We start from the raw sequence: 67343 nt of genomic DNA on the forward strand, positions 1-67343 counted from the left end.
CGGACTTAAATATAACTCGGATGCCATGCCTCTCCAAGCGCCGGCGGAGAAGATGCGCGATACCATCAACAAACGGGATCACTATAGCGGATTTAAATTGCGCAGGCTGTTCGGACGGGGCGCTCTTCTTCTTAGCGACGCGGTTAACGAAGGAGCGCGGGTAACCGTTAGAAATAAGAGCCGAGGTGATGTGTTGCTTCTCTGTAGCTGTGCAATGGGGCTTAGTAACGATGCGTGAAGCTCTGTCGTAAAGACACTTCACTACCCCGCGCTTAACGGACTTCGGGTGATGCGAATCATAAGCAATGTACTGATCGGTGTGTGTGGGCTTCCTGTATACGGTGGTGTACAGTCGGCCGCTGGTGTCACGGTGCACCAAAGTGTCTAGAAAGGCAATGCGCTCGTTGCACTCCATCTCCATGGTAAAACGGATGGAGGGCTGCTGCGAATTCATGTGGCTCAAAAGGTCATCGGCGGCGGATCTATGCGTGATGATAAACGTGTCATCTACGTATCGCTTCCAAACTCTAGGGGCGCAGTCGGGCGGGCAACTACTCAGCGCACGTTCCTCAAAAGCTTCCATGAACAGGTTAGCGATCACCGCGGAAACAGGGCTGCCCATGGCTGCTCCTTCTTGCTGTTCGTAGAAATTGCCGGCAAACATGAAATACGTAGATTGCAAAACAAAACTCAAAAGCTCAGTTACCTGGGCCGGAGATAACTGTGTGCGCTCGGGTAGGCTCTCATCACGTTCGAGCCTGCTAAGTGCGACCTTGCATGCGGCGTCGATGGGTACATTGGTAAACAATGATACCACATCAAATGAAACCATGACCTCATGTTCCTGTATGGTTTCGCTGCGCAGGAAATCAACAAACGACGCGGAGTTATGGACAGCATGCCCATTGGAGCCGACTAAGGGAGCAAGAATATCAGCGAGATACTTAGACGTGTTGTAAGCAAACGAACTCACACATGACACAATCGAACGAAGCGGGATGTCAGCTTTTGTGGATCTTAGGCAGTCCATAGATCCTGGGCGGTTGCTTCTGCGACGGTTTTAGCTTACGGTAGGTAGAATCATCGATGTCACCATTCTTGTGAAAGCCGCGAAGAATAGTGGAAAGCTTGGTAAGTTTTCTTTGGTTGGGCTGGCATACTTCATACATTCAACCTACAAAGTCAAAATAGATATGAACTAACATAACTATAGGCGGGAGAGAAGCACTTATAATCCTCAGAATCACAAGGTACTAAAGCATAATAAAAACTTAATTCTTACAGTTTGATGGATAGCATGGGGTTTATAAGTTAGAAGGGGAATCAGATTTACCATACAAAATTGTAATGATTGGTATCAAACACAAAAAGTTGATTGATTTCCAAGTACCTAGGGTCAGCATATGCTTGGTAAAAATACTAGGTTTTCTGCAGCTGCATCTTTAGTAATTGAGTTACGAGTACGAGATTTGGTTCTTAAAAAGAAGAATCCTGCAAAATGAATTTCCATTGGGCCAGGGTGAATATTCTTCAAGAAAATTGATGTTCTTAAATTGCTTTTGTGATTAGATCAAAATCTTCCACAATCCTATTTCCTTAGGTTTCAAAATCTTTAATAGCAAAGTGTAAAATTATCAAGTGATAAAGCAGGTTTTGGAAGAATATTCACCCCACCACTGACCCTGTTGTTAAGGGGCTTACCATTTCCTTTGCATCAGTGTCTTCCAATAGTGCATCATCTATACCTGCTTCATCTTCTTTTTCATTGCTGGTCTTCTTTGGTTTCCTCATTTTCTTCTCCTGTTACTGTGACACTCTGGAGTTTTTAAGACAAGTTTGGATGAACCCTTCTTCACAATAGAGCACTTCCTGTATTTAGATTTAAAACGAATAAATGTAATTAATTTGTTTAACTACTTTTTTTCCTTTAAAATTACAGATAAAAAACCTCCCTTCCTTTCTTTACAAAAAAGGCATTAATGAATAACATTTACGTTTGGGCTTGTGTGCCTCATATAGTATTCTAATAAATGATTATTTCAAGTTGTTATTTTATCATTATAGTAAGGTAAAAAAGAACAGCATGCCACGTTTGTTTTAATTTAACCAATGTGTCATGCTGCTCCACAACACACACAAATCACTTCATTACACACTAGTCTAGAGACATGTCACTCACAAGTCCCTTAATCACCTCCCAAAATCCACCTAAAAGGCCATATTTTGATTATTCTGGTTTCATAAATGCAAAATAGGCACCATATTTCCAAAGCACGCAAAGGCTTATACTGCTAAGAAACATGGTTACAGAAAATGCGCAAACAATAAAGAAATCTGCAGTTTGTGACAAGATTTTCTTTTATCTTAAGCTCCGAGGGTGATGGTATTGGCGAAAACAAATAAAAACCCCAACCCTCCGTATCTGCCGAAGTCAAATGTAAGTCCCCGCTGGCCTGCATTTGACTGCAAGGGGAGTACTGACAGGCGCCGGAACCTCTGTGATGGACAACCATGTAAATGGTACAGCGCATTTAAATATTGCAGAAAAGCTTACATGTACGCAGTTGAATTTCGGGCAGTTTACTCTACATGTCAGAAATAGATCTAACTTTAAGTAGAATTTACAAAAAATCTCATCAAAATGCGAACAAGAATGATGTGATTTTTACCAGAAAAGGCGAGGATGTAACTTTAACGCTAAAAAAGAGGAAGGTACCCTTGTCTGCCCACTCATTCACTTTACAATTTACATGCAGTTTGGGATTTTTTGCATGAAAGTGGCATTTTCAGGGCATGCGAGTACAAAATAAAATAGTTCTCTTTCGCCTATTTTTTGTAATTTTTTCAGTGATATACATATTGCAAAAAATGATTTAAAGATGGTGTTTGTTGCATCTTTATGTTAGAATCGCGAAGTTACACGTATATGCGCAGACAAGGGGCTTCAGACCATACATGAAGATCTAACGTTAGATCTAGAATCTAGACTAATTAGATCTAGATCAACCATTTCATATAGATCTAGACTAATGCACTGACTGAAGTGACACCAAAACACTGACAAACAAGTGATGTCTGCTGATTTCACTACACTAGTACACACACACAAAAAAAAATCACACCAATTCCAACATATTTGACCAAGTGAGCATAATGAGTGCAATTCCAAGGAGACTGCACGAATACATGCATGTGTAGACCCGGGCCGGCCGGCCGGGACGCTGGCACGAATGCCAGTACAGTAAGCGTTCGGGCTGCCGTAGTACTAGCTCATCATGTAGGAATGGTGGGTGGGTGTTAGGACAGTATAAAATTAAAAATGAAACTGCCTTCTTTGATTAAACAAAAACTATGGTACGGTATGTGCTGTTTTCAATACGGTAACTGTTCTATAAATTTTTCTAACACTTTGTTCTAAAAATTATAGAAGGCATTGCCTGTGAACTATTAAAAATTGACTGCCCAGATACACAGCCCGTCCGGACACACAAATTAATATACGGTATCATGTCTAATCTAGATGTACGGTAGAGTCTAACCCAGGCCAGGGAGCTCCAGCCCGCAAAGCGGGACGGAGCCGCTTCGCGGGCAGGAGCTCCCTGGGTTAGGTACCGTACGGTACCGAGTCTCTAACACTAAGTTTAACATCACGCTGTCATAGGTTACACCAAAATACAGATTCTAATAAGTTCCACGACGAATCACAATAAAATAAATATCAACATATTCATCAACATACAAATATAACTTCGAGCATACCTTTTAATTTTGCAATAATGTCCTCAGAAACGTTTTTGGTCAAATATTCTTCCATCGCAGCCCGGGAACGCAGCCATGAAAGAGAAATTATGGCGGTGACAGTTTTGCTCTGGTCACGTGATTCCAATTCATCGCGATATGATTGGTTAAAGTTTTAAGTCTTTACAAAAGAATTAAAACATCAATTGTTTTCGCGAAACCTCCGAGAAATTTTAAATCAAAGCATCACTAAAATAAGTCTTTACGACTTAAAATAATTACAAGTCTCACTTAAGGCTTAAATTTTAAGTCTCAGGAATTAAGAAAGTATACACTCATACATATTCAAGCTTCATCCCAGTCACCTGTCGGCATATAGGTCTCATTGGTGAATTTTTGGGGTGAAATGCTGATAGACTGAATAGCAACACCAATCCTCATCCAGCTGTTGAACAAGCTTTGATTAAAACCACTGTAGAAGTACAAAGTACAAGGAGTAGAGGACTGCTTTACCTCCAAAACATGACTATTATAACCATGATTTCTACTCTCATATCATTTTCAAAGTACAAGAACCTTTCGTATATATAAGGTCCTATAGGTGAATTCCTGTTGTAAATACCAGAAATTTTTTTAGAAGTTTTACCTCCAAACCATAACAATGACAAAGAATATTGGTACTCTCATACCCATTTTAAGGTTATCAGTTTTTAAACCTACATGTAGTCACTTCGGTTTCACACTATGTTTTAGTGGGCTAGCATAGTTAATAGTACGATACTATCTGGCCCTGCGAGCAAGCAGGTTGAGCCAGCTATGGTGCTCAGAACTGCAGTATGAAACCAAACCGGGCTTAGGAAAAGTGGTAAGTATTGACCAATCACAGACAATGTGGCGGAAAGTGGTGAATATGTTGCATAATAGTTGATGAGAAACCTGTTTCTTCCCGGTCTGCCACATCCAGCTTCAAATATTTTACGAGGCAAAGGTGATTATTAGAAATCAATAACATAAACCAGTGGAGCGCCTCTGGCAGTCTCACCTGCATTACAGGATTTATGATGATGATGATCCACAGTATTTATATTGCGCCATACATCACTTAAACACATTCATAGGCGCAGGCTTATCCAATAAGTTAATCACTACACATCTACTGAAATAAGTGAGCTTTGAGAGACAGTTTAAAAGTTCTATGCTGTCAATTTCACAAAGTGAATAAGGGAGGGAGTTCCAAAGGCATGGAGCAATAGAAGAAAAGACACGAATCCCCTAGGTGTGTGATGGGTACATGAAGAGTGACACCACTTCCAGATGGGCATAAGCCAAGACGTAAACCAGGACATTGTTCTATAAGGGAGGTCACTATCCTGGAGCCTTGAAAGTGAGGAGAATTTTGAACTCTATCATGTACTTAATTGTTAGCCAATGCAACTAATGTGGTCATATTTCTTTGTACCATTTAGCAGTGCTGGCTTAGAAAACTACTACATGTATAAAATAATTATTAAAAAAAAAACACCATTCATATAATGATACAATAGGCTACTACGTTTATTGACCGTAATTACATTTGACCCTGATCATGTGACCTAACACTTGTCAGTGACACTTGACTATCCAATGTCCAAACTTCATATACTATATCCATTAACTTTGAAAGTTATGTGAGCAATTTAATGATTACCTCCAATATGGCCAAAGTTCATTGACCTTAATGACCTATGACCTTAGTCATTGACCTGAAACTCGCACAGGATGATCAGTGTAACTTCATTACTTTTATGTCCAGGTTTTATGAATCAGATCCATAAACTTCAAAAGTTATGATGGCAATTCAACATATACCCCCAACTTGGCCAAAGTCCATTGACCTTTGACATTGGTCATGTGACTTGAAACTCAGGCAGGATGTTCAGTAATATTTGATTAAAGTCATGGCAAAGTTTCATGAACTAGATCCATATACTTCTTAAGTTATGATGATATTTAAAAACTTAACCTTAGGTTAAGATTTCGATATTGACTCCCTCAACACGGTCTTAGTTCATTGACCCTAGATGACCTTTGACCTTGATCATGTGACCTGAAACTCACATAGTATGTTCCATGATACTTTATTACTCTTATACCTTTTTTACACAGGCTAAAATTTCCTTAATCCCCTTCTATAGGTGGGGCTAAATTGCCATTTAGCCCCACCTATAGTACGGGGTTAAGCTTAGCCCACTTTCTTTTTACACAGCATTTTTGCAAAGTGGGCTAACCCCACCTTTAGTACGGGATTATTTGGCCCTGCAAAAAAGCAGGGTTATCCCAGCAATTGCGGTGCTAAGAGCGATAGTACGGGGTTAAGATTGCTAGTGTAAAACGAAAGTGGGCTAAGCTTAACCCCGTAATATAGTTGGGGCTAAATGGCAATTTAGCCCCACCTATAGTACGGGGTTAAGGAGATTTAGCGTGCGTAAAAAGTGTACGAGTGAAGTACTTGTACTACAAATGATCGACAAAAACCACTAGTCCGGGGTTAGCGAGTTTCGTGTGTGAAAAGCAAGCATTCCTTATCCGGGGTTAGCAATAAAAATTTGGCATGTGTGAAAAGGAAATAAAATAGTACTGGGTTAAGGATAGTACGGGGTTAGCGATAGTCCGGGGCTAAGAAACTCCTGTGTAAAAAGGGTATTATATCCAAATTTTATGAATCAGATCCATAAACTTTAAAATTTATGATGGCAATTGGACAAATACCCCCAACTTGGCTAAAGTTCAATGACCTTTAACCTTGGTCATGTGGCCTGAAACTTGGCAGGATGTTCAATTATATTTGATCAACCTTACAATTTCATGAACTAGGTCCATATGCTTTCTAAGGTATGATGTAATTTCAAAAATTTAATCGTCAGTTAAGATTAGATGTTGAAACCGCCGCCGCCGTCAGAAAAGAGGCACCTCTAGTCTGATACTGCACACTTCAACTTTTGGAAGAATACCTGTACAACACTTACCTACTCAATATTGATATCATGGCTAAATGGTCTTGGGTGCCTGCCTTGGAACAATATGGGGTTTACCAACTGGCAAAGAACTCATGCCCTAATGCAAGGTATTTAGTCTACATTGCATTTATGTACAAAACCTTGGAAGTTAGCGGAAATAGGAACAATACTTTTTTCATACATTTATCCATTATATATTGAAAGCAAAATACAATACAATCTTTCTGAGGTTCAACCGTGCATCTCATGTGAAGCAACAATGCGCAATTTGCTGGCAGGCCCTACGTGGATTGCACAAGTTTGCATTAAGTGCAATGAATTGAATCATATTGCGATCATTACAACCATCTAACAATACATTATGGATGGTATGTGCGCAATGGTATGAATGTCATGTTCAGCCCCCCCCCCCCCATTTGCTCAGGTACAACAAGCTTAATACGCATTGTATAATTATAACTATACTTTTGTTCTGTTTATATCAGTGATAGCACCACAAGTGCATCTGACTACCCAATTGATCGCACATATTTGGAAACATTTCATTCTTGAAGGTCAAGTCTACCCCAGAAAAATGTTGATTTGAATAACCAGAGAAAAATCAAACAAGCATAATGCTGAGAATTTCATCAAAATTTGATGTAAAATAAGAAAGTTATGACATTTTAAAGCTTCGCTTATTTTTCATCTATTCTAAAAAAAAATTGTATGCAAATAAGAGAGTCATTGTCTCTCACTATTCTTTTGTTTTTTATTGTTTGAATTCTACAATATTCAAATTTTTACAGATTTGAAAATAATGATCAACTTGACTGAACCACATAATGTTAAAAGAGTGGTAATTCACATGTTCAGGGAGGAAAAAAAACTGAAGTATAGGAGAATGATAAAACAACAGAAAGGAGGAGAGGGGGAAAAACGAGGAAATAGACCAAAAAGGTATAATGTCAACCATAATGTGCGCTCTTGCTATTGCATGAATATTTACTTTGACGAAAGCAAAATCAGTTCAAATGCTAAAAGTATTAATATTCTAAAAGTTTCCTCGACAAAAATGGAGGAAGTAGAATGATAATTTACCTAAAAAAAAACAGCTTTAGGGTTAGGGTCCCTACAAACCCCTCTCAATCTTACACCACCCCCCCCATTTAAAAAAAAAAAAAATTCTACTTTTTCGCCAGTTTCTTTCTTTTTTTTGTCTTTTGTTTTTCTGGCAAATAGCATAGTAGAAAAGGATCCATATGAAGAAAAAAAGGACAGGATTACATTATATTTTTCTTTACGGTAAACATACTTTTGGGGGCTTACCCTGGTGAGCATCAACACCAAAATATTTGAAAAAGATATATAAATAATGGGCTGCTGAGCATTTTCGATAATGGAGGGGTTGAGCTGAATGTCGGAGGGAGTGAACCTGCCCAAAAATAACAAATCTATGGATTTTGCGTTTTTGTATATATGTTTGCTGGATGGAGGAGGGTGGTCTTATGCCTCCTATCGAATCCAACGCCTCTGTACCAATAATTGAATGATTAAGAAGATAGAGACAAAACGGGATATAAATCTTTCATAATTTATTACTTGTTTTCGGTTGTGAAAAAAACGAGAACGGTTAAAAAATGGAAAAAAAAAAAATAAAAAAATAAAACAGTTATAATTTTAAAGATGCTACAATTTCATTAGATAAAAACAATTAACTCTCTCTCATTGTGACGTACCGTAATCAGTAACATGGTTATTTTGGAGGGAAAAGGGAGATAGAAAATAAAAAAACGGGAGATAGAAAATAAAAAAACGAGATGACGAGTGTGTTGGGAGGTATGATTCAGATCCACTATTTGAGTCACATTTACCCCCTTAACTCTTTGGAATTGCAACAGGAAAACTCGAATACTGGTATGCAATCTTCACTAACAACATTATTTTTATTACAAACTATAATTTATAAGATACTAAAGGCAATTTTTAGCGAAACATTGAGGCCACCGTCTTAAAGTTCAGAAGCCAAAAATCACAAAATAGTTTCGGACTTTCGTTGCGCAGTGTTAAATCATTATTGTACTTGCGAGGGAATATATAACCTTTATTATTCATTCTGGAAAACAAAGGTGTTTGGTATGCTGTGATTTCACCCAAAATGGATTATCGTCGTAAAATACACTTTGCAAATGATCTTCATACAAGGAGGTAAAGAGACCATTCATGAGTAGCGTGACAATAGGCAAGGAAAAAAGCACTAGAGCAGACAACAAATCAGTACTGATCGAACCAAACCTGTCCACGTGTGCAGATTGCCCTTATGCATTTTGTACACAGTGCCTTTTGACTTGGGGGAAAAAGCAAAGATTTTACAAAATAACACAACTTTTTCCTCGTAAATTTCTTAACTATTCTGTTGATTTTAGAAGCGAAACCTTTATTTCTAGATAGAAAAATGTCTGATCTTCACATTTACTAAAATTCCTGAAAATACATCAGTTTGGTGCAATTACCAATTGATTCTGAAAACACCATCACGGAACCAAACACCAGCAATGTACCAAAAATGGCTCCACCGCAAGGATAGGTATCCAGATTTGCAGGCCCGCACCCAAAGGGTTAATATACAAGTGAATCAAAATACTTGGGAACTCTTTGGTCAAAGAGTGCTAGTATTACCACCGATTTTATCATACAATATTGAGAACATATTCATAACAACACCCATCCCCAAGTGGTATTATGAGACCAAATCAGTATCATATGAACTCAGTGACATTTTCAAGGCAGACAATCCCTTGCTCCAAAAACAGAGAGGTATATAACTTACTAATCAGAAGTGGCCAAACCACCTCCATATGTTTACTGATGGCTCAAAGTCTCCAGATACGGGCAGGGCAGCTGCTGCATTTTTTATACCACGCTTCAAACACAACAACACATTTTCATACAGAGCAGAATTAGCTGCCATTATTCTATCATTATATTGGTTTTAAAACCAAATACAGGTACCAGGATTACTCACAGGAGCAGTTATATTCTGTGAAGCACTAGAAGCTTTAAAAAACAACAACGAAGAGCAGTTCATTAATGAATTGTTGATGCTTCAGACACAACTTCATCATAAAGGAATACATATTTGTTATGAATGGATACCTGGGCATTGTAACATCACTGGCAATAAAGTGGTACATGTTGTAGATAAGGTCGCCAAAAGTCCCTTAACATCTTACAATCAACATCCATAATAAACTAAATAAAAAAGAGAATCAAATAGTGTGATCAAAGAAAATATTCCAAGAATCAGTGGAATATTTTCCCAAACTCTTAGAATATTTCTGGTATTTTCTCAGCCATCCAATATAATATAAATATTTATGCTGTTTGCCCTGCACCCGATCACATGCGATGTTTTGAAATCGGCCGTGAATAATATGTGTGAGGAATTAGATACTGGCCTAAAATCACCAATTTTTAGGACATCCAGAGATTGGACATGGAGTGAAATACAGGTGAAGAGTAAGAAATTAAGCTATTTTTTTACTCATTATATTTTTTTTCTTTGAGTTTTACAATAAACCCCTTTTTGATCCCACCTTTATCACTCAGAATATCCGATCGAGTTCACCGTCCCGAAGTTTGTGTAGGTGGAGCGTAGTGTAGCGATAGTGAAGTAGAGTGGGGCCTGCATGAACTTCGCCCGAGTTACCCCAAGACCAACGTGTGAGCTAAATATCACTTAAAAACAGATGAAGTGTTCAAATTACAAGATCTTTGCCTGAATTTTTTTTGGACATATAATATGTTGTTACAATGGCAACACGATCTCTAACACTTGGAAAAATATGCCCTGCACATCTCAAGACCAATGTGTGAGTCAAATTTCATAAAAATTGGTTGAAACCTGATAAAGTAGTACAAACCACAAGATTATTACATAATTTGGGCCATATGTTATGTTCTTACCATGGCAACTTGATTTCCGACACTCATAAAATATTTCTTGCACATATTTACCCTATCACCAATATGTGTGCCATGTTTCATGAAAATTGGCTTAAAACTGAGAAGTTTGATGAAAAAGATTTGCAACGGACAGACCGACCAACAAACCGTACACTGATTCCAATAAACCCCCTTCAAACTTTGTTTGGCATGGGTAAAAAAATCATTTAGTCCGGAATTTTATATTTGACAAGTAGGATTTGGTGAAAATATTGATACTATTGATCAATGTATATCAATGTTTATTCAGCAGGTCGCCTGAATAGCAAAGTGACTTTAATCTCAATGGAAATTCTGTTAGTAAGAAAGTTAACTTTTCTTTCCTTTAACATTTTAAATCGCTGTGAAACGCGTTCAATGCAACTTGGTTACTGTTGTTGTTGCATTTGCTGTGATAACAAAGCAGGATACGAGACAGTGAGAAGGGAAAATCAAATAAATTTGAACCATTTTAAAGCACAAATGCTTGGTTTATACTATTAAAGTCAAATTTTGAGGATTTTTTAGTTAATTCGAATTGAATTTTAAATTTCACACAGTTCCTCTTTTGCTATGAGTGATGCAAAATATCAATAAGAGCTTTTGTCAAGGCAGATGGCAGTTTCATTAAGTTGTTTGTAATTTTCTGCTAGGAATTTCCACCAACCTTAAGTTGTTGAATCTTCATGGTAGCATGGTGTTGCTGCTGTTGTGTTGGTGGCGCCTGAGCAACCTGTTGCTCCATAGGACTATTCAAGAGTTGTATATGAGTCGCATTCCATTTACATGTAAATGGCATGCTGGCACTATTGGTAGCTTCATCCAATACACGCTCGCCAATCTTGGGCATGGATCCTTTTGCGGTACTGCAGATAGGAATAAATATGCAATGACATACATGTTAGGTACTGCAAAATCAGAATATCATTAAAAACAGACTTCAGAAGCTTTTCAACATGCATTGATCAGAGTAAAATCACATGAATGAACAGAATGCTAAAACAAAATAAAGGCAGACATTGAATGCTAAGCAACAGATAGGCTATCAAGATAAACAAATGAACCTTAGTAAACAAGCAATAATTGAGAAACTAAAACAACACAAGGAACTCTTCTGATGGCACATAATGGGGTCAGTAAGATGAATAAATGGTGGCTCAAGCAAGCGGGTGAGTGAAACTCTGATTAGCCATTGCTTACCACTTGAACAATATTGTTCATCTAAAGCATATGGCTCTGATTGGAAGCATTATCCATGTTTGCTTGATTCCCAAAACATTTTAAACTGATCATTCAGCTCCAGTATGAAATGTGTTAATTCATCCTATTCCCTGACTCACTTTGTTTGAAAGAAAGCATCTTCATCCATAAAGCCAAATGCATCATGAAGCTTAGTGACTAATCCAGTAAAGACTCTCTGTCCTCCTTGTGTGGCTTTGGTTGTTGGGTAATTAAATGGTAGCTGAGGGGTTATACCTCCCTGACAACCTGCTGCTGCTGCAGCATTCTGGGCAGCTGCTTGTTGCTGAATGAAGAAAAAATAAAGTAATAAATATTTTGAGTTCAACTAAAACTATAAGAGCAAACTAATGAACATTCATGAGTGTGTCAAGTGAGTATGAGAATGCAGGAGTCTGATCTTCAAGATTAGGAACAGACGGACTCAACCAACCGTTCCCCAACCACCAGTATACGCCAATTCCTACATACCACTTGAACACTCTTGATTAGCAGTGGTATAATGCATAATAGAAAATATAATATATAAAATAAGTAACATCAGGGGCGACATAAGATTATATGCTACAACAATGAACAATTTTACTGTGGGTGGTCCACCGGTAAAAGTAAGACCATCTGGTATCAACATCATACTGGTATTCATACTACCACCAAGACTTCATGACAGTCATAAAATGGGTTCAAAAGGTCATACCTATATTTGAACTTTTATTATTATTTATATACTGCGCTTTTCCCAGAATGGCCCAAAGCGCTTACAAGAAGAAAAAGAGATTTTAACTATACAAATTCAACTTTTTTTATCATCTATGTATTTTTATTCTAGCATTAAGGTGATATAACAGGTTGCTTGGGAATCTTAACACATTTAATGAAATCGGATAACTGAAATTATAGCCACACAAGTTTCAAAATCTCTCCTTGACTCTAAGCTTGAGCTTCATCACTATCAGGCCTGCAAGTGAAAACCAATACATAATGGCATTGTATAGATGCTTTCAACCACTCAAAGCTTAGCTCCACTTCAGCTAAGCACTGCCATTTCATGTGGAGTTTTGTCAGTGATTTCCACAACTAATTTACTCTTTATCAATCAGGGTTAGCAGTAGTTTATAAAGTTAATGACTAAACTTTCCTTCTTTTTCTCTTTTGAATATTTTGGTTTATTAAGCATTGTGTCATTATGCAATTGATTATCATATATTCTTGTATGTGTGTTGTAAAATATTCAGCAATTCAGCCTTTGGCTGTGAAGGAATTTTCAATAAACCATTACCATTACCATGAAAAATTCTGAAGACTGCCTGTAAACAATGTGGTATTGTATGAATAAACAAAAGAACATGAATGCCTCACGTACTCATAGCAGCAGGTAGGAGGGCATCAGCCCTCACCAGGATCTAGCTAGGAATTCCAGTGGGTGATGCAAAACTGCTTTTGAAATTATGTACTCGGTTGTAATTGTTAAGATCACGTTTTTATACTTTTATATTTGCTCTTGCTTGTATATCCAAAGGAACTGCTGCTGAGCTAGCACCATGAGCGTTTCTGGACGGTGTGTGCGCTCAATAAGATATCACAATTATCATTATTAGAGGCTATTTACCAACTCAGCGGAGCACACCATTAAAGCCCTATCGCGGTAGGTCGCCGAGCAATCTTGTTAGCTACGCTTGTGAGCATCGTCTTGCTCACTCTCCAAAATGTCTGCAATATTAAAATCCCAAAATCTAATGGAATCATTAAAATCTAGTAAGGCTATGAATGTTTATCATTTACATTGACTATCAGTGTACCAATATTATTTCATATTTGCAAACAAGTGTGGGTGAGATTTCCAATTACCAGTCATTTTGATGGGTAATATAATAAGCCAAACTTTATGCAAATATAGTGTTGATTTTATATAGCATTTCAAAATCCTCAATTTCAATATCTTCCTAATTTTTTGTTTAAAAAACCCATTTTATTACATTTACTATAATTTTCCTGAACTGATAAGGTTGGTAGAGTATTTTTTCTTGTCTTTATAAGGAAATGGCAGGCCTTCAAAATCAGGTTAATTTTTTCACATTTTTATGAAAGAAAATCGATTCGAACTACTATACCACTTACATTAACGAGTGGATACCATGGCTGACCAAAAGAACACATAAAAAGGATGTCTTTTTCAAGATAGGGCATTTAACGTACGTACAGTTGTGTTCAGAGGGATTCATACCCCTTGGAAAATTACATTTTTTTTGCATTGTTAAGAAAAATAAGAGAAGAAATGGACTCAGTTACAAATCAGTCAAATACATTTACGTATCATTTACAAAAGCATGCCATTTTTATTTTTACCTCATTTGCATATCAAAAGAATAGATAACTTTCCTGGATTTTCTGATGTCCAGAAGTATTCATACCCCTGTCATGAACCACGAGTTAATAATTAATTGAATAGCCTTTATCCGCAATGACTGCCTCCAGACGTCTCCTACAATTTTTTTTACTAAGTTCTTGCATGTCTCTACAGGGATTTCGGCCCATTTCTCCTTTGCAATCCTCTCCAAGTCCTTCAGGTTGCTCGGCTTCTTTGCGTTGACCTTCACCTTGAGCTCTTTCCAAAGGTTTTTGATTGGGTTCAAGTCAGGACTTTAACTTGGCCACTCCAGAACGTTGACTGCATGCTCCTGAAACCATGTTTTGACCTATCATTTGTGGAGCGTTGTGGCCCAGTGGATTAGTCTTCGGACTTTGAAACAGAGGGTCGTGGGTTCGAATCCCAGCCATGGCGTAATTTCCTTCAGCAAGAAATTTATTCACACTTTGCTGCACTCAACCCAGGTGAGATGAATAGGTACCCGGTAGGAAGAAATTCCTTGAATGCTTTGAGCGCCTAGGCAGCCTAGCTAAAGCAGGGGTAATAATAATAGCAGGGCCCGCTGGGAGAACAGTTTTCGGAACTGAAGCGGCTTCCCTGGGTAAATATACATATATTATTATTATTATTATCCTTTTACCTTTTTCTTTCTTTCTTTTTTTTGACTGATCGCTTCCTTTCTCTTTCTCTTTCTTCTTTCATTCTTTCCTTTCTTTGTCTCTCGGTCTTTTTTTTTTCTTCCTTTCATGATCTATTATTTTACCTTTTCTTTTTTTATATTGCTAGCTTTCTTGCTTCTTTCCCTCCCTTTATTTATTCATTTCCATCTATCTATCTATCTATCATTTTACCTTTCCTTCATTTCATCCTTAATTCCTTTCTTCCTTCTTTCAATCCTTCCTTCCTCTCTTTCTTTTTTCCTTCTTTCCATCTCTCCTTTTACCCTTTCTTTTTTATTGCTTCAATTCTTTCCTTCATTCCTCTATTATTTCTTTCTTTCTTTCTTATAATTGTTCTTTCTTTATTCCTTCCTTTCCTTGTTTAGTTCTTTCCTTTTTTCCTTCCTACACATCTATCCTTTCGTCACCTTTTTTTTTTTCTTCCTTCCTTCTTTCCTTTTATTCTTTCTTTCTTCATTTCTGTCTTGCTTTCTTTTTGTCCTTCATTCCTTCATTTTAGGGGGGGGGGTAAAAAAAGGATAGAAAAATAAATCCACGACTTATTTTAATGTTTTCTTTATTTTGGGGGACCAGAAGATTTTAGGTTCGGACCAGTAGCAAATTGCAAAACTGGGTATCTCCTGGTCCGACATGAATAGGATGGACCAGTAGAAAAAATGGGTTAGTGTGGAGCCCTGACTAAACCGAATGATGTAGGTAAGGGTAAAACCCGACGACCGACGTCCATGACAATGAAATATCGCTATACTTGTTTAGGGGTTCAATTCAGGGAATACTTGCCAATAGTATCATTTTGTTTCACACACTTAAGGGTAAGGTTTCACACGCCAGTACTTGTTAAGGGTGCACTTTCAGAATATGGAAAACACATGTTTAGGGTGCTTTTTGAGATCTCATGGTCGCATATGGTATCCACTCGTCAATGGAAATGGGCCCCCCCCTGGGCTATAGAGTTATGATGGTAATTCAACAAATACAACCAACATAACCAAAGTCAGTGCAGGTGTTGGACAATAGGAGTTTGAGCACACACTTGCTCTATTATGTTTTTCCCCCTATAAAACTGGGGCAAAGATTAAAACATTTTTGTTATGCAAACTTTATCTTACAAACAATTTATTGCTTTAGCTATTTCCTTTTATATCCTACATAGATTGAATCCTGTAGAGTGATTGGTTCAGATACCATCATGTGACCAAATATATTTCAACCATGATGTTGCGTGACATCAGACCTCGATATATTTTTCGCTATAATAATATTCCGACATCATTTCAGAAAACTGGATATTTGGCTAAACTCTCGGGTGCACCAGCCAGCGAGCTTTCTCTCCTGGGCAAGTCCCATGATGCGTTGGCTCAGGCACTAATCTGCGTTCTGCTGAGCGTGGTGGCTCGGAGAAAAGTAGGTAATTCAACGCATGTAAACGGACTTTGCAAGCTCAGTGCATAGATTTTGGTTATAAATTATCAAAAGTAGGATATAAAAAAAATATATCAGGTGTTACAATACTACGTTCATTGACATCTAACCTTGATCATGTGACCTAAAACTTGTCAACAATACTTGACTTCTCCTAAATCCACATTTTATACAATACATCTATAAACTTTAAAAGGTCATGTGACCTGAAACTCGCACAAGATGTTCAGTGATACTTGGTTACTCTTATGTCAAATTTTCATGAACCAGATCCATAAACTTTCAAAGTTATGATGGTAATTCAACATATAACCCCCAACTTGGCCAAAGTTCATTGACCTTACATGACCTTAGACCTTGATCATGTGACCTGAAACTCTAGCAGGATGTTAAGTAATACTTTTTGACAACCTTATTGCGTTACAGTTGTGCTCAGAAGTATTCATACCCCTAGGAAAATATGTGTTTTTTGCATTTTTCATAAAATGAAAGCTGAACTTGGATAACTTGCTTATAAGTTATGTACTAATAGACATCTACAAAAGCATGCTGATTTTATTTTTATCTCATTTTCATAATAATAGAGATGACTTTTCTGAATTTTCTGATGTTCATAAGTATTCATACCCCTGTCTTTCTCAAGTATAAGACACCATATTTTTCATAGTTCAAATATTTTACTACCCCCAAAGGTTTCAAGCTGGACCCTACAATGCCAGACATGAATACAAAATAATTTAAGCCATGTTGCATGGTATCCAGGAAGAGGAAGTTGCTTAGATCTCAGAAATCTTCCCTTTTCTGAGGTTTGTCCAGATGTTATTTGCCATGTTGATGAAATTGATTAAAAATCAATTCAAGATGGGGGGGGGGGGCGTTTTGCCTTTTTAAATGAAATTTTGTTGAGATAATCAAAGTCTTTAAATTCCAGAAACATTAGTGGTTCTATAAATTGAGAATCAGTGGCAAGATCTTTGTAGAACTTTCATCGGAATCAGCTTAAACTAAATTCAGTTTTGGTAACGATCTCAAACTGACTTTTTACAGAATCTAATAAAATGACCACCCAAGTGTCTGTTTGTATGAATAAAAAATATGTGCCAAAGGATTCTGGAAGAAATTGTGTAATTGCTGAGAAATAAGCAAAAAAGAGCGGATTCGGTCACTTCCGTCGGTCTTTATTCTAGCAATATCAATACACTGTCCCACGTATCTGTGTTGGTGATCTTCATGTGAACATTTTCAGCCTAGATTTCAATTTTCACAAAGTTCAGTTTATGTAACTGTACCAGATCTAGATCCCGATAATATTCTGACAATTAAGCCTGGTTTACAGACTTTCTCATGAAATCAGTGTTACTGCAACTACTGGCATTTCTCTTTAAACTCACTCACTATTTCTCTTGTATTTCATTATGTGAAGTATGAAATATTCTAATTTTCTCCCTGTTGTCGTGTGAAGCAACGATTAATGCTTCCCTGAATATCTGCAATTAGCATTGTTCACTACAATATGGTTCAATCAAGTTGGTCCTTATTGTAAAATCTAAAAAACAGAAATATTGTATAAATTCAAACAATAAAAAACAAAAGAAATAGTGAGTGATGGACATCATCAACTGTCTCATTTGCATGTCACCAAGTTGTGCATATCACTGTTTTGTGTAAAAATGAGCGAAACTTAAAGGAATGGTCCAGGCTGAAAGTATTTAAAGCTTAATAAATAGAGTAGAATTCACTGAGCAAAATGCCGAAAATTTCGTCAAAATCGGACAACAAATAGCAATGTTATTGAATTTTAAAGTTTAGTAATATTTTGTAAAAACAGTCGTCATGAATATTCATTAGGTGGGCTGATGATGTCACGTCTCCACTTTTTCTTTTGTATTTTATTATATGAAATTAGGTTTATTCAATTTTTTTCCTCCAAGAACTGGAAAAATTGGATTGACAACTGATTCAGTCCATTAGATATTTATTGCTGCAACTTATTTCATTATAAGTGAGACATTTTATTCACACAAGTATGAAATAATGAAAAAAATATGATTTTATGTAATAACATAAGAAAACGGAAAGTGGAGATGTGACATCATCAGCTCGCCTAATGAATATTCATGACGACTGTTTTCACAATATATTGCTAAACTTGAAACTTAAATAACTTTATTATCTTATATCCGATTTTGATGAAATTTTCAGCGCTTTGCTCAGTGAGTTCTACTCTGTGTATTAAGCTATAAATATTTTCAGCCTGGACCACCCCTTTAAAAATGTCATAACTTTATTGTTTTATAATTATATCCGATTTTGATGAAATTTTCAGCTTAGTGCTTGTTTGATTTTTCTCTATTTAGTCAAATCAACATTTTTCTGGGGTGGACTTGACCTTCAACAAGTTAAAGGTGCTGCCAGATTTTATGAGAAAAGCTAACAAAAAACAAAGTCCTATTGATATTAGGTAGCAATGACATGGATATCAGCAAAATGTGTGTTTTTGGAATAAGTTACATGTACGTGGATAGAAAGAGGATACTTGAAAGAAAACAATGTTTATGTACTCGTAAAGTTATGGGTGTATTATGTTTAGGTATATCATGCATGTGTGTGTATATTTATGCATCAATATGTATCTCGCATCTAACACTTTATTCAAGATTAGTATTTTTTGTTTAAATCCCTTGCTGTAACTATGTTATGCGTACGTTATATTCATTTTTTCATCTTATTCTTAGTTTTGATGATAATCCTTTACTGTCAGTATTTTATAGCAATAAACTTTTGAATTTGAATGTGGAAGGTTGAAAGTCAGGGATGAGTGGTTGGTAGGGTTAGGTGACAGGAGAATGGAAGGTTGAGAATCAGGGATGGGGTAGGGTTAGGAGACAGGAGAATGGAAGGTTGAAAATCAGGGATGGGGGTAAACAGCTGGCAGCCGTCTGTTTCAAGGAGTTTTTTAACATATTTTTTTAAATTTCTGCTCGTACACAGACGGATCGCTATCGTGCAGCCACCATTAGGGGACTTGCAATGCAAAATCCCCCTGTTGGGGCTCTTCAATTTTTGTCTTTAATGAATAAAAATTTTGAAAATTAACGCGACCAAAATGCAAATTTATATTCCCTCTTGGCATTAATTGCCAAAAAACAGAGAAAAATGAAGCTGAAAGGAACAAAAACAGTGAATTACCTCGGCAGTCGCACAAATTCACTTCCCCGTTTGATCCGATCTTAAGTACATAAACATATGGCCATTGAGTCCCCTGTACAGATCGCGCTAGATTTGGTGAGTGAAGCCAACGAAGTTCAGCTGAACAACCAACAAAACAGAGACCGAAGCTTTAGGTCAAGGATGCGGGTAGGGATAGGAGACAGGAGAATAGAAGGTTGAGAATCAGGGAGGGAGTAGGGTTAGGAGACAGGAGAATGGAAGATTGAGAATCAGGGGTGGGGGTAGGGTTAGGAGACAGGAGAATGGAAGGTTGAGAATCAGGGAGGGAGTAGGGTTAGGAGACAGGAGAATGGAAGGTTGAGAATCAGGGAGGGAGTAGGGTTAGGAGACAGGAGAATGGAAGGTTGAGAATCAGAGATGGGGGTAGGGTTAGGAGACAGGAGAATGGAAGGTTGAGAATCAGGGGTGGGGTAGGGTTAGGAGACAGGAGAATGGAAGGTTGAGAATCAGGGGTGGGGGTAGGGTAAGGAGACAGGAGAAAGGAAGGTTTAGAATCAGGGGTGGGGATAGGGCTAGGACAGGAGAATGGAAGGTTGAGAATCAGGGAGGGGGGGAGGGTAAGAAAGCAAAGCAGAGCAATTAACTCCGCAATAACATCCAAAATGTTTTACATATCTAACCAACATCTACGAGCGTACAGAAACAGAGTTCATTTTCTTCATGTGAAATTCATTGCCTCATATTTTCACCACTTAAATTTTCAGGGCTTGCTTAGAATATCACTTCATCCTGAAAAACTTACTGGTTATGTTCCTTCGGATTGTTAAAAAAACTACAAAAAACTTCTGTTAGGAATGATATATAATTTTTACCAAAAATTAGCCTTCTCAGAACTTCATTTAGTGAATTAGAGCAAAAAGTAGAAATTATGTGTAAATAAGCATTCTCCATATCATATTCAATGTAGTGCAACTTATTATGTCATCTAATTTTGAGCAAATTTCTGTCACGATCCATGGCCGAGACCTCAGAGGGCAAAAAGCACCCCCTTACCCCACCCAGAAATTTAAGCTCACAAAAAATAGCTCGTAAGTAAGGGTTATACCTAACAAACATTCTCATGAATCCAATGTAAACAAAAAAGCTACCAATACTGTATCTTTGTCACGCTAGATGTACAGTGCATACAGGAATTATTTGTACACTATATATTAACAACGCTGTACACAAGGATGGCACGAACATTAATTGCAACCCTGTAAAAAGTCAATAAACCAACACCAGTCAGACATTTATTCATTTACATGTGGAATTGTTTGCAAAATGATAACAACATTATCATGTAAAAGGGAAATGAAACCTTTGGAACAAATTAGCTTGCGTCAAAACAGAAAAATCAAAGAATAATTAACAACAAAGAAAGTTTGAGAAAAATCAGACAAATGATGAGAAAATAATGTGCATTTGAATAGTGCAATCACTAATGTCATGGAGATCCTCCTATTGGCAATGCGACAAGAATGTGTGATGTCACATGTGAACAACTTTCCCTTTGATGAACTATAAAATACCCCCAAACTGTCTCTTTTTTTGCTTTTCCTTATCCTTCGGAGAGGACCTTAAGCCATCGTTCCTCTGGTTGCTTGCTTACAAGCATTCATGCTTTCTTAGCAATCAGGTAAAAAAAAAAAATCCCCAACAATGATACAAACTCTTCATCCATGATGTGGGCTTGTCGTGGTCTAGTGGTTCTGACTCTCACCTTTCAAACAGAGGGTCGTGGGTTCGAATCAAAGCCATGGCGTGTTTTCAGCAAGAAATTTATCCACACTGTGCTGCACTCTACCCAGGAGAGATAAATGGGTACCGGCAGGAAGCAATTCCTCAAAAAAGCTGTGCGCACCAGAATCGGTAGACTAGCTTAGTCGGGGTAATATAGGAACGCCTTGAGCATCTAGCAAGGTGGATACGTGCGCTACACAAACCCTATATCATTATTTATTATGTATTCCTTTAAAATCTGTATTACATGCCCTCCCAGAGAAAGTACACATGATCTAGATAATACACATGATAAAGAGGAAGTTTAATTGAAATATATACTAAAGTAATGGGGAGAGTTGTTCACAATCTTTGTCGCATTGCCAATGGGGGGGGGGGATCTCCATAGCAATAGTGATCACAATATTCAAATGCTCATAACATTCTCATTATTTGTCTGCTTTTCTGCAAATTTTCGTTTATCCATTTCTTTAATTTTTCTGTTTCATACAATCTATCTCGTTCCATAGGTTTCATTCTCCTTTAAGCAGGGCCCGCTGGGAGAACAGTTTTTAGAAATGAAGTTGCTACACTGGGTAACATATGATATTATCATCATTATTATCATTCTGAGTAATACCGATTGGAATACTAAGATACTTTTCTTTATCATTTTTTTTACACTCGATGATTGCCAGATACTTTTTGATATCCAGCATAGTTCATCTTCAACATTAAAATGTTGTTAATGTTGAGTGTTCACTTAATTCCTTGGGACCTTGTATGTCTGAACAATTAAATGACTTACCTGTTGTATGGCAATGTTTTGTCTTTGTTGCATGGTTTGCTGTGGAGTAGAGTATAATGTTGTAGCTCCTGCTAACCCATGACTGCTCACCATAGATTGACCATAGACAGTGGTAGGGGTACCTACTACTCGAGGCTGGGCACCTAATGATGACTGGTTCTGCTGTATCTGATCTGATATCAACAAAATAAAAATAACCGCCATTTGCAAGGGTATCCTCACTGTCAAGACTATGCCTTGGTACATGCACATCAATTCCAAAGAAGATGCTGATAATATTAAAATTAACTCTGAAAAACATTGTAAGATCATAAAGAAATTGAAGCTAGACAATAACAATATCCATACAGAAATGAGAATGTTACCAGCAATATTGGAAATTTCTTTAACACATCAAATACATAACATATATTTTGGATTCCTATGTAAAGATAAGGTGGCCAAGTATTAGAAGTCTTAAAAAGAACTTACTTAGCCCAGCACTTGCAGCACCACCATGACTCCAGGGAGGGTCTTTCCGGGTGTACTAAGACATCTTACCCTCTGATTCTTAACAAGTTTCCTAAGAATTAAACAGGGAGAAAAAAAAGCCATGAAATTTTCATTATTGTACTGTCATCTTTTTTCGAGGGGGGGCTGTTGGTTGATGCCATGACAAAGTCTGATAATTTGCAGCAATATTAAATCATTTTATACCAATGGATAATCCAATAAGTTATTAAATCTTTCATAACAAACTTATTTATGACTGGGGGGGGGGGGGGTCCCTTTCATGATATGAAAGAATTTTTTTTTATCAGCCTCAATCAAGACTGAAGTTGCCAGCTAGGTCTAAGAGCTATGGCTTTAGGGAATCCGTCCAAATTATCATCAGTGGCGCAGGATCCTACGGGAAGATGATTTTATCTTCTCAGATGCGCTTCAGCGTTGTGCCATGGAAAAACGCTAGCAGGTTCCAGCAGGATCCTGACTCTGCATTGCACATGTGTGCGCACTGAAGTTGCATGGTGCTGTTTTGGTAGTAGTCAAGCTCCTATTCTAAGCCTACTAATACTAGTATTTGAAATACTAGTATGTGTCATTTTCAAAATGTGATTAACTTGTCTCTTTCAATTTCTTTTTCCATGATTAGAAACACAATTTCTACCTTTCGTGGATTGTCTTTACAATATATTACTGTAAAAGTGGAAATTTTCACAGATTTCGCAGCAAGATAGGCGAGCGAGACTTTAAAAACACACAAATTCATGAGCACCTATTTTGATGCAAGTTTTAAACTGCGGTTCAACTGCATATATCGTTTTGGCAAAGAGACTGCATAATTTGACCTACAGAGGGTTAACATTTCAGCAAACAAGTTTAAGCTCCAAAATTTTCATTTTTTGTTTTAGAGATAATCATACACACAATGAAAAGTGTGTAAAGTTGTGTCGTGTAATGTCAGTTACTGTGAAAATGCACATCATGAGAATTTGTTCCACAGAGGTCATTTTTGTAAACATTTGCAGATCGGTACAACGGTGCATCGAAAAAAATTTTCACTATTGAAATGGCTGCCAAATAAAAAAAAATATGTCACTTTGGGTGAAAAGATATGTCAGTTTTAGAGAGCCAAATTCTTTGGAACATGCAAAGTTAAGGGCATTGTGATAAATTAATGACCAAACGTGACCAGATTTGGTTGTTGAAGCAAATTTCATAATAAGTAAATTGGACTTTAATGCATGAGTGAACACAAATTTCACTCTTTTAGCAGCATTTGAATTTTATCATGTGTATCTCAGCAATGTGTTCAGGGGAGTCAGGAAAATAGGGGGTGAGAAAGGACTCAAGTGGGAGAAAAAGGTTGATGGAATAAGGGTCAACAGAACATTTAGCCCCCTCTCTCCCGTCCTGTTGAGAGACTGATTGCTATTGTCATGTACACATGCAGTCAAGAGTAGAAGATTGATTTAATGATAAATTCTTAATTGGGGCATCAACTTTTTCCTATCAATCATTTAATCAACAATTTATCAATAAATCAACTCATTCAATGTGTAATGTGATCAATCAAACATTCATGTTCGTTTTAATAAATTATTTCATAATCATCATTTTGTCAATTTCTTGGTAATCATTCAATAAAAAAAAATGACCATCAGTCCCTATGCTAATGAGCAAAAAGGCCAGATTCATCCAAATCATCTCGTGGCTGAATCTTCCTCCTTGCAAAATCTTGTGATTCATGAGATTTTCTTTCTCTAAGAATTTACCTGTTTTAACCTTAAGTTAAATGAAATATTATTGCACCATCAGATAGAGTAAAAGTTACTCTTTCATATACATGTATACAATATTTTGTTAAGCAAATTTCTGGCCTGAAAATGTGCCTCAAAACTGAATTTTCTTCTTTTTTCTTTTGCGAATTGTGCAAAACTTTTTATTTTGAGCCTCAATGATATCTATATCACCAGAAAGCTGAACTTCTGTACTTTCTCACAATGCCACTCTTGATATGCGGCACCTTTTAATCGGGTCAAGATCACACTATTCCCACCAAGGTACAAGACAAGATTTCTGAAATTTTGTACTTGCATGAAATCCAGAGTTCTGATTGGCTGGATAAGGTTCACAGAACAGGCATGGGGTATTTGAGGAGATTACCACTGTGAACTGTGACCTTCCCACGAACCCAGGCACTGGGACCGTTGGAATTTGCCATTGTGTGGTCTCTTTGACCAATCAGAGTGCAGTATTCTTGTTTTTAAACTGCTTTATGTACTTTGCAAATGAAAAGTGTGAACTTGACCCGATTAAACCAATTCTTATTTTGAAACCTATATCATTTCAAAGCATACATATTCAGCTTTATCATGATATAAAAATCATTAGGGCTCAAACAAAGATAAAGTGTGAAAATAGCAGCTTTTGTCAGGTGAAAAAAATTATTTTGTACCATATTTTAGATCAAAATTTTCACCTAAATTACAAAATCTTTGAATAAATCCAAACACATGACCTGAAAGAATGATTCTTCTTCTTTAAAATTGTACCTGATTCATGATATTCGATGCACAATTACAGCAGCAATGATCGAATGAAAAGAGGTGTTTTGGTCCGCATCAAGCTCATTAAATATGCAAAACATCTCAAGTCATGAATATCACTTGGATGAAAGAAGCCACTTTCTTGGAACCTGCAGTCTGACTGCACTGGTCACTTGGCAGTTAAGTTCTGAATAGGCTACAATCCAGGAAGTGAGTGAGAGAGTGAGCCTGGGAAATAGAGGTGGAGGGGGTACATATTTGACACAAGAAGAGGACTGCCCTTTCAACCAAGTCTTACATATCTCACCCTTTTGCTTGTAATGAGTACCATAACATTACTCCTGACTCACAAACACACTTCTGAGGTCCACAAGTTTAATGTGCTACACTAAAATTACAATTCCTTTTAATTCATACAATGAATTTCAATTTAGTAATTCATGAAATTTGTCTTAGAAACCAAAACTTATCTCATACATTAATTCAGCATTTTAACATTACAAGTTGCAAAAGGACTGACCCAATAAAAAACTGTACTAAGGTTAATTCCTTGCCCAGCCTGGCTGAGCTTAGTCTCTCAGGAGGAAGGAAGGGTTGCAAAATGTTCTGTTGACCTTTATTCCATCAATGTACTTCACCTTCTTAAGTCTTACTTTACCCCTAATCTCCTGACTCTCACATAGCTGAGATCCACATGATAAAGTCAAAATGCTGCACAAAATTGCAATTTATAACACCCTTGCATTTAATTATGCATTAAATCTTCTCAAACAATAAACTGATCACAATCATTAATTCATCACAAAACCCTCAACCTTGCAAGTTCCCCCCCCAAAAAAAAAAAAACCTGAAAGAAATTGGAAGGCTAATTCCGGCCCTTACCCTTTGTTTCAGTGGGCAGTGCTTGCTCAAGCATGAATAGTTTTCCAACTTTTGGGTGTCATTTGAAGGTTAACTTTATTGGCTTTCCATAAGTCTTTCTCCCCAAAGTAATATATTTTTTATTTGGCAGCCATTTCAAAAGTGTATAGTTTTTTATGCATTGTATATGGAAAGCCAAAAACCCCATACACACCACTAAACTATCCACATACATATATTGGAATGGCTGAGGATTTAAAAGACATGTGAATATATATATATATATATATATATATGCAGTGGGTTTGTCTGGCTTTGAACCCTTCCAAAACAAACTATGTTTATCTATAATCTATATAAATTTGACTTCAGACTATATTTGACAACATGCATAATTAGCAAAATAAAAACAGGGATCAAAAAGAAGGGGGGGGGGGAATAAACCATGGACAGAGGTCTAATAATTTTATCTTTAAATTCACACTATTTATTTTAATGCAAGACAAACTTCATCCATGGCATTTTTATAATGAATAACAGCAGGTATGCTCATGTGTGTACAATTGTATAGATTTCCATTATTCATTATGGTGTACATATTCTATGATATTCCATTAAAGTATCACAATTCTATTTCAATGTCACATCTATTGAATAAATATGCATCTTAAAATATCAAATCAATAATCATAAATTTCAGGTATGATCAATTCATTCATCATTTGTGCAGATATTTCATGTTTTTTGCCAGCTATCCTGATGCTTGTTACTGAGCCCATCTCATTTTCTTTGGCAAAATGGCACAGGTTTTATATTTTCTCTGATGGACGTCCATTTTAGATATAGAATTTGAAGTGTATGCACATGCACCACCACTGATATCTTGTTGAATCTACGTTTAAAGGAGAAATATATTGATTATGAATGTGGTCTTATTATATATCAATGGAAAGGTAATGATGTGGGGATCATCAGTGGGTCATTCAAAAATACCGAAAATAATACAAAAAGGTGAAAATCGCCGATTAAAAAACGCTAAAATGCCCCTCCGAAATATGCCTCGCATCGGTCTCTGAATTGACTGGAATTTGATGACGTCACTGTCTGTACGAGAGGCGTGATGGCTCTCCCACGTGAAGCTCCACTTGCATGCAAAACCTGTTGCGTGGGTACGTTTTCTCCACACTGTCACTGAATACTTCTATCACGAAATGAAAGAAAATCCAGAATTTTATCTAGATTTGGATTTTCAAATTGTTGATTTTAAAGATGAAGAGAATGATGATGAAGTGAACAACACAGTGACGTAGTTGGAGGTAAATAATGGGGGAACAATGCCGATTATTATGATGAAAATTCAACTTGCCTGACGATCACAAGTAAAGTCATGTACATGCCGATTCGCTACCAACTCATGCAGCTGCTGCTACAAGTGGTAGCTACACCGCGCGGGCCAAATTAAATCCATGAAAATGAATAACCACATCCAGAGAGAGTCTATCATAAGAAGAAAATAATGATATAACTGTACTTACAAACAAGTGAATAATCCGAATTAACCTGAAAGCAAATCAACTCAACGAATAGCAGCAGACGATATGCACCGACGATAAACTTCATGTGGCTGGGATAGATTGTCACTCGTTCTGTTAGATGTAATTTGTAACTCATTAATTTGACAAAATTACGAAACTCGGGGAATTATTTATATATATAAAAATATATTAACATCTCTTATTATTTTTTGTATTACGATAAAACCTCTTTTGAAGGAAAACGTTGAGATAAACTAAAATTACTTTTAAATCCCAACCCCCCAACATGCGTAGCTTGTATGTCATTGCAAACAAACCATCGCAAACATGCACGTATTCCTTCCTTGCTGATTGAGAGCTGTGCAAAACGTGCATAGATCTATTCTCTCAGTCTCAGCCAAGGCGAGCAAACAATACGGCATGTGTTGTTGTGATGGTTTGTTTACGATCACATAATGCTACGCATGATGGGATGATCTTTTACATCTAATTTTAATTTACCTCAACGTTTTCCTTCAAAACAGGTTTTATCGTAATTCAAAAAATGATAAGAGATGTTACTATTTTTTTATATAAATAATAATTCCCCGAGTTTCGTAATTTTGTCAAATTAATGAGATAAAAGTTACATCTAACAGAACGAGTGACAATCTATCCAGCCTAGCCGATGAAGTTTATCGGCAGTGCATATGCCATATCGTCTGGTACTATTCGTTGAGTTGATTTGCCTTCAGGTTCGGATTATTCACTTGTTTGTAAGTACAGTTATATAATTTTCCTTCTTATGATAGACTGGATGTGGTTATTCATGTTCAGCATGAATTCAATTTGGCCCGCGCGGTGTAGCTAGCACTTCCAGCAGCATGAATTGGTAGCGAATAGGTATGTACATGACTTTACTTGTGATTGTGTTGCAAGTTGAATTTTCATCATCATCATCGGCGTAATTCCCCCAATTTACCTCCAACTACGTCACTGTGTTGTTTCACTTCATCATCATTCTCTTCATCTCAAAATCATCAATTTGAAAATCCAAATCTAGATAAAATTCTGGGTTTTCTTTCGATCATTTCGGGATTGAAGTATTCAGTGACAATGTGGAGAAAATGTACCCTTGCAACAGGTTTTGCATGCAAGTGGAGCTTCACGTGGGAGAGCCAATCACGCCTCTCGTACAGACAGTGACGTCATAAAAAATCCCCAATTTCGCGGACGTAATTCTGCGTGTTTGAAGCATTCAGAGAGAGAACTTTAAACTATCAATTAACTGAGTTTCATCCGTCTCCATGATAAATGATGTACACCATCGTGTTCTCCTTATTTTCTCCTTTATTGTGATATATGATTCTCCAGTTTTACGATTTTCAATATATTTCTACTTTAACTCTAAGCTCTATATCTATAGCCTTTACTTTAATGGCTCAGCCTACCTACTGAAGCATATGCAGAAAGATGAGGTGTGGACATTACAAGCAGCTTTGATTATGTTGACTCAAATGAGTTTTATTGCCCAGCCACCATTACCAAGTTTAATAAGTTAGATCTATAATCTAGATCTACTTTACGCGAGAGTCTAGACTCTTAGGCCCGAATTTACAAAGGTGGTTTTGTTTGAAACCATGGTTTTTCAAAAATGATGGTTTCTAAAACTTGTGATTCACAAACGATGGTTTCTAAAACCCACGGTTTCAACAGTGGTCTCAAACGAAACCATGGTTTCAACAGTGGACTCATATGAAACCATGGTTTAAACCGTGGGTTTTACCTCAAACCCAGGAATTTCCCCTTTTTAGCGTGTACTGAGCATGCTCAGTTTCATTGAAAACTTACATTCTACAGCTAGCACTGGCATAAGTGGCCATACGGTCTGATTGTTCAATTACTACGACTTTTTTTCGTTGAAATATAAAAAATTGAAAAAAAAAATGTGATTTTATGCGCTTCTAGTATCTTGCGATTCCCAGGTACAGCTAGTGCGTACGATGTATTAGCTGCTGTACTGTAGTGTATTGTTGATTGACTCGGCCCCGGGACCCCGCTCAACAACTGACTTAATTTTGTGATCATAATTTATTTTCTTCACTTTTGTAGCAGAAGATAGACTCTCTTGTATTCCCATAACTCAATTTCTTCATAGAAAGAGTAAAACTCAGTGTAGATGCCCAATTTGTTGAGGTTTGTCACCTTTCTCTCTGATCATGAGTAGCGAAACGGTTTAAAGATTTGGTGCTTTTCATCACAATATTAGTAGCCCCCCGTAGCTGCCCGGGCGCTTCAGACCTGAAGATATCCCCAATGGAAGTGTGCATGTATAGTCAAAGAGCCGAGCTTGGCTGAGTTTAGTTTACTCCAACGATGTTGTAGGACTAAGCCTGTTCATCGATCAAAGAAGAATGTCTATTGCTGCTCTCCTTCAAACAAAATTAGATGAAGCTTTACATCAATTCAATTCAATTCAATTCAAATTTATTTTCATTCTTCAAAATGATACAAATAAGTACAAGATAGATTGATTCAATTTAAATAAACAATAGCATGAACAAAATTCAATATTGGAAGAAAAAAAATACATATTTGAAAGTAATCTAAATATAAATTAACATACATGTCAAATTAAATCAATATAATCAATATCATTAGATATAATTGAATCAATGCAATTATATATCATAAGAAGAATAGAGGATCTTGAAGAATGGAGATAACATCGTAGGATCTGCCCTTCTACTTTTTTAAATAAATATTTTGTAATGGTATAGTTATTTCCCATGGTGTGTAGCTTGGTTTTAAGTGGTAATAGGCTTCAATTTCTTGACTTGTAGATGTTTGATTCATCATTCAGGCTAAAATTGCATGTGTAGTACACATGCACAGGCGCTGCAGGGGGGGGGGGGGGGTTGGGCGTTTTTTGCCCCGGCCCCAAAAATGTATTAAGGGAAAATATACATGGGGGCCATCTTGGGATGATAAAATCCCAGCCCCCAAAATGTTCAAAAGCATGGCTCTACGCAGCAGTTGCCCCCCCTGGAATTTTTGAAAATTTAGTTTTACTAAAAACTTTTATATCCACTGAAAATGTGCATGAAACTTTCAGTTTCACTTTTAGGAATGCAAATTTGGTTAAGTATACAGTGTTTACTATGTACAGTAATTATTCAACTTCATATGGCAAATAATAAAACCTACTTCACAGAGGGATATCATATTTCAAAACCAGTATTTTGACTGTTGAATTCTATCTTGTGTATATGCATTTTCCTGAGATGGAGATATGAGAAAAATGGAGATGTTGAGAGGGATGGAAATGAGAGGAATAGAGTCGATAAGGGTGATGGAGATAATGGGAGGAATGGAGGTGATGAGGGTGATTTAGACGAGGGATGGAGGGGAACTGAGGATGGAGATGATTAGAGAGATACATATAGATAAGAGTGGAGATGAAAGGGGCATGATCATTACTATCATTACTCATCAACATTACCATCAACACTAACATCACCATTGCTATCATCTTTTTTGTCATCATCAACCTCATTATCATCACCATTACATGTATGACCACCACCACACTTGTCACCATCAGCAGCACCATCATCATCATCATCATCACCACCAAAGTCATCTTGATCACCGTCATGATTATTTCGTCTAAATCAGAAAAAAGGGAAAAGACTACTCTTCTTTTATCTTTTCTGTATATCTTTAATTTGCATGAAACCATCTTGCACCTTGGAAAATCACACGAGGAAATTACATAAAAATATAACACACTGAAAACCTAATACTCAATTGTCATTTTAAAAACATATTGCAAAATTACAAACACTTGTGAAATAAATACTTCGTCTAAGTTTTGATGTATTGCCACATCATTCTTGTATAATACAATAATGGCCCAAATGAATAATAATTATTGTTAATTATTAGCTGGTATTTTTCTGGTTGCCTGAGTCGAGCTCTACTTGTTAGGCTACCTGGTTTCCCCAAATAGGCCATCAGGTTATCCTTTGGGGTCAATTGAAATTATATTTTTTCCAAGAAAATGCATTAATTGCCCTTTTAATTTGTTTCATTCACGCTCCCTAAATGTGCATGTGCCAGGCCAAGCTAGTGTTTTCCTGTTTGCCAGAGTTGAGCTCTACTCATAAGGCTACCTGGTTGCCCCAGCTTGGCTGTTGCCCTGGGGACACTTGAAAAGAATACATTTCAACAAACAAGTGGAATGCCTCTGGTTGTCTCACCTGCATCACGCAGTTCAACATAGCAGCAGTGCTGACTTTGAAAACTCTAACTTGCACAAGATGTTCAGTGATACATGGTTACTCTTATGTCCATGTTTTATGAACTAGACCAATAAACTTAGAGATAGGATGGTTATTCAACAAAAAAAACCCAACATGGCCAAAGTTCATTGACCTTACATGACCTTTGACCTTGATCATGTGACCTGAAACTCGCACAGGATGTTCAGTGATACTTGATTACTCTTATGTCCAAGTTTCATGAATCAGATCCATAAACTTTCAAAGTTATGATGGTAATTCAACAGATACACCCAATTCGGCCAACGTTCATTGACCTTTGACCTTGGTCATGTGACCTGAAATGCGCACAGGATGTCCAGTGATACTTGATTACTCTAATGTCCAAGTTTAACAAACTAGACCAATAAACTTTCAAAGTTATGATGGTAATTCAACAAATACCCCCAATTCAGCAAAAGTTCATCGACCCTAAATGACCTTTGACCTTAGTCATGTGACATAAAACTCATGCAGGATGTTTAATGATACTTGATTAACCTTATGTCCAAGTTTCATGAACTAGGTTCATATATTTTCTAAGTTATGATGACATTTCAAAAACTTAACCTCAGGTTAAGATTTCGATGTTGATTCCTCCAACATGGTCTAAGTTCATTGACCCTAAATGACCTTTGACCTTGGTCATGTGACATGAAACTCTAATAGGATGTTCAGTAATACTTCATTAACCTTATGGCCAAGTTTTATTAACTAGGTCCATATACTTTCTAAGTTATGACGTCATTTCAAAAACTTAACCTCAGGTTAAGATTTGATGTTGACGCCGCCGCCGCCGTCGGAAAAGCGGCGCCTATAGTCTCACTTTGCTTCGCAGGTGAGACAAAAAGCATAAACCTATTACATTATTAAACACCGATTATAAGATTCTCACTAAAGTTCTTGCTGAAAGAATTAAAGAGGTTCTCCCCAAAATTATACAGGTTGACCAGGTTTATGGATACATTACTAATCAAAATATAGGCAAAACAGTTTGTCTTATTGATATTTTGTTTCAGGCTTTGAATAAAAGGCTATTTATCAGCGGTGGATTTTGAAAAAGCATTTGACTCTGTATCGCATAAGTTTATACAAAAGGTATTAGAAATGTTTGGATTTGGTGTATCTTTTAGACAACTAGTGCATGGATCAAAACTTATAGTGGAGCTAGTTGTGTTAAGAATGGTGGCTTCACAACTGGTTATTTTGATATATAGAGGGGAGTAAGACAGGGAGATCCCCTCTTGCCTTACATTTTTATATTATCTATTGAATTACTTGCAAATGTTATAAGAAATGGTACAGGGGTTAGGGGTATTTTATTAGCTCAGAATAAGGCTAAATAAGTGCTGTATGCTGATGATGTATCGATTTTTGTGCGAGATGAACGGTCCTTAGAACGACTTGAATTACTTTCTGATGTTTATGATTTAAGTGGTCTCATATTAAACAAGGATAATAGAAATTGAATGAGATTAGGAACCAGTGAAAACCAGGACTCTGTCCCAAAAGGATGGAATATGGTTAAAGAAGTGAAGATATGGGGGATATATTTTACCATGGATATGAAGGTCAAAGAAGAAATGAACTACAAAAAAATATTTAGCAAAATAAAAAAGTTAATGAGTTTGTGGAAGCAAAGAGATTTGACCATATTATGCAAAATTCATCTTCTAAAAACTTATGCACTTTCAAAACTGATTTATGTCTCATCTTTGATTGTGGTCCCGAAATGGGTTTATGTGGAAATAGAAAGAATCATATTCGAATTCATTTGGAATGGACAAGTTAAAACAAAAAGAAACGCAATGTTTCAAAACTATGAAAATGGAGGTTTAAGAGTAACAAATTTTGAAGTTTATATTAAAGTACATTTTCATGGGGTGACTTGACCTTTAAACAGCTGCACGGGGTTATTTACACAAATGATAAACTTCATAAATAGGTTATGTTATCGGGCGCCTCGTGGTCTAGTGGTTCTGACTCTCACCTTTCAAACAGAGGGTCGTGGGTTCGAATCCTAACCATGGCGTGTTTTCCTTCAGCAAGAAATTTATCCGCAATGTGCTGCACTCGACCCAGGTGAGGTGAATGGGTACCCGGCAGGATTAATTCCTTACATGCACTGAGCGCTGGTGATGGCAGCTCGAGCTAAAGCCAAGGTAATACTAGCAGCGCTTTGTATCCTCAGGCAAAAGGCGCTGTATAAATACCACTTATTATTATTATATTTCATCTAACAAATGTTCGTTTTGTTACCAAGAAATTGAAACTCTTGATCACTTAATTAAAAGTTGCCCGAATTTTCAAGCACTTTGGAAAAATATTGGACATAAATTAAGGTTAAAAGAATGGGAGAATCTCTCCATGGAAGACACTTTGTTAGGGATTGATGGAAGTTCAAATAGGATAAAATGTTTAAATACAGTTATTTTAATAGTTAAAAAAGATATTTATTCTGCAAGGCATGCAGGAAGCTGTTTGTCACCTGTTTGGAATCATAATAAAACATTGTAGGAAATATAGGGAAGAGGAATATAAGATTGCACAAGAGAGGAATACCTTGGCAATACATATCCAGAAATGGGAATAGGTTGATTTATAGTAACAAATGGATGCGTATACATTTCATTTTTATTCAATTCAATTCAATTCATTTGGCAAATTAAAACAATCAAGAAGTTACAAAATAAACAAATAAATAAGAATGAGCCAGGACCTCTGTAAAAGCATCCTGTGCTTATATTTGAGGCCCAAAATGACAAATAAGAAATACAATAAAATACAAGAAATAACATCAAATTAACTTTTTTTAAAAACGTATGTATTAGCTAAAGGCCTGCACACCATAAATTATCATTAGGGAGCCCATCCATATTGCATTGGCAGCGTGCACCCCGCGAGCGTACGCTTGCACACTCTAAGACGGGATAATAGCGTCGGCCAGCGGCAGCTAGCTGCGATAATTAAAACACAATAGAACTCACATCCGCTCTCGCAGCTCCCCCTGTGCCTGCTGCCGCTCGCTGCCATACTTTATGATACATTTGATTATAGATTTAATCCTCAGCTCGCTGCATCTAGCGGCAGCTAGCTGCCGCTAGCTGCGCTGTAGAAATCTCAAGCGCTGTCGCTGCCCCCCATTTCTATCAAAATTCGCAAAGGCAATCTCACCCCGCGCCGGCCACGGCTAGCCTTCAATTCCGCGACTCGCTCTGGAATGAAGACCCGGAATGAAGAGTAAACATGTACGTCGTGGTGCCTGTACTAGTTCCACTTGTCGTGTTACTCGACTTCAAATTATTATATTTAAAAGCATGATAATGAAAGGCGTTCCTCTTTTATGTCCGTATCGAAGCATTTCATGCAAGCACGTTCTATTGGAAATGATTACAGCTAGCTAGCGATAGAATATGCTCGGCTGCATCGTGTCGCATGCATGGCGACCGAGTACTACAGATCAACACGTGCGCATAATTATAAATATGACAAAAATTCTCGATCTAGCTCGATAAGTCGATGGTTCTCAATAGTTTCCGTTGTCAACGAACTGAACTGAAAATTAACGCCATCAATAGAAATACTGCCGATTTCGAAAATGTTGCAGCTTTCGAGTTGAGATTGACACGGAAGATTCACACATGAAAAATAAGTTGAATTAATGACCTTTTTTAACGTATGATTTTGGGACCGGATACAGATGGATTACACGCCTATTTTATCCCGTTTTATCCGAACGTCAACGTTGCTTCTTGGCACTGACAAAAATATTAATTCCCGAGCATGAAAATCAAGAAGCGCAAGACAAACCGTTCGTTTAAAAAGAATATTAATGATCGAGCAGTTGCACGAATGGTACCCATGCATAGTTTTTTTTACCTCTATTAAGGCCATAGTTTGAGACATCTTGGTATGAATAGGCCTATATCATCCAACTCGCCGGATAATGTCCGCCAAGAGTGTATAACTAGAGGGGTAGGCCTATTCATCTTTGCCACGGGAAGATTAATATTCTTAGAACATTTATTTTTTCTGACAGAGGCCAGATAAAATGACACAATATGAATATGATGCCCGAATTTTACTAAATTAGTGCGAACATGATATCAACGGCAAACTAAATTTTGGAGAATGATAATGACGCCATATCATTAAACACGCTAAATCGCAAATCAACAAAATGTCTACTTCTTTTTCTTTTGTTAGACATACTGCCTTACTTTTTATGTTGGTTTGAAATACTTCCTTTTATGATATTTTTGTTTTGATTTTTTGACATTTCGATTTTTGTTTCTGACATCGTATAAATTGTTTGGGTATATTTATGTTGGGTTTTTTGTTTAACTTATGCCGAATTTTTGATATTGTAGGCACTCTTGATTCTAGAAAATTATTGGAAACGCAATCTGCTTCTTTTGGACTTTTTTGGAAAAATACGCGAATTGTATTTCTTCCATGAGAATAAAAGTTTACATTGGAAGGTTTTAATTGATTTCATGATATATAATTTCCACTTCAAAACAATTTCAAAAATACGTCTCGAACGATCGTGCATTAATCTAAGACTAAGATGTTGAGTACTTTTATTCCAACGTATTTCCCTTTTATTGGAAAGATAACCGAATAATATTTATTTCAGGAAAAAGAGCTTATGGTATCTGAAATAAATTCTATATAATTTCCACCTCAAAACAATTTTGAAATACGTTCCGATCGATCATGAGCTGTGATCTGAGAGTTGAGACCATTTATCTAATGTATTTAGGACTTATATTTCTGACTTAATTGAAAAGATACGTGAATTGTACTTCTTTTTAGGAGAGTGTTTATTCTCAAAGGAAATTAAATTATTTCAATATGATTTCCAAATCAAAACAATTTTTAAAATAATTTCTGTCTCGAACGATTTTCAATTAATCTGAGACGTTTAAAATTTTTATTCCAACCCTTTACCTCTTACCGGACCTAATAAACCGGCCAAAGTCAACGATCAGCACCATTAGCGTACCTAATAAGGGGGGGCAGACTGCCCCCCCCCCCTGACGAGTCACAACACATGCAAGTGACGTATCCCTGCCCCCCCCCCTGACGAGTCCAAAGTGATCCCTGACGAGCCATAAGTGACCCCTCTCCTATGTGAAGACTTTTTTTTGCTTGTCAATTTTTTTTACCATTTGTACCTCGGTCACCTCGGTCACATTTGCTCTATGGCGGCTGTACGGCGAGTCGGAAACAGCCGTTTTAACATTTTTGAACCAGCTGCATATAGGTGGTTTGTATATAAAACAAACGAATAAACGGCTGTTTTAATTCGCCTTACGGCTGCCGTACATCAAATGTGACCGAGGTTTAAGTCTCGGTATAAAAATCAGTGCTTTTTAGTATCAATAATCTTCAATACTGTCTTTCTAGGCACGGGATTAAATCCGATCAGCCTTTCATCCACCGGTTTTCTATAGTGCGTTAACAATTCCCTAGTGACGCTAAAGACCACACGCAGAGGGGGAAGGGGGATTGCGGGGGCGTTAAGGGTCGAATGCAAATTACAAACGCCGTCTTTTGATCGCTCTATATCATTTCGAGCAGGAACAATAATAAAAAAAACCCGGATGTGCGGTTTAGTAGTCCATAGTTTTTTTTCTTATTAAAAAAAACATTGAATGAAGAAAAAGAAAACGCTTGGGATCCAGATGACATCCCCATACAAAACATCAAAGTTTTGAAAAAAAAAGTGAAACTGTATGATACTCATTGTAATTTCCATACTGCAGTATTTGATAAATCCAATCATTTGAGGCCTATTTTTTAGTTTAGCAACATTTTGTGAATAAATAGGCTAGGGCCATTACACACATAATGGGAACTGATACATGTGACAATCCTTTTTTTAGTGCCGCATGTGTTTATTCAAATGAGGAAACTCTTCACCCTCTATATTTTATTATGAACATGATGAATGGGTGCTACTGCGTATATTTCGCGAACCGATTCCATTGTTGGATGCATGGAATATCTCTGTCGTTCTTTGATTTTCGCCATCATTTCCGATTGATCATGTGTTGATGTAAGAGCGATTGTTTTGAGGTGCAAACAATTTAAGATAAATTTCATATATCTTCAGGACTGAATTCATGTTCTCTGAGAACGTAAATGACACTTTCCCGGCAATATCGGAAAGGCAAATGAAATAGAGTTACAAACATCTCAAATTAATGCAGGATCGATCACGCATGATTTTAAATTTAATGCGAGTGTAAACGATTTAAATAACTGATATTCCCGTATATGGACGAACCCATGTTCTGTCAGAAAAAAATTGTTGAAGATATGCCTTATAGAAAATTCAAGCGCGCTTCGTGTCGTGTCGTGTTTTCGTGCTTGCACCATTTACATAGGCCAAATGAAATCTGATCTAGTTATATAGCAATATAATGAGGCATATCTTTTAAAGTAGCTGATAGGGCAGCTAGGCATTGTGGCCCCGGGTAAATCTATGAGTGCCCTCACTAGTATGGACTTGGTTGTATACCCCCCCCCCCGATTTTTAAGTTTATCTTTCTTTTAATTATGTTAACAATTTGCAAAGATTTTGTATCCCCACGCCGATACAAAAGGTAAGTTATAATCAAAGTTCTAATAATCCCGCCTTCTAACAAGGTATTCTTTTTAGATGCCTATTGACATTACCGCCCTAAAAATATATATGTACATAATTATACCAAAGGGCTATACATACTTTGTTGGTTTCAACGTGCCCAGGATTTTATAGGTCTAATAATTTTCGACCCCCCCCCCCCCCCCCCCGTTTACATGAAATCGCCGAACAATTTTTCAAAAGATTCTAGTGTTGGATGACTTTTAAAAGCATTAAAATATTATAAGAGGGCAAAAAAGTAGACTCCACAGGATGTTCTTTCTTATCCTCTTTTAAGATTAACTGATTAAATACCTAACAATTGTGCTGTTTAAGTCATTAAAGATCAAAGCGGCCATTTGCTTTCACAATATAATGCGCGGCAAGTTCTTTTCAAAGAAAGTATCCGACGTAGATTATATTGATTAATTATCATTGAAGGGTCATGGGCGTAGCGGACATAACTATTCTGCGAAAGATCCTGCTCTTTTCATTGCGCTTGAGCGTTTTTTCAGACTACTCGTTACAATGGGCTTCTAAATTGATTAATTGTGTATACATTGCACGAGTATGGAAACATAATGAATTGCGAAGAAGCACCATTACACTCACCTGCTGCGACAAAATAATCCAATGATTATATAAAATGAAATGAAATTACTTGAATACTTTTGCATCAAATATTATGGCATAAAATCACAAATTTTGTAATTTGAACCATCAAATTAATGGCAAGGTGAATTGTATCATTCTAAAACAGGAACAAGCGATTGTCGTGCATTGGTGGAAGAAATAGTTCATTTTTAAGCAGGGTTAATTAGATATATATGAATTCTTCCACCTTGAAACGTACTAGAAGTATTTATAAAATCATTTATTAGACAGTTTTTGGCTCAATATTTCGTACATTTATGCCTTTATTTCGTGTCGGAGCAGAAATAAACACAAGCGATAATCGTACATTGTTTGAAAATACCGTAGATTATTGCGAAAGGCAGTCAGATGCTTTCCGCCTCATAACTATTTAGAAATCTACGGCCTATTTTATCTATTGACATGCCAAATATTTTGCGTCATTTCATGTCGGGTCGGATTCAAGAACAAGCTATCATCGTACATTGTTCGAAGAAAAGAAAGGTTATTTTATTTCCGCCTTAAAACTATTTTCGAATAATCTAGGACACATTTTATCTGTCAATGTTCCATATATTTTGTTTTCTGGTCGAATTCAAGAACAAGCGATTATCGTACATTGTTCAAAGAAATACGTAATTATTTCGCAAGTTTTATTATATGAACACGAATCTTTCCACCTAGAAACGTACCAGAAATATTTTCAAAACCATTTAAGACACTTTTTAGCCCAATATGTCATTTTTTATACCTTCATTTCTCGGTTCATTTCGTGCCAGAGCGGAAACAAACACGCAAGCGATAATCGTACATTGTTGGAAAATATCGTAGATTATTACTAAAGGTAATTAGATTCCTTCCGCCTTAAAACCATTTTAAAAGTATATTTCGAATAATCTAGGATCCGTGTAATCTATTAATATTCCATACATTTTGTTTTATTACATATCTGTTCGAATTGCGACGATTATCGTACATTGTTCAAAGAAATACATGATTATTTCGTAAAGTTAGATACATGAATACAAATCTTTCCACATTGAAACGTACCAGAAATATTTTTAAAACCTCTTAAGACACTTTTTAGCTCAATATTTCATTCTTTTATACTTTCATTTCGTGCCGGAACGGACCTAAAACTATTTAAAAGTAGGCCTATATTTTGAATAATCTACGACCCATTTATATTCCATATATTTTGTTTTATTAAATGTCTGGTCGAATTCAAGAACAAGCGATCATCGGACATTGTTCAAAGAAATGCATAATTATTTCGCAAGTTTGATTATATGAATAAGAATCTTTCCACCTTAAACGTACCAGAAATATCTTTATAACCATTAAAAACACTTTTTAGCTCAATATTTCCTTAGTTTCCCCCGTTCATTTCGTGCCGGAGCGGAAACAAACAGGCAAGCGATAATCATACATTTGGGAAAATACCGTAGATTACTATACGAAGGGTAATTAGATTCATTCCGGCTTCAAACTATTTAAAAGTATTTACGACCAATTTATCTATTAATATTCCATATCTTGTATTATTGATTGTCTGGTCGAATTCAAAAACAAGCGATTATCGTACATTGTTCTAAGAAATACATAATTATTTCTTAAAGTTTAGTTACATGAATACAAATCTTTCCACATTGAAACGTACCAGAAATATTTTTAAAACCTCTTAAGACATTTTTAGCTCAATATTTCATTATTTTATACTTTCATTTCGTGCCGGAACGGACCTAAACAAACACGCAAGCGATGATCTTACATTGCTAGAAGTTACTATGTCATATTTTATGTCGGGGTCGGATTAAGAATAAGTGATGATCGTACTTTGTTGGAAGAAATAGATCATTATTACGCAACGGAAATAATATAAAACTAATATCAATATGAATCTTTCCACCTCGAAATGTATAAGAATTATTTTGCTAAAAATCTAAGACACTTTTTAGCTCAATATTTCATACTTTAATACCTTCATTTCGTGTCGGGCAGACAAGAAAATCGCCTCATCGGTCGCGCACATTTCACCAACGGATTTAGAAAGCACATCATTTTGAGTACGAGTATTCGCCTGCAAGTTGGCCGCGTGCAAGCTGCGAGAAGCGGCGAGAAGCTGCAATGATAAAATCTAGGATTAATGGGGCTGTTAATCTGCTTTAATCTGAGCAGCGCGCCGCCGCTAGCTGCGTCTAGCGGGGAGATACATCCTGCTCACTAATTACCGCAGCGGGGGTGTGCTCGCGGGGTGCACGCTGCCAATACAATATGGATGCGGTCCCTTACTTTTTTTCTTTTCCAAGTATGTACACGTATTAAACGATGTTTTGTAACATTAGTCTTTTGTTATTTTGTAATTTTCAGTAAGTGTGATCAAATGTTACTTTTGTTTATTATTTTCAATATTTATTTCGTCTTGTAATGTTTTGTGATGTATGCAAGGCTCCACATTAACTTTTTTTGGTGGTGGCCCATTCGGGCCACCAAAACCTTCAAATAATTTTTTTGGTGGCCCATTAGTAAAGTTTGGTGGCCCGAAAAAATATAAAGAAAAACATTAATTAAAAATGAATAAAACAAACTGAAATATTCTGCAGTCACTACCACGTACCACTATTCTTTGTACATCTTGTATGTAAATCATACTTGCTGTTATTTTACTTTGCTTATTTTGTGGTAATATATAATAGTTCTATCATTGTGAATATGAAATGATTGAAAGAGAATAAAAGAATTGTATTCCCAGGTTGTGTGGACTTTTAATCTCCGTATAGACACACACTCATAATGGTAAAGTAAATAAATAGTGCATATAGCAAACTCAGATTGATTTACAAAACAGTGATTTTTCCTTCCTTTTTGATCGTAAAACCTAGATTATGCAGGCCCCAAATCCAGTTTATTTTCTCTTTTCCAGCATATTATAGCAGGAGAAGATCACAGAAAATATGGTGCAGAATTAGAACAAAGTATAAAAGGGGGTAATAAACAAAAATAATTTTTGGAATAGTATATTGAAAAAAACCCCAAAAATTGTAAAAATGAATAAGTGAAATAAGACAAATAAAAAAATAAGAAAAAACAAAGAACAGGAAAAAAATTTGAGAAAAAAAAACAAAAGAAAATGTAAGAAAAATGAATAAGACAAATTATCAGAAAAAATGGGGAAAATTATCATTATCATTCAGTAGAAACATGTTCTTTAATCAGGCATATTCAATGGGATTGGGTATAAGTGTTTTAATCACTGTAAAAAAAATGACAAAAAAATAAGAAAACGGCAAGTTATCTGGAAAAAACAGTGAGAAAATTCCTTCCCTATATTTGACAAAATGATGGAAAAAATTCACATTTCATATCAATAAAATGCCTTCCCAAAGTATTTACTTCCTTAAGAGTGGTTTAAGAAGTCATTTATAAACAAGAAAGAAAGAAGCTGCCTATTCGAGACAGCTTCGAAAATAAACCAAATATCAACATACATACAAATGCACATGTGGGACTGTGATGTACTCACCTATGTGTATTAATGCATTTGGAAATCGGTCTTTTTGAGTCAAAAGAGAGGTCATAATTCCTCCTTTTAATGCTTGCAAATTATCAGGTTTCAGTAATATGGACTGTAGAAGGGCATTTCATTGGTGTAAAATGTGACTTTGACGTAGATTTTCAAAGTTCTGGGGAAGATTTCTTAGCAGTAACATTTCGCATCGCAGCTCCCTGAGTCTGAATAGTCTGCCAGCGCAAAGCGCACAGCCAGCTGCATTGGTTTCATGCATGCAAAGCTCAGCCAGACAGCCGGCTGAATAGGCCTACATACTGTCATGACTATGCAATCTTTGTGTGTGTGTATTTGTGTGTAGATTAACAAAAAAGGCGCATGACGAATTGACTTGCAATTTGAACTGTAGAAAGTTGATAAATGCATGCAAAATCGGGAGAAAAATTGCGCTACTTTGAAAATTATTGGTTGCCTGATTCGGGCCACCAAAACTTAACATTTTTTCAATAATGGTTGCCCGAGATGAATTTTTGGTGGCCCCGGGCCACCGCTAATGTCGAGCCTTGATGTATGTATCATATGTTTGATTATGAATATATTGAAATTAATAAAAAAGTTTCAATACAAAAAACCATGCAGGTTCAACACGAATGTTTGCCTTGATCATTTGCCTTTGCCGTATTGCTGGTAATTTGCCCTCTCACTAAACAGTAAAAAAATAGCATGTTGTTTAAGCCTGTCACTCTAACAACAGGTTGTTTAAACATTCTGTGATTGTTTAAACTTTTTAAACAACTTGTTTAAAAAGTTTAAACAGTTGTTTAAAAAGTCTAAACATTTGTTAAAAAGTTTAAACGGTAGATGTTAGAGTGGCAGGCTTAAACAACGTGCTTACAATTTTTAAACAGCCTTTTTACAGTGTATCATGGAAGAAGAGGATGACATTCCGTCACCGTTGTTGGTCACCGTCGTCGTAGTATCATCGTAGCCATGTAGTAGTTAATAGAGTTATATATTCATTATTGTTATCGTTATCATTATCACTATTATTATTATCATCATTAGTATTATATTTTTATCATGATTAGTAGTAGTAGTATACTTTATTATCATTAGCATCATTTTGAAACTATAAGATCGTTAATTATAAATTACATTACTATTATTATCACTATTACTACTATTATTATCAGTATTATTATTGTTAACAGCATTGTAATGAACAGTATTAGCAGTAGTAGTAGTAGTAGTAGTAGTAGTAGTAGTAGTAGTAGTAGTAGCAGTAGTAGTAGTAGTAGTAGCAGTAGCAGTAGTAGTAGCTAGTAGCAGTAGTATTATCGGTGGTAGTAGGAGTCGGGGTAGGAGTATAGTAGCAAGAACTAGTAGTATATTTTCCTTCATCGTTTAGAATCATTTTGAAACTATCATAAGTGGAAACAACTGAACTTCTACATAGTTTTTCCCACTTGTTCACTGCAACCATCCTGCCTGTGGGGAATCTACAGGTAGGACTATGGTATGCCAATGCTGTACAAAGCACACACATTGAAAAATCATTAAAATGTCACTTTTGTGACCAAAATTAATAATTTCCATACAGTTGCCCTCTATTGGTGGAAAGTAAAATGGCAAGAAAATTTTCATTTTTCAATCTCTATTTTCAATTAAGAAAAAAATAATTCAAAGAATTTAATTTACATAAGTGCCAAGTTATTTTGATGAATAGCTGTAATGAAAACTGACAGTATAAGAAAATCAAGTATTTGTCCCAAATAAAAAGAGAAATTAAGCCAAACATAGCCACCATTATTTTGCAACACAAGGGGATGTAACTGAGAACAAAACCTTGTTCATTGAATGAGTGGATTTTCCTTCGTTTTGTACTCTTGTCTTATCAATATTACCGCTAAATTAATTTTGGCTATTGCCGGAATTCTAGGTTTTTCACCTCCTTGTGTATACAAACGCCACTGCAAAACATGTTTGGATTTAATGAAAAATAGCAATGCCACATGATTTTTTTATTTTCAGAAAAATTATATCTTGTGACCATTCATTTTGAACCTTATGAGTTGCTCTACAAGTTAAGAGTACGGTTTTTTTGACGTTAATCTTGCATATGCAAATTAATGCATATTAAATTAGCCGAAATTTGCATATTTTCCACCGAAAATTATGAACATTTTCACAAAAGTCATTACAGTGAGATAATGATAAAATGTTTAGCTCATGACCATTCATTTTGAAGCTTATAAGATGCTCTTCGTTTTAAAAGTACGTTTTTTTAATATTGACTTGAAATATGCAAATTAATGCATATCTAATTAGGTGTAATTTGCATATTTTCCACTGAAAACTTTGAAGACTTTCACAAAAGTGATTACATTGAGATAATGATCAATATGTATCTCATGACCACTCATGTAGATCAGCTTATGAAATGCTCTTCGTTTTAATAGAACATTTATCAACATTGACTTTAAATATGCAAATTAATGCATATTTAATTAGGTGTAATTTGCATAATTTTTCATTAAACTTTATGAAGATTGTCTCAATGACACAAATTGGACTTGGTTTTTCACACACAAAAAGTATACACTCTATTTTATGATAACTTCATCATTAATAAATAATAATTTGAATATGTTCTAGAAACTCTAAAACACATATTTCTATGTTTATGCAAACCATATGCATAAATTAGTGTGTGCCTTTAATGTCACAAAAATATGAAGTGCCAAATTATATGTTGATGTGTCACACTTATTACATTTAGACGTGAATGTCGTTAATATGTAAAAAAATATTCAATGTTGTGTTCAGGCAAATACATTGGATTTATATTTGTTTGCCTCAGTTACCTTTAAACTGCAGCAGATCCTGAACTAGTTTCTTCCAAGGGATAGGGATGACTTGTTACACTCGGATGCTTGCTGGAGCCAAACTTTTGTTGAGAAAAAGAGAAATACCAAAGTCAATTCTCAATTAAAGGATTATTCTTTATGCCCATCATAAATCTTAGAGTATGTAATTCATTGTACTGCAAAATTTCCAGATTCATTTCCAAAACATTCTGATTAATTGTCAACAAAAATAATGTATGATGAGTAAAGACATTAACCCTAGATGATAAAATGCAAAAGACCTACTATAACAAGTAATACTTTGGTTTGCTTCAGTTACCTTTAAACTGCAGCAGATCCTGAACAGGTTTTTTCCAAGGGATAGGGTAAGAAGGAGATGACTTGAAACACTCGGATGCTTGCTGGAGCCAAACTCTAAACTGCACCAGATACTGGATTGGCTTTTCTCCAAGACACAGGGTACGAAGGAGATGACTTGTAACACACGGATGCTTGTTGTAGCCCAACTCTAAACTGCACCAGCACTGAATGGCTTTTCTCCAAGACACAGGGTACGAAGGAGATGACTTGTAACACACGGATGCTTGTTGTAGCCCAACTCTAAACTGCACCAGATACTGGAATGGCTTTTCTCCAAGACACAGAGTACAAAGGAGATGACTTGTAATACTCGGATGCTTGCTGGAGCCCAGCTCTAAACTGCACCAGAAACTGGATTGGCTTTTCTCCAAGACACAGGGTACGAAGGAGATGACTTGTAACACACAGATGCTTGTTGTAGCCCAACTCTAAACTGCACCAGATACTGGAATGGCTTTTCTCCAAGACACAAAGTACGAAGGAGATGACTTGTAACACTCCGATGCTTGCTGGAGCCCAGCTCTAAACTGCACCAGAAACTGGATTGGCTTTTCTCCAAGACACAGGGTACGAAGGAGATGACTTGTAACACTCACATGCTTGCTGGAGTCAAACTTTTGTTGAGAAAAAAAGAGATATACCAACATCAGCTTCTGAGTTAGCAATGAACTGTGTTCACATCTATCTACATCAATTTTTTTTCATAAAATAGATCTGAAACTCCAATCATGCAATAACTTATACTTACTGCAAAAAAAATCAGATTCAGTCTAGAGGACAGGGACAAGGGGAAAACAAGGCCAATGTGACTGTAGCATCCAACTCCAACTGATGAACGAATGAACAAACTTGAAAAGGAGAATCTGTGAAATGTGAAATGAAAAGTTGTGTTAGTGTTAAGTGCAGTATTTACAAATAAAATCATTGTCCTTTTGAAAATATGAAACATAATCATTATTAAAAAAGTAAACATTCATTTTCTCAAAAAATGATAACATTTATGTTTTCTTCAATAGGCAATTTTATTTATTTAACAATGCAGGCTTGCATTTACCTAACAAACAATTTTCAAGTCACCCTGCTTGTAGTCATCTAGGAGCCGGTAGGTGTAAATGGCATCATCCTCGTTGTATTTGATGTTGAACCACGCTGGGTAACCAGGTACTAATCCAAGGACTTTCCCAACATATTCTTCGTTATCAAAACGATGTTGAACCTGTTTGGATAAGATCAATAGTATCATGTTATTTTTGTCCTTTTCATTCAATTAAAATCATATTGAATATCATGCATCATACAGTTTTCCACAAGGCAACAGAAAAGAAATCATACTTTGCAAATCATAATCAACACTCAAATTAATTCACAAAACATAAATGATAATTTGCAATCATCAGCCCTCCAAAAAATATTATGCTTCAAATCATCTGCACACAAGCAATGGAAATCATAATCATAAATCATAATCTGCACACATTAATATAATTACTAGTAATGCATACATTCAAATGATATTAAAGTGAGAAAGAATATGAAATAATATATTTGTGCAATATTTTCCACATAATGCATTACCAAAATTAAATCATGAAATAAACCTGAGTACTGGAATCCTTCCTTCCAGGCGAATGGAAAACGAAGTAAAGGCCTTGATGAAGAAAACTAGACACATGAAGACAACACACTTCAAAAATTTAATTTTCAAACAAGCTTTATTTCCTGCAATGGCATATATTCATTTACATCACAATACAAAGTGCATCATATTGCATAAAATATTATATGTTGAATCAATTTTAGCATAGTATACACATATTTAGAGTCATATACACTGCAATGTTTCCTTTTTGAACATCATTAATTAAAATAATTGTTAAATTCTTTCATAAGATTTCTTTCATTTTAAGAATTTTATTTTTATGTATTAATTTCATCATTTCCCTCATTTTTTTTTAAAACAGTTTATGCTTGGGCCTTCTTACCCTCTTGCCAACCAGCAATGGCAGTCCACCCTCAGGGGCACTTGCTGAAGGCAGGGTGAAGGCTTGGTGGACCAAGGTCTTTACATTTGTTGAAAGAACATCCCATGAATGAGCAACACCCTTACTGCTGAACAAGAAGACCTCTGGTCTTGGAGGAATTTGACGCAGGACGTGCTGCCTAAAGCGTAGCTGGGCCTTTAGAGCATCCATCTTCTGCTTCGGAGTGGATAGGGTGTTCAACATTTCATCGACCTCTCGCTCTGATTGCCACAACCCATAGTAGTTTATTTCCTGGGTGAAGTGCTCAAGATCAAGCCTCCTTTTCTCCTCTTTTCTCTCTCTTTCACGCTCCCTCTCCTCAAGGGCTTTCATCTTTTCCTGCTTGATGGCCTCGGAGCGCTCCTTGAATAGACTACGAAGTGTCCTTGCCCTCTTCCTTGCCGAACAGATGATGTCGTCAGCCTCTTGGGGTGATAATGCCTTCAGCCAGTCACCTGTCTTGTTCAGGCTAAACATGATCGTTGCTTCATGCACAAGGAGACTTGTATTCGGCCTTGTCCTCATTTGCTGGTCTAGATAGGCAAATACTCGTTCAGGGAACTTGTTGTGTTTCGCTACACTTTTCGAAGACTCCCTCTCATCTTCCCCCACTTCAGCAACATGAGCACTGTGGGCAGCCATTACCTTACAGAGTGCAGGCAGTATATTTTCAAGCACTGTGGCAGTGAGGCCATCATTCTCACATGGCAGTATCAGGGCCTTGAAAATTGCATCATCTTCCACATCTTGAAGAGGTTGAGTCAGTCCTTCCATGAATTCCTGAGGATGTTCAGCGCCTCTCTTAAGGGCATCTTCTATCTTCCGGTAGACTTGTGGCAGATCCAAGATATGGATTTCTTTATCCTCTAAGCACCTCCAGAGTGGAGCAGTGATGATCTTGCTCACCAGGCCAAGTGCCCTACAGCCTGCCATATACAATGGCTCTGCCAGGTCAGCTTGAACGCACTTGAGAAGCTTATTTGTTGCCCCAAATCCATTGATGAATCTTGTCATTTCTCCTCCAAGAAAGTACACAAATCCGGCATTGAAGAAGAGAATATTAAAGCGGTTGCCTTTAAAGGGCACCAGAGGAAGGGTGCGCAATCCATAGCTCTTAAGGAAATCTTGAACAAACAACTTGAAATGGCCATGGACACCTGCCTTCTCGCTTCCTCCTCTTGAAAAGGCCTTACTGCATCCTTTGATCAACCGGATCACGCCGCAACCCTCCGATTCAAAGGCCAACCCCTTCACTTTTGCGCCTCCACCTTTCCCTTCAACTCCTTTTCCACACTATCCAGTGCCTTCTCGCAGGTTTCCGCATATTGCACAAGGCTGTGAAGTCCACAGAAGAAAGAAGTGATGTTACTTAGTGGCTCCCTTTCCACATCGCTCATTGCCTCCCAGTTCTCTGTTATCGTCGGCAGGACATCAACCCTATACTTGCGGAGTAGCTCGTGCCACTTGAGCTCAGTCGCTGCACGATCAGACATGGTGTTTCTTATGTTGAGTAATATTTTCTTCTTCCTCCAGAACTTGCCTTATTGCATGCCTCATCAACATCTTGGAGGAGTTCCTTGAAGGTCTTGAGAGTATCCGCGGCAGACTTCGTCGCAATATCTCGGAGACCGAGGACAAAGTACCGGTTATCTGATGTTGAGGCATGAAACCCCATTACCTTTTCTCCAAATTTTGATGTTTCGTCAGAGTAGAGTGTTGTGTGCTGTTCACTTGAAAGTTCTGCTGCAAGTTGGTCTTGAGCCACACACAGCCTCTGTACGCTCATATTCTCGACTGTCGTCTTTGAAGGAAGTCTTGAGCACTTTTTTCCGGTTAGGTGGGTTGTGACTGACTCTATGACTGCCGATACCTTGGCCACACCAACGTGATTATCCAGGAGGTCATAGACACAGTTGGTCAACGCAGTGTTGAATCTCCGATTGGTTTTGTCATAAGTCTCGATGACATCTTCTTCTTTTGCCTCAAGTTGCATTTGGAGATCTTTGTTGCTCTCTTTCAACTGTGATATTTCTGCTTTGAGAGACTTAACTGTTTCTTCTAGTTGACAGATCTCATCCCCACACTGGTCATGATTTATTTGTTCTTCAAGCTTCTTGTTCTTTTTTTTGTGGTAATCTTCTCTGTCTCTTGTTCTTTTCACAGCTCTTCTAAGCGTCTGATTGCTCGCAACCTGCTTCTCCAGGGCAGCTTCCTTCGAAGCGAGGGCGGCATCCTTCAACTCTAATTCCTCTGAATTCTCAGCACTTTCTCTAGTAGCCTTTTTCGCCTCTAATTCAAAGGAACAGGTAGAGTGCGCTGCACATATTCCTGAAGACTTTGGCTTCTGTAAGGCTGGATTACACTTGGGAGGAGAAAATAAGCTTGCCAGGAACCTCTGTAATCTTTCTTTGGCAAAACCCCTTGTGGAATCTTTGAGTATTACTTTCCTTTCAGCTTTAATTCGGCTAATTGACTTTTCATAGCTACTTAGTGAAGCATTATTCTCAGGGAACAGATTCTTGATGTGCCTTGCTGCTTGAGCTTGGTTCTTGTTTCGAAGCAGCTCTAAAACCTGATCATTTGTCAGCAATGTAGAACCTGGCTCTTTTATATTGAAAAGATAAAAATATGAACAACAAAGACAACCTTTTTTACTTAATGAATAATGCACATTGTCATGAATTTGTTTTATATAGGGGAATATTTTAGCTATCAAATCTATTTACTATTGTTAATTCATCAGGATTAAATTAAACCTGTTATATGTCATCTGGTAAAAAAATGAATTGTTGGTTAATACTATTATAGGGGGGATATAATTAATCAATTTGTAATTATATTTTACAAACTAGGTATTGGAATTTCCTTAAGAGAATTCTTTGAATAAATTGAAATAAGAAAATAAAAAGCCATGTAGAAATGATCATCAAATTATTGTTAATGAAAATAATGATAGTTAAAATAATGATAATCAATGGTAACTTGCATGGTAATCTAGAATTTTAAAAGAAAAGTAAATAAGGGTTACAATTCAAAGATTATATACATTTTAAATCAAGTGAATGTTTATTCTCAACATACTTTTTAACAATCATATTCTTGATAAAATATTAATTTTGCTTTTTATCTGCTTAAACCTTATCTTCTTTTTGACATTTTGTCTTTATTAACTCAATTATTTTACCCTGAATTGGCTAAACAATAGTGGTTCATAAAATATAACAATGCTTCGAGCAGTGGGAATAATAGTGCCAATAATTAAAAATCATAAATTGTCAGATAACCAGTAAGAAATTAAGAAACCAGTAAAATCAATGATTTTGTTAACATAACATGTCATAATATTTATGATTAAATTAAATAAAACTGGTACACTCATAATTCCCTTTCACTGAAAGCAAATTAGCAAAAGACAGTCACATCCAAACAAAACTTTCTAAAATTAATCCTTTTTTTAACTTCAACCCTCCTTTACCTACGAAAGCATGCAGGCCCCTGCAGTTGTGATTAAGCCAGAATATACTGCCCAAAATTTTTAATTGAATTCTTAGTCCTTGGATTATTAATTTAAATATTAATGAGGGAGGGCCTCATTAATTAATTAATTCATCCCCCCCCCCACCCCGGGATAGGGTACTCATATTTGGTTTGGATGGGGCTGTCCAAGTGAAAGGCTCAAAACCCATGCCCATTTTAAGGGCCATTTTTACAAAAAAGTACCCCATCGAGTTAGGAAAATTTGACAAGAAAAAAAATGGACCCAGGCATGGGGCGTGTTTAGGAATTTTCCAGCATGAATCCATACACTATGTTTAGGAATTTCTTAATTAACAGTTTGGTCCAGATACCTATTTTACTTCCCAAATATGTCAAATAATCCCTTGCATGGGGAAATCAAATAAAAGGGGGCCATAAAATTCGACCCCCCTCCTTAACCAGCTTATTCGTTAAAATTCTAAATTTTCTCTCACTCCTTCTCTGACTCGCTGAGTCTCACAATCCATTCCTCATTCATTGCTTACATCATCAAACTCATGTGTAACATTTAAAATCTTATATTATTACAATAAAATTATTTTTAAAGCAAAGAGAGTTGTCAAAATGTTAAATATTATCTTTCAAACTGATACATTAAGGCGAAATACCCTGGAAACCCCGTAAATTACTATTTGTGGGACTAAGTGCATTTCAGCTTTCCGCCAGAGAGGGCGCTTTTTCACCTTGAAACGATCCGAACTTGAACTCGAAAAATATGACAGGACTTCGATATTGTCTTTCGCGCTTCTTATCGCCGGTCTTATTGGCCGCAAATTTGGTAGCACTCGACAGAGAACAAGTCAAGCTTCTCAAAAATATGGTTCTTAATATGTTCTGAGGGGTCAGTTTCGAGCTGTAAGCCTTCAAACATACTTCAAATTTAGCCTAAAATTACTCATGTTTTCACCGCAATATTTAAAACAAAATCAAACGGAATAAAATATAATTTTTTAAGGAAAAAAGAAGTTCATAATCTTATCTTCGTTCGAGTCCATCTTGCAGCCTGGATCACAGTCTATATCCCTTGCAATGCATGATGGTAGGTGACCCTTGCCAACCCGAAGTTAATTCTTGTTTTCATTTTACCGTAAACACGCTCTGCAGCTGGACGATCAGCTCAATGTACGTCATGAGAAACCTGTTTATTTTCAGTGAAATTGACCCTGGTTCGGCGATTTAACTTTGAAGTGACAAAAATTGTAAGTTGTTTAGATTAATCATTCATGGCGGTTTAGCCCTAAACTGAAGGAAAATAGTGAGCCCTTCATTGGAGATTTTCGTGTTGTCGGGAGCGAGAGTCAAGCGTCCGCGCGGCCAGTGTGGCATCGCTACCATGATGACTGCTCTCTGTACATGAAGGGTCGTGTAACCACTGAACAAACAATGGCTGTAAGATTGTATGCGGATGCGGTGGTGCGGGGAGACTCGCCAGTGTCATATCTAACCAACGACATGTGTAGACTCTTCACTAGTTGCTTTGTAGCTATTTTTGCGGAGATTGCCTTCGCCAGGTTGTAAAACAGAAACGCGCCCCCTGGGGCAACAGCCGCAATAATAATAAATTAAACGTCACTCACACCAAAAACAGTACATGGGACTAGTAAATCTCTATCTAGGGACTAGGACATAACGTCGAATCTTTAGACATGTTATTGCGACCTCATCATACAACAACAACGACTATAAAACTACCTTCGAAGAGAACTGTACTCAGAAGTATAAATTAAAAAAGAATCCATGAACTGCATACTTACCACAACAGCAGAAAGTTTTCGTACGACGCAGTCGCTGAGATCGTGCGTGCATGCAATTAAGGCATTACCAACGAACGTAGAGGGCAACACCCCTGCCCCTGGTATTATTCTGAAAGACGTGAAGATGTAATCAAAGTTGCCTTCATTTTGAAGTGGAACCCCCCCCCCTTTTGCTTTTCGAACTTCTCAGGACCAATGTTAACTCAATTTTGTAGTGAAAACCTTTTTTTTTTGCTTTTCAAATTTACATCAACACCCCAGTCAAACAAAATCATCCCAGGGCAGTGGAGATGCTAATGATTTCTGCTGGAAATTGAGATTGAAAGAATATAACAAAAGAATAATGATTAGGGTATCATTATAGGAAAAAGCAATATTCATTCAGAACGAACAGAAACAAATCTCGAGAGAAATATATATTTTCCGAAAACATTACCTTGCATTTATTGTAATAACCATGCACGGATCCAGAGTTGAAATTCTAGGGGGTGCTACAGGATCCATAATCTTTAAAAAGGGGTATAAAAGCTAGGTTGTCACCTAAATTTTAAGTCTGCAAAATAAAAAATCACAAGCCAACCGCCCCTATATTCAAGGTCAATTCGTCTGTCTTTTTTTTTACTTAAAAAAAATTCCTACAGGGGGCTAGCGCCCTCTTATAGCCCCCCTGGATCCGCGCCTGACAACTATCAACGCTAAATAACATGTCTACACACTAATCTGATGCCATCCAATCGAATTATTAGGCGATGATTTCATTATCAAACAAAATTGTGATAAGAAAACACAATATTTCTCAATTCTAAAACCTATAGGTTACCAAGTAAGTACCAAAAGAGCAACAGGACCATACAAGTGCAACTCCTGTTTTATATTCCATGGTGATGGGAGGGCTTGAGTTCATTACAGTGGTTATCTAATCAGAACACACTTGAAGGAGTGGTAAATTGTTACTTAAGTGGGGGGGGGGGGGGTAGAAAACGATATGCTTTCATTACATTATGAAAAAGGAGTACCTAAAGAACTGAAAAAACATGACACATTTAATATCTACAATGTGAATGTTCTTAAGGCGGTACAGATTTTTTTGTCACATTGTCTCTTGTGCACAATTAAAATGGCAATAGTTTTGGTATGTTTTTAATAGCTTATTAATTGAGCAAGCGTGAGAGTTGTTTTTGTTGTTGTTGTTGAATATGATGGCGTTCTTCAATCTCTCCGGATTATACGCGCCAGTCGCTTTCGAAAGTTGGACGTCGACGGCAAAGGAAAACGATCCATACTACGTCAAACATTGGTGACGATTATATGACAGATTTAAGTAGATTAGTAACCCATCCACCTATTATATTAGTAGGTCCTACAAAATTAAACATCTTCGTGGAATAACAGTTTAATACAAATAGAGAAATTAAATATCGCGCATGCTAAATGATTGTTCGTGGAAAAGGGCACACCAGCTACAAACGGCTACCAGTTATTGCACAATAGAATTTACAAAAATCTTCGTCAAATAACGATTCAAATGTGAAATCACATACATATTTTTCGTCCTTCTTATTCTTTTGTTACGTCTTTTCTTAGTTTCTTATTAATAAGAATTATTAACCCATCTTTCAAGTCTTGTGTTTGAAAAAACAAAAACACACCCTAACTGTCAAAACAGTTCGTGGCATATATAGTAGTTCCCGTGTATAATCAGGATTAATTAACAATAGTTTAAGAATCTCTCCTTTACATATTTTGAATAAAATCAAACGTAATGTTCAATAGTCTCAAATACTTTGCACACCTCACAAAGGCCTGAAGAGTGCTGTTTAATTTGAAACATATAATAGATTAATTTGCATTTACCTACTGCAATTTGACGAATGAGGCATTCGCCTTTCCGAGAAAACCTTTTCTATATGCCTGCTTAAAATATTATCATGGATAGCATATAAAAATCTACCATTTCTAGACGCATACCAATCTGCTTGCCAGATACGTTTATAAAATATCATGCGTGAGCATGTAAGTTCATTTATAGAGTTTGGTTGAAAAAAATGTCTTCAAAAGAGGATCTAAATAAAGGTTGCTGAATCGTAGGTGGCGGGCTTTCACTTTCACGTTCAGCCACGGGACCATAATTTAAATTGGTATTGCCTGACAAAGCACTGTGCGTCATTTGAAACCGGGTGGGCAGAACTCTCTCTCTTTTAATGGCTCTGCTCACCCCAGCTCGAAGTAGGAACATCTTCTTTCAGATTTAAGTTCTTATTTAGTGAAATAGCCGTACATGTATTGTTTATTGCAATTTAGTAGATTATAGTTACAATAATAGGGTATATGTGTAGTAATAACTTAGTTTACTATTCGTAACAAGAAACACATTTTAAGGCAATAAAAGTAAAAAGAATGTATGGAGTATACACACTACCATTATGCGTTACATACGTAGAGCTTGAATGCCTAACGTATCGTTAGATATCCATGTTTTACGGTAGAGTGCATTGGTTCTTTTGTCGTGTACTTAGCCGGTCGAGAATGGCTCTGTCAGCTCAGTCATTGTCAATTATTGATTGCGTAATACACCTTTCAATTAAGCATGATCTGAATGAGGGTGTGAACAAAGATTATTATTGTGAGTTGAAAGAAATGAGAGTCTAAGTGTAAAATAGGAAAACCAAAGGGAAGAGAGAAAGGGACCGAATGGAGAAGTGTGTGCCCACACTGTATAAACTGTGGTGTTAAAACCGACACCAGTGGGTGTTAATAGAGGACCACACCCTGAGGTTTTGAAACCACACACTAGAGATTGAACATAACACCAAAAAGTGTAAATGTAACAACCGAAAGTGTTGTAATAACACCTATAGGTGTTAATTTAACACCGGTGTAAAATAACTGGTGTGGTCCTCTATGTACACCGGTTAACACCACAGTTTTTGCTTTGCACAGCGTTTTTGCAAATGAAAGGAGATTGAGCTTTATCAAATTACTATTGAACTCGATTGGAAAGGAAAATTTAAAGATAAGGCATAATTGTCGAAACAATTTTCAGGATGTCGATTCAATCTGCTCAGTCCGCGTCTGCTAATCATGACAACTCTACCGATCCCCACATGAAAAAAGACCCCCCTTTTCAATATGGTTCAATCGTAAATCGGGCAATAATTTTCTCAGAAGGAAAATTTGCCGCACTACACGTAAGGACAGGAAATAAGGAGAAACCACCATGCCCCCATTACATGAAATCACCGTTAATGAGTGGGCTATACACGCTATGGAATTCAGAAAGAACGTTATGTAATTTCATACAAAGCAATATACGATGCTTAACAGAAGAAAAAAAAGAAGCAATAATGAAATGTTGGATGTTGTTTAATTCGTGAAGTGCATAGCTGAAAAGTTTTGTCTTGTTTTGATTTTATTGAAATTGCACTCATAGATTTAAAAATATTGTTGTATCGGCTTATCATAAAGGGCAAGTGAGAGATAGAGGAGAGGTAGAAGGGGTGAAAATTGGAGGGGATGGAATATTGGAAGGGGGAGAGGATCGAGAAAGAGAGAGAAGGTAAGGACAGTGAAGAAAGAAGAGGCAGAAGGCTGGGGAATGACAAAGACGGAGAAGATAGAGACATTGGATAAAAAAATAGAAAGAAAGAATGGAAGAAAGAAAGAAAGACAAAAGAGCGGTATACCGGGAAATTGAGCAAGAAACAGGTGTCTCCTTGAAAAAAAGCACGTTAGGAGAATTTGCACGACAAATTACTGCAGAGTAAAGCGTGTATACCCAGACACCCCCCCCGTCCCTCGTTAGACAGCTAATTTTTTCTTATCTTATTATTATAATTTTTTTTTTGGGGGGACACATGCAGGATCTGGGATGACTCCCTGCTCCGAGCGCTCCCAGAATCTTTGGTGACTGAATTACTTACTTTTCTGTTTGCATTTTCACGTTCATAGCGGCACCCGCGATAACCTGAATTGCAGAGCGTCGTGTAATTATTGTCATTTTACAGGGTTTTGAAGTTTTGTTACAGGTCTCATTGATTTAATGTTATGTGATCACAGATTCCCACGAATATTTGTAGGTCTACTTGTAGGTACTTTGAGATCTTGTAGTGCAATGCACGTTAAAGTCCCTTTTACACCTTCACAGATGCAACACGGATCATCCCGCATTGTCAATCCGGGATCATCCGTGTACTGTCAATGATTAGCGTGTACACACCGGCTACTCATCCCGCGCCATCCATGATGTAGGCCCTGCCGGCATATCCGAGAGGAATATTGAACATGATCATTTTTCATCCCGGAGTATACATGTATCCACGTTTATTAGCCACCTTATACATCCGTGTAGCTACCGAATGCATCCGGGAGGCTCCTTGTAAAGAACCAGGAGGTCCTAAGTTTTCATACCGGCTACATCCTGGGTCGAAAATTTTCCATTGTTTGCGTACATGAACAATATTATAGTCCGTGCTCATGGCCATGTATGTGTACGCTTCAGACGTTGCCAAAATGTAAGAAATTTCACACTTGGCCAATTTTAATTCAATTCAACATTTATTTGCAAAGATAAAGTAATAATACATTTAACAATACACCGGAGGTAGCAACTCTGTAAGCAGTGCTTGTGATGAGTGCACCGTGACATATAGACGATAAAGACATAATACATTAACAAAAATTATCAATACATTACAAAACAAGGGGAAACGAATCAGGACAACTTTATATACATTATAACAAATTAAACATTAAATAAATTGTCAAACCAATCAACCCACAAGTGAAACTAGGCAAATTTCTCAATGTTCTTTACAGATATCCCAGCAGAGACCGAAGAGGACCGTGTACGAACCTAGTTACATATGCGTATTCCGTGTTGGCTTACGGTAGCTTATCAAGCAGATATAGTGCTACTTTGTATATCCATGTAGAAACCGCACTTTTCTGTACATTGCCGCGTAAATACCCAGTTAAATCTGTATTCACTCCGGCAACGGGTACGAAAATACCAATTCGGCACCCCGCATCATCAAAGACGAACTTAAGATCCGGTGATGATCCGTGTTGCGTCCTTAAAGTGTAAAAGGGGCTTTACGTTAGACCCGCGGTCCGCTAATGCGACGAAATGGAGGCTCTCACGTCAATCATATTTAAATCATTATTTTCGTTTTCTATGTTTTGTCAAGGCCACATACCGACTGTGGTGTTGTCGCTGGTTGCTTGGGATCATATTTCAACAAAATATAATGATACAAACTGGAAATGGGCCTACTTTGTTCTCACACATTTAATGTCTCACTCATTCTTTCATTCATTCAGTGCGCAATACAAATAACCTATATTATTATTAACCTATATTTGTTCATTCATTCAGTCATTTATTCATTCAACCATCAAAAGGATAAACGAAACAACATGAAAGAGTGAAAAGTAACAAAAGCAAAACTTACATAAATGACTCGAAGACATCAGAGAAGCGATGCTTTTATATAAAAAGTTCATCACAATACATAAATACATTACAAGCGACAATTTCAAACAAAATAGAAATACCGTTGCTTCGAAATCGAATCATGTCATAATGACATTAAACAAAATGGAATGAAATGTAATATCAAATTGCCAGGAAATCAATAAACATGAAAATATCAATCAAACGACATTGATGAATGAAAATCAGATAGTTATGAGACACTATTACTTCTCCATTTGATACATGTATATATAGCCTTACCCTAAAGTGATTTAATGAAACAAAAATAGGCATCTGTGGATTCATCTAAACATTCATAACTCCTACCATGGAGGTGATCCATAAATTTACAAAGTATTGTACAATTCGACATTATTGATATCAATCTTGGCATTCAAGGACTATCATTAAACAAAACACTCTATATTAAACAATAAATAATAGCAGAAAAAACAAATCATAGAATTCAAATGTCCACAAAATTAATGCAATGAGAAAGTAAACAATAAAGCAATAACAAATGAAACAATACGCAGTGGAAGTACCGTGGTGTAGCGGTTCTGACTCTCGCCTTGTAATCAGAGGGTCGTGTGTTCGAATCCCACCATGGCCTAGCGTCCTTTGGCAAGGCGTCAATCCACTCTCAACACATGTGTTAAATAGTATCCGGCATGATGCGAAAGCATTTCTAGCAATTGAGTCTTGGAACTCTTGTTGGAATGCTCCACAGGGAGTGGAGAAGGTGCATACATTGTATGCGGGCGTGCAAGGATCCGATGACCGGGGTAATTATATATCTGTAAAGCGCTTAGAGACGTCGTTCCGATGTGTTAAGCGCTATATGAATGCGGATTATTATTCTTAATATCAATATTGATGCAAAGTTATACTCACGCAATATACCACAACATATTCTACATTTAGTACTACAACAAGTCTTAATAAAAAAGGGACCCTGGTCACGTAACATTCATGGATATGAAGCCTTACATGTGATAACATACAAAGGATTATAACATTGTAAGGAAAATCATATCATCGATATTAGATATGAATAAAATCAATTTTATGATCGCTTTTAAAACCGATTATAAAATTTGGAGAGGCGGGCAGGCAAGGCTGGCAAGCAAGGCAGGCAGGGGGCAAGCAGGCGGGGGAGGTATTCATGCAGGCAGGCTGGCGGCTGACGGACTGTTAGGCTGGAGGGCAGGCATGCGGGGGAAAGGCAAATATGTATAGGGATGGGTGGAATGCAAGTAGCATGTAAAGTAGGGAGGTTTGTGTGAAAGAAGGGGAGGTAGGGAACAAAGGGACAGTGGGCAGAAACATATAGCACCGCTCCGAAAGAGGATGAACCGTAGGATAGGGGTGCAACATGACACGGTTGGCAAGTTGCGGGTCGCGTGAGGCAAAGAGAGAATGAGAACTGATCAGGGGCTCGTAGCACAAATCTTAGCATTGGTTTTAGAACATTTTCTATGACTGATTGCTATGTCTACCGCATACAATCAATCCAGAAACCAAGCCTATGATTACTCGCTGATCTTTTTGTTACAGGGCCCATATTATGGCACTTGATCAGCTCATAGAGGATCTTGAAGATGAGGATCCGAGTCATTCTAGGGGGAAAACAAATTGCATATGAGAGAGACGCAAATCTCGCCCTGATGTTCGATCTTGCGAAATATGCCGATTTCGTTCAGGAAATAGACACTCGAGTGAAAGGCTCGCAGGTTGGAGCCAATGTTAGTACGCTTGGAGTATGCTAGGTTTCCTATTGATAAGGAATGAACTAAAGCACTGTATAAACTGATAGGTATCCCTGTCATCAAATAATGTAGAAGACGTCTTAATAGAATGGTTACGGAAAGAATATATTACTATTGAAAATACCGGATCAGAGGGAGGAAGGTCCGGAGGAAAGAATAAACGGAAGCGGGGGAACCGTTTCGTGAGCGGAGGAGCCAGAACTTAATGTTGGGAACTTTTACTCATACGATTCATGATAGCAGGCTGATTAGATGGTACATGATCAGCTAAAAAAATGATCCTGAAAGAGAGTAACTAAGGCAGTCTGGTGGACCTAAGATACGTTATGAGAGAGACGCAAATCTCACCCTGATTTAATCAAACATGCGGATTTCGTTCAAGAAATGAATACTAGGGTGAAAGGCTCGCAGGTAGGAGCCAACTTGCGTGGGGTTTGCTAGGTACCCGATAGTGACCAGAAATTAACGATATCATTGTACGATCTGACGAGTACCTATGTGATCAAATAATGCAGCCGATGTCCCATTAGAACGGTTGTGACAAGCAGAATCCATGTGGAACCTCTGGATCAGAGGGAGGAAGGTCCAGAGAAAAGATGGAACGAACGTGAGGGAACCGATACGAAAGCAGTTAACCTCGTTTGATAGGATATGATAGAGGTGGTACCTCGCATGGCCCGCCACCCGCAGGCCACGTGAGGTAATAAAGAATGAGAACTGGTCAGAAGGCACACGATCAGTTCGAACAGGATTCTAAGGGGCACGAACCGAGTCAGTCTACGGACCATAGCTGTATTATGAGAGAGACGCAAATTTCACCCTGATGTTCGATCTTGCGAAATATGCGGATTTTGTTCAGGAAATTAATACTCGGGCGAAAGGCTCGCAGGTTGGGGCCAATCCTGGTATGTTAGGTGTCCTATTAATGAGGGATTAACAATAACACTGTATAAACTGAAAGGTATCCCTGTGATAAGAAAACCTAGCCGATGTATTCAGAGAATGATTACGAAAAGCATAGCACTATTAAAACACTGGATCAGAGGGAGGAAGGTCCAGAAGAAACCTAGGGATTGAACTTAATGCGGCTGGCGAGCTGCAAGAAGTGGTCAGACGGCACATGACCAGCAAGCTCATCAAATGGCACATGATCAGCTCGGAAAGGTTCCTGAAGGAAAGGAACTAAGTCAGTCTGTGGGACCACAGATGCATTATGAGAGAGACGCAAATTCACTCTGCGTGATCTTGCGAAATATGCGGATTTCGTACAGGAAATGAATATTCGGGTGAAAGGCGCTCGCGCAGGTATGAGCCAATTTGCTTGGGGTTTGCTAGTTACCCTATTGTGATGAGGATTAACGATATCATTGAATGATCTTCATTATAAAAAGCATGGCACTATTGAAAATATCGGATCAGAGGGAGGAAGGTTCGGAGGAAAGAATAAAGGGAAATGGGGGAACAGTTTCGAGAGCGGACGAGCCACAATCTTGGGTTAGAAACTTTCAGTTATACGATTCATGACTTAGTCGGTCTAACGGTTTATTTATGAAGACAGGAAAGTAGGCAAGACCAGGATAGGCAAATAAAGGCTAATGGTCAATTTGTAAAGCAAAAAATAACTTTTACAAAAATGTCTATGAACAGAAATGAATATGACTTGATTCCTTAAATGCACCAAGCGCCTTAAGCAGCTGAAGCTACAGCCCTTGAACGGTAAACTAGATAAATCGGCGCATCATAAATGCTATATATTATCATTACCAGTAAGGGTTCCCCTGGGCGGTTCAGTCGGAATTCTACATGTGTAGGGAAGGTTGGCAGGTGAAACTGTCGACCTAGTCACCCGGGATGATAGAGATGAAGGGATTGAGACGGACCGCTAGGCTGGCATGTAGCCCGATAGCCTGCCGGGGCAGACGGGCGAATGTGGGGGGTAGGGTATGCAGGGTAGCAGGCAGTCATTAGGGAAAATATGGTAAGGGATGCAGGTAGCAAAGAAGGCATGCATTTAGCCTGCCAGTCAGTCAGCCGGGAGGTTAATGAAGATAAATGCAGGAAACAAGCCAGTCAGCCTCGCAAGCCAACAAGCCAACTTGCCAGTCATTCACCACCAAACCAGTGTGGAAGGTTTCACTGGGAAAGCCAAAACAGAAAGGGAAGCGGGGACAAATGATTGAAGGAAGGAGGGTGGGAGAGGCACTAGAATTTCATAGGATGGAATTGAATTAACGGAATGTAAAGCAGTTAATAAGGAATGGAATAGGAGAGGGAGGGGATCAGGGGCAAGATTAGGGCAATGCAAAGGGGGCAACACAGAGGGAGGGGGCAGGTAGGCAAACTTGATATTCGACAGCATGGCTGTAGTCGAGACCTCTACTTTCGAGTCATGAGGCCGGTAGAGAAAATCTCACGTAGCCATTGCACAAGTGACTCGTTCAGAGGCCAAGGTCAAGGGTGGCAGAATGTGACCTTATTTCCCACCTCGACAACTTCCCTGTAAAGAATATCAGTTGATAAGGAATGGAATAGGAGATCGAGGGAGGGGAGGGGCAAGATAAGGGCAATGCAAATGGGGCAACACAGAGGGAGGGGGTAGGCAGGCAAACTTGATATTCGACAGAATGGTTCTAGTCGAGACCTCTACTTTCGAGTCATGAGGCCGGTAGAGAAAATCTCACGTAGCCATTGCACAAGTGACTCGTTCAGAGGCCAAGGTCAAGGGTGGCAGAATGTGACCTTATTTCCCACCTCGACAACTTCCCTGTAAAGAATATCAGTTGATAAGGAATGGAATAGGAGATCGAGGGAGGGGAGGGGCAAGATAAGGTCAATGCAAATGGGGCAACACAGAGGGAGGGGGTAGGCAGGCAAACTTGATATTCGACAGAATGGATGTAGTCGAGACCTCTACTTTCGAGTCATGAGGCCGGTAGAGAAAATCTCACGTAGCCATTGCACAAGTGACTCGTTCAGAGGCCAAGGTCAAGAGTGGCAGAATGTGACCTTATTTCCCACCTCGACAACTTCCCTGTCAGGAATAGAAGTCGATACGGAATGGAATAGGAGGGGGTGGCAAGAAAAGGGCGTCATAGGCAGGGGTTAGAGGGGTTGAAAATCCTGACTAGAGGATGGACGTCGCGAGGTCGGTGTGCTGCATTGGATCCTGTGTGTGATGATCTGAATCAGTCTGGGGGACCATATCTACATTATGAGAGATAAGAAAATCTCCCTCTTGTATTCGATCTTGCGCAAAACATGCAGATTTCATTGATGAATGCTTGGGAAACGGCTTGTTGGTCAAAGTCATTTTTTTTCCTTGGAGTGATAGTTGCGGAGATCAGGTACCCTAATGATGAAATTATGATTGCATTAACTGAAGGGCTACTTGAAATGATGCGGTTAAAAGAATAAATGGAGCGGGAGGTTGGCATGGAATTGATATGAATGGGGGCAAAAACACAGCCAGGTAGACGAGGAGGTAGACAGTGGAGACAAATGCATAGAAGAAGGGGGGGGGCAGTGGAAGAATACATGGCACCATCTTTTCAGCAAAGAATAAAAATAAAAAGAAATAGTGGAAAATCATGACGACATGGAAAAAACTATTAGCATTATCATCATTTTCATTTATTAATACATTGTTATATACATCCTCATATAAATATTGGCCAACAGCTCAACCTGTAGGGGTCAATATACACATTTTAAAATTAAAATACATTTACATGTACAGAGGAAATGTTAAAAAGGATACAAACCGTTAATATTTGAATGTTTGAAACTGTGAAATGATGGAAGACAATGGCGCATGGAATGAGGACATTAAAAGACGTATACAGAAAGAGAAAAGTAAAGGGAGGATTGATGGAAAGGAAAGTGAAATGAACAATTTAACCGAGAACAAAATATAAGTAATCATGATCAAAATTACATAGGCACATGAATATCCCATATATAAGTCACACAATGTCATAGAAATTCTCTGGCTATATTTAACATCAAAATCGTTAAGAAATTTAAAATTTTGACATGGCAGTTGTTCCGATGATTACAAAGTTACATACAAGAATAAGATAAAAAGCCAAAAATATATATATATATATCCCGGGAAAAAAAGAATACGAATAAAAAATAGGGGAATATGTTTGGAGAGAGGAAGAGAGCGAGGGAAATTAATTGAAATCGACACTTTATTTCATCACAATCTTCATAAAAAAAATACAAATGAATAAAATACATGATAACACAAGGGGTAATAAATAACCAACGAAAAATCATAAAGAGGAGGGAAGGAAAATAATACCTAAAGGAACCATTGGGGACAATGACTTTATAGATTGATTGTAGAAGTATATACATGTCGAAAACATTAAACGGTTCTTCTGTAGATAAACTACAGGCGGCACCCGAATCACTATGCTACTTTACTCCTAGCTGGTAGAGATCGGGCTTCCAGGCGGCCAGGCAGACCCGGTCTACCGTGTGTCTTAAAAAAAAAAAACCGTAACACTTTTGAAATGGTTGCCAAATTGAGCATATGTAATTTTATGAAGAAATGTTGATATGTATAGAAAGCTGAAGGACCAACCTTTCATATGATATGAAAAATTGGAAAAAAAATCATGCTTCGATGAACAGTGTTCACTTAAGTTAGAGGTATGAAAATGTGCCTGCGCAGGATTTTTCCTTCCAATTTTGGACAGGTAAGTTACTTGTAGCTTACAAAATAAGGTCGATATGAGATATTCATGATCGATGGATCAACAGGATATTTTGAATACCTTGAATACCATTCCTTTTTCTCTGTTATCAATCCCGAAACACCACCGCCCACCCCCCCACACACGCACACATACTTCCACTCCCATCTTACTCACAGCCTGACCTGACTTACTCACTCACAGATCTGACTAACAGCCCACAAGGAGGCCGACAGGCCCCCTCAGGTCGACGCGAGGCACTCGCTCTTCAACTCCGAGGTGGGCAGGGGCTTCGGAGGGGCACACAACCCAACACCAGTGGGCCAGGGCCCCTTAGCTCCAGACCAGGCACTCGCTCTTCAACTCCGATGTGGGCAGGGGCTTTGGGGCGACAGACAGCCCACCTCCAGACGGCCAGGGCCCCTTAGCTCCAGACCAGGCAGCCGCTCGTCAACTCCGAGGGCGGCAGGGGCTCCTGGGCGACAGGCAGCCCACCTCCAGTCGGCCAGGCACCCGCACCTCGAGGCAAGGCACCCGCTCGTCAACTCCGAAGTTGGCAGGGGCCTTTGAGCGAGACACAGCCCAACTCCAGTCGGCCAGGGTCCCGTACCTCGAGGCCAGGCACTCGCTTTTCCCCTCAGACGTCTGCAGGGGCTTTTGAGCGGCACGCAGCCCACCTCCAGTCCGACAGGCCCCCTCAGGTCGAGGCCAGGCACCCGCTATTCAACTCCGAGGTGGGCAGGGGTTTTTCAGCGACAGCCTGTCCAACTCCAGTCGGCCAGGGTCCCGTACCTCGAGGCCAGGCACTCGCTTTTCCTCTCAGACGTCTGCAGGGGCTTTTGAGCGGCACACAGCCCACCTCCAGTCCGACAGGCCCCCGCAGGTCGAGGCCAGGCATCCGCTCGTCAACTCCGAGGTCTGCTGGGGCTTTTGAGCGACAGCCAGCCCACCTCCAGTCGGCCAGGCACCCGCACCTCGAGGCAAGGCACCCGCTCGTCAACCCAGAGACGGGCTGGGGCCTTTGAGCGACAGCCAGCCCACCAGCAGTCGGCCAGGGCCCCGCTCCTCGAGGCAAGGCACCCGCTCGTCAACTCCGAAGTTGGCAGGGGCCTTTGAGCGAGACACAGCCCACCTCCAGTCGGCCAGGCACCCGCACCTCGAGGCAAGGCACCCGCTCGTCAACCCAGAGACGGGCTGGGGCCTTTGAGCGACAGCCAGCCCAACACCAGTCGGCCAGGCCTGCGTAGGTCGAGGCCAGCCACTCGCTCTTGCAGTCAAGAGTTGTTCGAGGCCTGAGAGCGGGAGACATCCGAGCAGCGGCCCGACAGGCCCCCGGAGGCAGGTCCATGGAATTGGACTCTGTCTGCCGGGGGCTTTTTTATTTGTCTATTTTTTTCTCCTTCATTTTCTCTTTCGACAGGAGACAGGACAGGCGGCCCCCGGAGGCAGGTCCATGGAATTGGACTCTGCCTGCCGGGGGCTTTTTTATTTGTCTATTTTTTTCTCCTTCATTTTCTATCTCGACAGGAGACAGGATGTCCATGCCAAGCCGACACTCCCGTCGAAGGCAGGCACCCGCACTTCACATCCGACGTCGGTAGGGGCTGTCGAGCGGGACCCAGCCCAACAGCAGCCCCGCGTAGGTCGAGGCCAGGCACCCGCTCTTCAACTCCGACCTTTTCAGGGGATTTGGAGTGTCAGCCAGCCCAAGACCAGACGACCAGGGCCCCGTAGGTCGAAGCCGGGCCCTCGTAAAACCTCTCCTAGATCGGCGGGGGCTCCCGAGCGACAGCCAGCCCACCTCCAGCCCGGCAGCACCCCGTAGGTAGAGGCCAGGCACCTGCTATTCCTCACCGAGGTGGGCAGCGGCTTTTTCAGCGGGACGCAGCCCACAAGGAGGCCGACAGGCCCCCTCGGTTCGAGGCCAGTCACCCGCTCTTCCACTCCGACGTGTGCCGGGGCTCTTGAGCGACAGCCAGCCCAACAGCAGTCGGCCAGGGTCGCGTAGGTACAGGCCAGGCATCCGCTCTTCCTCCCCGACGTCGGCAGGGGCTTTTGATCGAGACACAGCCCAACCAGCAGTGGGCCAGGGTGCCGTACCTCGAGGCCAGGCATCCGCACTTCACTTCAGACGTCGGCAGGGGCTCCTGAGCGAGACACAGCCCAACAGCAGTCGGCCAGGGTCCCGTACCTTCAGACCAGGCACCCGCTC

The 67343-nt window shown here is 38.1% G+C and overlaps 2 protein-coding genes across 2 annotated transcripts; both read right to left on the bottom strand.

Moving 5' to 3' along the window:
• Window positions 1–1128: 1128 nt before the first annotated feature.
• LOC121405571 (cell division cycle and apoptosis regulator protein 1-like) lies at window positions 1129–53207 on the bottom strand. The gene is made up of 7 exons (XM_041596498.1): window positions 53187–53207; window positions 22618–22708; window positions 22147–22319; window positions 12038–12222; window positions 11365–11563; window positions 1702–1869; window positions 1129–1174 (listed from the first exon to the last, which is right to left on the bottom strand). The coding sequence occupies exons 3-6, from the start codon at window positions 22237–22239 to the stop codon at window positions 1804–1806; spliced, it is 543 nt and encodes a 180-aa protein (XP_041452432.1). The 5' UTR covers window positions 22240–22319; window positions 22618–22708; window positions 53187–53207; the 3' UTR covers window positions 1129–1174; window positions 1702–1803.
• Window positions 47494–48983, bottom strand: LOC121405570. Its single transcript, XM_041596497.1, has one exon. It carries the CDS (start codon window positions 48907–48909, stop codon window positions 47827–47829), a length of 1083 nt encoding a protein of 360 aa, XP_041452431.1. The 5' UTR covers window positions 48910–48983; the 3' UTR covers window positions 47494–47826.
• Window positions 53208–67343: the final 14136 nt, after the last annotated feature.

This window comes from Lytechinus variegatus, chromosome 18, assembly GCF_018143015.1.
Source record: "Lytechinus variegatus isolate NC3 chromosome 18, Lvar_3.0, whole genome shotgun sequence".
Taxonomy (NCBI): Eukaryota; Metazoa; Echinodermata; class Echinoidea; order Temnopleuroida; family Toxopneustidae; genus Lytechinus; species Lytechinus variegatus.

Excerpts from the sequence above, each read along its gene's own strand:
- LOC121405570 (XM_041596497.1), bottom strand. The coding sequence starts at position 48,909 with ATGACAAGATTCATCAATGGATTTGGGGCAACAAATAAGCTTCTCAAG.
- LOC121405571 (XM_041596498.1), bottom strand. The coding sequence starts at position 22,239 with ATGGTGAGCAGTCATGGGTTAGCAGGAGCTACAACATTATACTCTACT. Across the intron at positions 12,223-22,146 it reads AAAACATTGCCATACAACAG|CAACAAGCAGCTGCCCAGAA; the intron begins GTAAGTCATTTA and ends TTCTTCATTCAG. Across the intron at positions 11,564-12,037 it reads GATGCTTTCTTTCAAACAAA|TACCGCAAAAGGATCCATGC; the intron begins GTGAGTCAGGGA and ends TCCTATCTGCAG.